This window comes from Telmatherina bonti (assembly GCF_933228915.1).
Source record: "Telmatherina bonti genome assembly, chromosome: 20".
Lineage (NCBI taxonomy): Eukaryota > Metazoa > Chordata > Actinopteri > Atheriniformes > Telmatherinidae > Telmatherina > Telmatherina bonti.
In genome coordinates, this window is record NC_136618.1 from 3,370,017 (window position 1) to 3,442,105 (window position 72,089).

A 72,089-nucleotide genomic window follows, 5' to 3' on the forward strand; every position below is an offset into this window, starting at 1 on the left:
TCTGATGCTCCAACCTGCTGCTGCTGGATCTGATGCTCCAACCTGCTGCTGCTGGATCTGATGCTCCAACCTGCTGCTGGTTCTGATGCTCCAACCTGCTGCTGCTGGATCTGATGCTCCAACCTGCTGCTGGATCTGATGCTCCAACCTGCTGCTGCTGGATCTGATGCTCCAACCTGCTGCTGGTTCTGATGCTCCAACCTTCTGCTGCTGGATCTGATGCTCCAACCTGCTGCTGGTTCTGATGCTCCAACCTTCTGCTGGTTCTGATGCTCCAACCTTCTGCTGCTGGTTCTGATGCTCCAACCTGCTGCTGGTTCTGATGCTCCAACCTGCTGCTGGTTCTGATGCTCCAACCTTCTGCTGCTGGTTCTGATGCTCCAACCTGCTGCTGGTTCTGATGCTCCAACCTTCTGCTGCTGGATCTGATGCTCCAACCTGCTGCTGCTGGATCTGATGCTCCAACCTGCTGCTGCTGGTTCTGATGCTCCAACCTTCTGCTGGTTCTGATGCTCCAACCTGCTGCTGGATCTGATGCTCCAACCTGCTGCTGGATCTGATGCTCCAACCTGCTGCTGGTTCTGATGCTCCAACCTGCTGCTGGTTCTGATGCTCCAACCTTCTGCTGCTGGTTCTGATGCTCCAACCTTCTGCTGCTGGTTCTGATGCTCCAACCTTCTGCTGCTGGTTCTGATGCTCCAACCTTCTGCTGCTGGTTCTGATGCTCCAACCTGCTGCTGGATCTGATGCTCCAACCTTCTGCTGGTTCTGATGCTCCAACCTGCTGCTGGTTCTGATGCTCCAACCTTCTGCTGCTGGTTCTGATGCTCCAACCTGCTGCTGGATCTGATGCTCCAACCTTCTGCTGGTTCTGATGCTCCAACCTGCTGCTGGTTCTGATGCTCCAACCTTCTGCTGGTTCTGATGCTCCAACCTTCTGCTGGATCTGATGCTCCAACCTGCTGCTGGTTCTGATGCTCCAACCTTCTGCTGCTGGATCTGATGCTCCAACCTTCTGCTGGTTCTGATGCTCCAACCTGCTGCTGGTTCTGATGCTCCAACCTGCTGCTGGTTCTGATGCTCCAACCTGCTGCTGGTTCTGATGCTCCAACCTGCTGCTGGATCTGATGCTCCAACCTTCTGCTGGATCTGATGCTCCAACCTGCTGCTGGATCTGATGCTACAACCTTCTGCTGGTTCTGATGCTCCAACCTGCTGTTTGTTCTGATGCTCCAAACTTCTGCTGGTTCTGATGCTCCAACCTTCTGCTGGTTATGATGCTCCAACCTGCTGCTGGATCTGATGCTCCAACCTTCTGCTGGTTCTGATGCTCCAACCTGCTGCTGGTTCCGATGCTCCAACCTGCTGCTGCTGGATCTGATGCTCCAACCTGCTGCTGCTGGTTCTGATGCTCCAACCTGCTGCTGGTTCTGATGCTCCAAACTTCTGCTGGTTCTGATGCTCCAACCTGCTGCTGCTGGTTCTGATGCTCCAACCTTCTGCTGGTTCTGATGCTCCAATCTTCTGCTGGTTCTGATGCTGCAACCTGCTGCTGGATCTGATGCTCCAAACTTCTGCTGGTTCTGATGCTCCAACCTGCTGCTTGTTCTGATGCTCCAACCTGCTGCTGGATGTGATGCTCCAAACTTCTGCTGGTTCTGATGCTCCAACCTGCTGCTGCTGGATCTGATGCTCCAACCTGCTGCTGGTTCTGATGCTCCAACCTGCTGCTGCTGGATCTGATGCTCCAACCTGCTGCTGGTTCTGATGCTCCAACCTTCTGCTGCTGGATCTGATGCTCCAACCTGCTGCTGCTGGTTATGATGCTCCAACCTGCTGCTGCTGGATCTGATGCTCCAACCTGCTGCTGCTGGATCTGATGCTCCAACCTGCTGCTGCTGGATCTGATGCTCCAACCTGCTGCTGGATCTGATGCTCCAAACCTGCTGCTGGTTCTGATGCTCCAACCTTCTGCTGCTGGATCTGATGCTCCAACCTTCTGCTGCTGGATCTGATGCTCCAACCTGCTGCTGGTTCTGATGCTCCAACCTTCTGCTGGTTCTGATGCTCCAACCTTCTGCTGCTGGTTCTGATGCTCCAACCTGCTGCTGGTTCTGATGCTCCAACCTGCTGCTGGTTCTGATGCTCCAACCTTCTGCTGCTGGTTCTGATGCTCCAACCTGCTGCTGGTTCTGATGCTCCAACCTTCTGCTGCTGGTTCTGATGCTCCAACCTGCTGCTGCTGGATCTGATGCTCCAACCTGCTGCTGGTTCTGATGCTCCAACCTGCTGCTGGATCTGATGCTCCAACCTTCAGCTGGATCTGATGCTCCAACCTGCTGCTGCTGGATCTGATGCTCCAACCTTCTGCTGGATCTGATGCTCCAACCTGCTGCTGGATCTGATGCTACAACCTTCTGCTGGTTCTGATGCTCCAACCTGCTGCTTGTTCTGATGCTCCAAACTTCTGCTGGTTCTGATGCTCCAACCTGCTGCTGCTGGTTCTGATGCTCCAACCTTCTGCTGGTTCTGATGCTCCAATCTTCTGCTGGTTCTGATGCTCCAATCTTCTGCTGGTTCTGATGCTCCAACCTGCTGCTGGATCTGATGCTCCAACCTTCTGCTGGTTCTGATGCTCCAACCTGCTGCTGGATCTGATGCTCCAACCTGCTGCTTGTTCTGATGCTCCAACCTGCTGCTGGATCTGATGCTCCAACCTGCTGCTGGTTCTGATGCTCCAAACTTCTGCTGGTTCTGATGCTCCAACCTGCTGCTGGATCTGATGCTCCAACCTGCTGCTGCTGGATCTGATGCTCCAACCTGCTGCTGCTGGATCTGATGCTCCAACCTGCTGCTTCTGGTTCTGATGCTCCAACCTGTTGCTGCTGGATCTGATGCTCCAAACTTCTGCTGGTTCTGATGCTCCAACCTGCTGCTTGTTCTGATGCTCCAACCTGCTGCTGGATCTGATGCTCCAAACTTCTGCTGGTTCTGATGCTCCAACCTGCTGCTTGTTCTGATGCTCCAAACTTCTGCTGGTTCTGATGCTCCAAACTTCTGCTGGTTCTGATGCTCCAAACTTCTGCTGGTTCTGATGCTCCAACCTGCTGCTTGTTCTGATGCTCCAACCTGCTGCTGGATCTGATGCTCCAAACTTCTGCTGGTTCTGATGCTCCAACCTGCTGCTTGTTCTGATGCTCCAAACTTCTGCTGGATCTGATGCTCCAAACTTCTGCTGGTTCTGATGCTCCAAACTTCTGCTGGTTCTGATGCTCCAACCTGCTGCTGCTGGATCTGATGCTCCAACCTGCTGCTGGATCTGATGCTCCAACCTGCTGCTGCTGGATCTGATGCTCCAACCTGCTGCTGCTGGTTCTGATGCTCCAACCTGTTGCTGCTGGATCTGATGCTCCAACCTGCTGCTGCTGGATCTGATGCTCCAACCTGCTGCTGGTTCTGATGCTCCAACCTGCTGCTGCTGGATCTGATGCTCCAACCTGCTGCTGCTGGATCTGATGCTCCAACCTGCTGCTGGTTCTGATGCTCCAACCTGATGCTGCTGGATCTGATGCTCCAACCTGCTGCTGGATCTGATGCTCCAACCTGCTGCTGGTTCTGATGCTCCAACCTTCTGCTGCTGGATCTGATGCTCCAACCTGCTGCTGGTTCTGATGCTCCAACCTTCTGCTGGTTCTGATGCTCCAACCTTCTGCTGCTGGTTCTGATGCTCCAACCTGCTGCTGGTTCTGATGCTCCAACCTGCTGCTGGTTCTGATGCTCCAACCTTCTGCTGCTGGTTCTGATGCTCCAACCTGCTGCTGGTTCTGATGCTCCAACCTTCTGCTGCTGGATCTGATGCTCCAACCTGCTGCTGCTGGATCTGATGCTCCAACCTGCTGCTGCTGGTTCTGATGCTCCAACCTTCTGCTGGTTCTGATGCTCCAACCTGCTGCTGGATCTGATGCTCCAACCTGCTGCTGGATCTGATGCTCCAACCTGCTGCTGGTTCTGATGCTCCAACCTGCTGCTGGTTCTGATGCTCCAACCTTCTGCTGCTGGTTCTGATGCTCCAACCTTCTGCTGCTGGTTCTGATGCTCCAACCTTCTGCTGCTGGTTCTGATGCTCCAACCTTCTGCTGCTGGTTCTGATGCTCCAACCTGCTGCTGGATCTGATGCTCCAACCTTCTGCTGGTTCTGATGCTCCAACCTGCTTCTGGTTCTGATGCTCCAACCTTCTGCTGGTTCTGATGCTCCAACCTTCTGCTGGATCTGATGCTCCAACCTGCTGCTGGTTCTGATGCTCCAACCTTCTGCTGCTGGATCTGATGCTCCAACCTTCTGCTGGTTCTGATGCTCCAACCTGCTGCTGGTTCTGATGCTCCAACCTGCTGCTGGTTCTGATGCTCCAACCTGCTGCTGGTTCTGATGCTCCAACCTGCTGCTGGATCTGATGCTCCAACCTTCTGCTGGATCTGATGCTCCAACCTGCTGCTGGATCTGATGCTACAACCTTCTGCTGGTTCTGATGCTCCAACCTGCTGTTTGTTCTGATGCTCCAAACTTCTGCTGGTTCTGATGCTCCAACCTTCTGCTGGTTATGATGCTCCAACCTGCTGCTGGATCTGATGCTCCAACCTTCTGCTGGTTCTGATGCTCCAACCTGCTGCTGGTTCTGATGCTCCAACCTGCTGCTGCTGGATCTGATGCTCCAACCTGCTGCTGGATGTGATGCTCCAAACTTCTGCTGGTTCTGATGCTCCAACCTGCTGCTGCTGGTTCTGATGCTCCAACCTTCTGCTGGTTCTGATGCTCCAATCTTCTGCTGGTTCTGATGCTGCAACCTGCTGCTGGATCTGATGCTCCAAACTTCTGCTGGTTCTGATGCTCCAACCTGCTGCTTGTTCTGATGCTCCAACCTGCTGCTGGATGTGATGCTCCAAACTTCTGCTGGTTCTGATGCTCCAACCTGCTGCTGCTGGATCTGATGCTCCAACCTGCTGCTGGTTCTGATGCTCCAACCTTCTGCTGCTGGATCTGATGCTCCAACCTGCTGCTGCTGGTTATGATGCTCCAACCTGCTGCTGCTGGATCTGATGCTCCAACCTGCTGCTGCTGGATCTGATGCTCCAACCTGCTGCTGCTGGATCTGATGCTCCAACCTGCTGCTGGATCTGATGCTCCAAACCTGCTGCTGGTTCTGATGCTCCAACCTTCTGCTGCTGGTTCTGATGCTCCAACCTGCTGCTGGTTCTGATGCTCCAACCTTCTGCTGCTGGTTCTGATGCTCCAACCTGCTGCTGCTGGATCTGATGCTCCAACCTGCTGCTGGATCTGATGCTCCATCCTGCTGCTGCTGGTTCTGATGCTCCAACCTGCTGCTGCTGGATCTGATGCTCCAACCTGCTGCTGGATCTGATGCTCCATCCTGCTGCTGCTGGTTCTGATGCTCCAACCTTCTGCTGGTTCTGATGCTCCAACCTGCTGCTGGATCTGATGCTCCAACCTGCTGCTGGATCTGATGCTCCAACCTGCTGCTGGTTCTGATGCTCCAACCTGCTGCTGGTTCTGATGCTCCAACCTGCTGCTGGATCTGATGCTCCAACCTTCTGCTGCTGGATCTGATGCTCCAACCTTCTGCTGCTGGTTCTGATGCTCCAACCTGCTGCTGGTTCTGATGCTCCAACCTGCTGCTGGTTCTGATGCTCCAACCTTCTGCTGCTGGTTCTGATGCTCCAACCTTCTGCTGGTTCTGATGCTCCAACCTGCTGCTGGATCTGATGCTCCAACCTGCTGCTGGTTCTGATGCTCCAACCTGCTGCTGGTTCTGATGCTCCAACCTGCTGCTGGTTCTGATGCTCCAACCTTCTGCTGCTGGTTCTGATGCTCCAACCTTCTGCTGCTGGTTCTGATGCTCCAACCTTCTGCTGCTGGTTCTGATGCTCCAACCTGCTGCTGGATCTGATGCTCCAACATTCTGCTGCTGGTTCTGATGCTCCAACCTGCTGCTGGATCTGATGCTCCAACATTCTGCTGCTGGTTCTGATGCTCCAACCTTCTGCTGCTGGTTCTGATGCTCCAACCTTCTGCTGCTGGTTCTGATGCTCCAACCTTCTGCTGCTGGTTCTGATGCTCCAACCTTCTGCTGGTTCTGATGCTCCAACCTGCTGCTGCTGGTTCTGATGCTCCAACCTTCTGCTGGTTCTGATGCTCCAACCTTCTGCTGGATCTGATGCTCCAACCTTCTGCTGGTTCTGATGCTCCAACCTGCTGCTGGTTCTGATGCTCCAACCTGCTGCTGGATCTGATGCTCCAACCTGCTGCTGCTGGATCTGATGCTCCAACCTGCTGCTGCTGGATCTGATGCTCCAACCTGCTGCTGCTGGATCTGATGCTCCAACCTGCTGCTGGTTCTGATGCTCCAACCTTCTGCTGGTTCTGATGCTCCAACCTTCTGCTGCTGGTTCTGATGCTCCAACCTTCTGCTGCTGGTTCTGATGCTCCAACCTTCTGCTGGATCTGATGCTCCAACCTTCTGCTGCTGGATCTGATGCTCCAACCTTCTGCTGCTGGTTCTGATGCTCCAACCTTCTGCTGCTGGTTCTGATGCTCCAACCTGCTGCTGGTTCTGATGCTCCAACCTGCTGCTGGTTCTGATGCTCCAACCTGCTGCTGGTTCTGATGCTCCAACCTTCTGCTGCTGGATCTGATGCTCCAACCTGCTGCTGGTTCTGATGCTCCAACCTGCTGCTGGATCTGATGCTCCAACCTGCTGCTGGATCTGATGCTCCAACCTTCTGCTGCTGGTTCTGATGCTCCAACCTGCTGCTGGTTCTGATGCTCCAACCTTCTGCTGCCGGATCTGATGCTCCAACCTGCTGCTGGTTCTGATGCTCCAACCTGCTGCTGGTTCTGATGCTCCAACCTGCTGCTGGTTCTGATGCTCCAACCTTCTGCTGCTGGATCTGATGCTCCAACCTGCTGCTGGTTCTGATGCTCCAACCTGCTGCTGGTTCTGATGCTCCAACCTTCTGCTGCTGGTTCTGATGCTCCAAACTGCTGCTGGATCTGATGCTCCAAACTTCTGCTGGTTCTGATGCTCCAACCTTCTGCTGGTTCTGATGCTCCAACCTGCTGCTGGTTCTGATGCTCCAACCTGCTGCTGGTTCTGATGCTCCAACCTTCTGCTGCTGGATCTGACGCTCCAACCTGCTGCTGGTTCTGATGCTCCAACCTTCTGCTGCTGGATCTGATGCTCCAACCTGCTGCTGGTTCTGATGCTCCAACCTGCTGCTGGTTCTGATGCTCCAAACTTCTGCTGCTGGATCTGATGCTCCAACCTGCTGCTGGTTCTGATGCTCCAAACTTCTGCTGGATCTGATGCTCCAACCTTCTGCTGGATCTGATGCTCCAACCTGCTGCTGGATCTGATGCTCCAACCTTCTGCTGGTTCTGATGCTCCAACCTGCTGCTGGTTCTGATGCTCCAACCTGCTGCTGGTTCTGATGCTCCAACCTGCTGCTGGATCTGATGCTCCAACCTGCTGCTGCTGGTTCTGATGCTCCAACCTGCTGATGGTTCTGATGCTCCAACCTGCTGCTGCTGGTTCTGATGCTCCAACCTGCTGATGGTTCTGATGCTCCAACCTGCTGCTGCTGGTTCTGATGCTCCAACCTGCTGCTGGATCTGATGCTCCAACCTTCTGCTGCTGGATCTGATGCTCCAACCTTCTGCTGGTTCTGATGCTCCAACCTTCTGCTGCTGGTTCTGATGCTCCAACCTGCTGCTGGTTCTGATGCTCCAACCTTCTGCTGGTTCTGATGCTCCAACCTGCTGCTGGTTCTGATGCTCCAACCTGCTGCTGGTTCTGATGCTCCAACCTGCTGCTGGATCTGATGCTCCAACCTGCTGCTGCTGGTTCTGATGCTCCAACCTGCTGATGGTTCTGATGCTCCAACCTGCTGCTGCTGGTTCTGATGCTCCAACCTGCTGATGGTTCTGATGCTCCAACCTGCTGCTGCTGGTTCTGATGCTCCAACCTTCTGCTGCTGGATCTGATGCTCCAACCTTCTGCTGGTTCTGATGCTCCAACCTTCTGCTGGTTCTGATGCTCCAACCTTCTGCTGCTGGTTCTGATGCTCCAACCTAGTGCTGCTGGTTCTGATGCTCCAACCTTCTGCTGGATCTGATGCTCCAACCTGCTGCTGGATCTGATGCTCCAACCTGCTGCTGGTTCTGATGCTCCAACCTGCTGCTGGTTCTGATGCTCCAACCTGCTGCTGGATCTGATGCTCCAACCTTCTGCTGGTTCTGATGCTCCAACCTGCTGCTGGTTCTGATGCTCCAACCTGCTGCATGTTCTGATGCTCCAACCTGCTGCTGGTTCTGATGCTCCAACCTGCTGCTGGATCTGATGCTCCAACCTGCTGCTGGATCTGATGCTCCAACCTAGTGCTGCTGGTTCTGATGCTCCAACCTTCTGCTGGTTCTGATGCTCCAACCTGCTGCTGGTTCTGATGCTCCAACCTGCTGCATGTTCTGATGCTCCAACCTGCTGCTGGATCTGATGCTCCAACCTGCTGCTGGTTCTGATGCTCCAACCTGCTGCTGGATCTGATGCTCCAACCTGCTGCTGGATCTGATGCTCCAACCTGCTGATGGTTCTGATGCTCCAACCTGCTGCTGCTGGTTCTGATGCTCCAACCTGCTGCTGGATCTGATGCTCCAACCTGCTGATGGTTCTGATGCTCCAACCTGCTGCTGGATCTGATGCTCCAACCTGCTGCTGGATCTGATGCTCCAACCTGCTGCTGGATCTGATGCTCCAACCTTCTGCTGCTGGTTCTGATGCTCCAACCTTCTGCTGGTTCTGATGCTCCAACCTTCTGCTGCTGGTTCTGATGCTCCAACCTGCTGCTGGATCAGATGCTCCAACCTTCTGCTGGATCTGATGCTCCAACCTGCTGCTGGATCTGATGCTCCAACCTGCTGCTGCTGGTTCTGATGCTCCAACCTGCTGCTGCTGGATCTGATGCTCCAACCTGCTGCTGGTTCTGATGCTCCAACCTGCTGATGGTTCTGATGCTCCAACCTGCTGCTGGATCTGATGCTCCAACCTGCTGCTGGATCTGATGCTCCAACCTGCTGCTGGATCTGATGCTCCAACCTTCTGCTGCTGGTTCTGATGCTCCAACCTTCTGCTGGATCTGATGCTCCAACCTGCTGCTGCTGGTTCTGATGCTCCAACCTGCTGCTGCTGGTTCTGATGCTTCAGACACATCATTCACTTTCACGGGGTGTTCAGTCAACATCAATATCCATTTGTTGTTTATCCTTTTATTTTACTGATATGTTTTCTTAAAGCCTCTGAAAAAAGATATTTTAATGAAGGCTTAATAATCTAAAATAGTTTGCACAACTTCTTGGGCCCCTATAAGTCATAGACCCTTGGAATCCTCCCCCCATACGGCGGCTCTGCTTTAAGCCACAGTAATTCCGTTAGAAATCCATGATGGGGTTTCATATTCTCACAGTACATAACATGTCTTCATTATATTCACTGTTGCTATTTTGTAGGCATGAATAAGTAATAAGGGCCCAGATAAATCTGGTCTGTGGTGAACTGGCTGACCTGTTACACAGAATTAAAGACAAGGTTGTAATGTAATAATTGGAAACAGTTTATCATTAAATTTATACCATGGTCAATAAGAATTCAAATGCCAACTGGCTACTATTTTAATATATCTGCACATGTAGCTCTGCAAGTTAATCACTGTTACATCTCTGTTCCAGGCGTCACCATAGCAACACATCAACTGATTTCAGATCAACCGGCTTTTGACAGGTGAAAGAAAGAAACCCTCTGTAGCTTTATACAATATTTAGCAAGTTTTCCACATTTGTTATAAAATGTTGACTGCGGAATTATGGAACAGGTAGATTAAACAACTTGGATCAATCACGTCATATAATGTGGGACTTATTATTTAGTCCTCACATAAATGACACCTGAACAACCAAATGGCCGGAAGAGATGGGTACCTCCATCTGACCATGTCAGAAAACACAGAAGGAAAAAAGAAGCTCAATATTTCCAAATGAAAACTTATTTAATATTGAATTAACAGGCAGACACGTAGAGAATCCTTCAGGAATACTCCCAATCTCTCCACTTAATCAGATGCCAAAGACATTCTTCATTGCTGGGGTTTTTATCACAGTTCTGTTTTTGGTTCAGCAAAACTGTCAAACATTGAAATTTAATGTAGTAAAGATAAAGTGCAACGTATACAAGCAGAGTTGAGGCTGATCTACGCGCTGCTGGATGATGAAGACATGATATTAAGGCGAAGGTTTTAACATGGAGTGATAAACTAAAGTATTGAAGCATCATACCAAACGGAACCAGATCGTCAAGACGCAGAATAAATCAATCATTTTGGCATTGCAAGTTTAGGACGGGAAGCAGATGGGGGATTTCCAGGTGAGAGCTCTGGATGTGTCCTCACTCAGGGGAGCAGTACCGGCCAGCAAAGAGAACACTCATGGAGGGGTTATGTCGGATGAAGAAGAGGAAAGGGTGGTCTGCGATAAACATGGCTGGACGCAAAGCACAGCGGAGCATCATGACAGCAGCAGTGGCAGCGGCGGCCTCTGTTCCTTCCTCATTAACTTCCACAAAAGCCTTGTGGAAGACTTCAGACAGCACCAGGTCATTCGCAGGAGACATACCTGCAACAAAGAAGAGGACTGAACACTTGAAGCAGACAAAATCAGATAGTATTCACTAAAGAGCAAGTTGGTGAAGACCTCGGTTGTCATGTCAACTTTCATGTCCAATAAATGCCTGATATGATCCAGGAATAAGTCTTACCAGAAAAGTCACTCTTCGCCATATTGAAGACGTCCACCATGCCCATGCTAGAGAGGACATTCTTCATGTCGTATTTCTGCTCCATCTTGAACCGAGGTAAGCCCACCTGGACATCAACTTCATCCATCATGTCTGGACGAGTCCACTCCACAAAGTTGTTGTACGTCAGCTCCTTCTCCAGCTGAGCATGCACACAAAAACATCCTTCACTATTTGTCTTTCAGGGTTGGTTATGTGTCCACATGTCAACGTGTCCACATCATACCTTCTCCAGACCTGTTGTACCGTCCTCAATATCAGTGGGTAGGAAGATGAGCATGCTTAGCTCCTTCCCTTTGTAAGGCATCTCCAGGATCTGTCAAACAGAAGGAAGGTTTCACATTTAGAAAATTGCATTCATGGTTTTACATGATCCTGGTTAGTCTCTGCATCCATCACCACATGGGGGCAGCAGAAAAATAAGTAGGCAAACTGAAGGTTCCCTCTAAGTTTAGCTTCCCAGACAATGAGACCTCAATATTTACGGCTGCGGAGAAACAAGATGTTTCCTACGACAGAGTATGACGGCTGTTCGGACAAGGTCGTTTGTCCATCTAGATCTGAGAGGGAGGTGGGTGGAGGAGGTGTAGATCTGACGGAGAGGGAGGTGGGTGGAGGAGGTGTAGATCTGACGGAGAGGGAGGTGGGTGGAGGAGGTGTAGATCTGACAGAGAGGGGGGTGGGTGGAGGTGTAGATCTGACGGAGAGGGAGGTGGGTGGAGGAGGTGTAGATCTGACGGAGAGGGAGGTGGGTGGAGGAGGTGTAGATCTGACAGAGAGGGGGGTGGGTGGAGGAGGTGTAGATCTGACAGAGAGGGGGGTGGGTGGAGGTGTAGATCTGACGGAGAGGGAGGTGGGTGGAGGAGGTGTAGATCTGACGGAGAGGGAGGTGGGTGGAGGAGGTGTAGATCTGACGGAGAGGGGGGTGGGTTGAGGAGGTGTAGATCTGACAGAGAGGGAGGTGGGTGGAGGAGGTGTAGATCTGACGGAGAGGGGGGTGGGTGGAGGAGGTGTAGATCTGACAGAGGGGGGTGGGTGGAGGAGGTGTAGATCTGACAGAGAGGGGGGTGGGTGGAGGAGGTGTAGATCTGACGGAGAGGGAGGTGGGTGGAGGAGGTGTAGATCTGACGGAGAGGGAGGTGGGTGGAGGAGGTGTAGATCTGACGGAGAGGGGGGTGGGTGGAGGAGGTGTAGATCTGACGGAGAGGGGGGTGGGTGGAGGAGGTGTAGATCTGACAGAGAGGGAGGTGGGTGGAGGAGGTGTAGATCTGACAGAGAGGGAGGTGGGTGGAGGAGGTGTAGATCTGACGGAGAGGGGGGTGGGTGGAGGAGGTGTAGATCTGACAGAGAGGGGGGTGGGTGGAGGAGGTGTAGATCTGACGGAGAGGGGGGTGGGTGGAGGAGGTGTAGATCTGACGGAGAGGGAGGTGGGTGGAGGAGGTGTAGATCTGACGGAGAGGGAGGTGGGTGGAGGAGGTGTAGATCTGACGGAGAGGGGGGTGGGTGGAGGAGGTGTAGATCTGACGGAGAGGGAGGTGGGTGGAGGAGGTGTAGATCTGACGGAGAGGGAGGTGGGTGGAGGAGGTGTAGATCTGACGGAGAGGGAGGTGGGTGGAGGAGGTGTAGATCTGACGGAGAGGGGGGTGGGTGGAGGAGGTGTAGATCTGACGGAGAGGGAGGTGGGTGGAGGAGGTGTAGATCTGACAGAGAGGGAGGTGGGTGGAGGAGGTGTAGATCTGACAGAGAGGGAGGTGGGTGGAGGAGGTGTAGATCTGACGGAGAGGGGGGTGGGTGGAGGAGGTGTAGATCTGACGGAGAGGGAGGTGGGTGGAGGAGGTGTAGATCTGACGGAGAGGGAGGTGGGTGGAGGAGGTGTAGATCTGACGGAGAGGGAGGTGGGTGGAGGAGGTGTAGATCTGACGGAGAGGGAGGTGGGTGGAGGAGGTGTAGATCTGACGGAGAGGGGGGTGGGTGGAGGAGGTGTAGATCTGACGGAGAGGGAGGTGGGTGGAGGAGGTGTAGATCTGACGGAGAGGGGGGTGGGTGGAGGAGGTGTAGATCTGACGGAGAGGGAGGTGGGTGGAGGAGGTGTAGATCTGACGGAGAGGGAGGTGGGTGGAGGAGGTGTAGATCTGACGGAGAGGGGGGTGGGTGGAGGAGGTGTAGATCTGACGGAGAGGGAGGTGGGTGGAGGAGGTGTAGATCTGACGGAGAGGGAGGTGGGTGGAGGAGGTGTAGATCTGACGGAGAGGGGGGTGGGTGGAGGAGGTGTAGATCTGACGGAGAGGGAGGTGGGTGGAGGAGGTGTAGATCTGACGGAGAGGGAGGTGGGTGGAGGAGGTGTAGATCTGACGGAGAGGGAGGTGGGTGGAGGAGGTGTAGATCTGACGGAGAGGGAGGTGGGTGGAGGAGGTGTAGATCTGACAGAGAGGGAGGTGGGTGGAGGAGGTGTAGATCTGACAGAGAGGGGGGTGGGTGGAGGAGGTGTAGATCTGACGGAGAGGGAGGTGGGTGGAGGAGGTGTAGATCTGACGGAGAGGGAGGTGGGTGGAGGAGGTGTAGATCTGACAGAGAGGGAGGTGGGTGGAGGAGGTGTAGATCTGACAGAGAGGGAGGTGGGTGGAGGAGGTGTAGATCTGACAGAGAGGGGGGTGGGTGGAGGAGGTGTAGATCTGACGGAGAGGGAGGTGGGTGGAGGAGGTGTAGATCTGACGGAGAGGGAGGTGGGTGGAGGAGGTGTAGATCTGACGGAGAGGGAGGTGGGTGGAGGAGGTGTAGATCTGACGGAGAGGGAGGTGGGTGGAGGAGGTGTAGATCTGACGGAGAGGGAGGTGGGTGGAGGAGGTGTAGATCTGACGGAGAGGGAGGTGGGTGGAGGAGGTGTAGATCTGACAGAGAGGGGGGTGGGTGGAGGAGGTGTAGATGTGACGGAGAGGGAGGTAGGTGGAGGAGGTGTAGATCTGAAAGAGAGGGGGGTGGGTGGAGGAGGTGTAGATCTGACGGAGAGGGAGGTGGGTGGAGGAGGTGTAGATCTGACAGAGAGGGAGGTGGGTGGAGGAGGTGTAGATCTGACGGAGAGGGGGGTGGGTGGAGGAGGTGTAGATCTGACGGAGAGGGAGGTGGGTGGAGGAGGTGTAGATCTGACAGAGAGGGAGGTGGGTGGAGGAGGTGTAGATCTGACGGAGAGGGAGGTGGGTGGAGGAGGTGTAGATCTGACAGAGAGGGGGGTGGGTGGAGGAGGTGTAGATCTGACGGAGAGGGAGGTGGGTGGAGGAGGTGTAGATCTGACGGAGAGGGAGGTGGGTGGAGGAGGTGTAGATCTGACAGAGAGGGAGGTGGGTGGAGGAGGTGTAGATCTGACGGAGAGGGAGGTGGGTGGAGGAGGTGTAGATCTGACAGAGAGGGGGGTGGGTGGAGGAGGTGTAGATCTGACGGAGAGGGAGGTAGGTGGAGGAGGTGTAGATCTGAAAGAGAGGGGGGTGGGTGGAGGAGGTGTAGATCTGACGGAGAGGGAGGTGGGTGGAGGAGGTGTAGATCTGACAGAGAGGGAGGTGGGTGGAGGAGGTGTAGATCTGACGGAGAGGGGGGTGGGTGGAGGAGGTGTAGATCTGACGGAGAGGGAGGTGGGTGGAGGAGGTGTAGATCTGACAGAGAGGGAGGTGGGTGGAGGAGGTGTAGATCTGACGGAGAGGGAGGTGGGTGGAGGAGGTGTAGATCTGACAGAGAGGGGGGTGGGTGGAGGAGGTGTAGATCTGACGGAGAGGGGGGTGGGTGGAGGAGGTGTAGATCTGACGGAGAGGGAGGTGGGTGGAGGAGGTGTAGATCTGACGGAGAGGGGGGTGGGTGGAGGAGGTGTAGATCTGACGGAGAGGGAGGTGGGTGGAGGAGGTGTAGATCTGACGGAGAGGGGGGTGGGTGGAGGAGGTGTAGATCTGACGGAGAGGGAGGTGGGTGGAGGAGGTGTAGATCTGACGGAGAGGGAGGTGGGTGGAGGAGGTGTAGATCTGACGGAGAGGGGGGTGGGTGGAGGAGGTGTAGATCTGACGGAGAGGGAGGTGGGTGGAGGAGGTGTAGATCTGACAGAGAGGGAGGTGGGTGGAGGAGGTGTAGATCTGACGGAGAGGGAGGTGGGTGGAGGAGGTGTAGATCTGACAGAGAGGGGGGTGGGTGGAGGAGGTGTAGATCTGACGGAGAGGGAGGTAGGTGGAGGAGGTGTAGATCTGACGGAGAGGGAGGTGGGTGGAGGAGGTGTAGATCTGACGGAGAGGGAGGTGGGTGGAGGAGGTGTAGATCTGACGGAGAGGGGGGTGGGTGGAGGAGGTGTAGATCTGACGGAGAGGGAGGTGGGTGGAGGAGGTGTAGATCTGACGGAGAGGGAGGTGGGTGGAGGAGGTGTAGATCTGACGGAGAGGGAGGTGGGTGGAGGAGGTGTAGATCTGACGGAGAGGGAGGTGGGTGGAGGAGGTGTAGATCTGACAGAGAGGGAGGTGGGTGGAGGAGGTGTAGATCTGACAGAGAGGGGGGTGGGTGGAGGAGGTGTAGATCTGACGGAGAGGGAGGTGGGTGGAGGAGGTGTAGATCTGACGGAGAGGGAGGTGGGTGGAGGAGGTGTAGATCTGACAGAGAGGGAGGTGGGTGGAGGAGGTGTAGATCTGACAGAGAGGGAGGTGGGTGGAGGAGGTGTAGATCTGACAGAGAGGGGGGTGGGTGGAGGAGGTGTAGATCTGACGGAGAGGGAGGTGGGTGGAGGAGGTGTAGATCTGACGGAGAGGGAGGTGGGTGGAGGAGGTGTAGATCTGACGGAGAGGGAGGTGGGTGGAGGAGGTGTAGATCTGACGGAGAGGGAGGTGGGTGGAGGAGGTGTAGATCTGACAGAGAGGGAGGTGGGTGGAGGAGGTGTAGATCTGACGGAGAGGGAGGTGGGTGGAGGAGGTGTAGATCTGACAGAGAGGGGGGTGGGTGGAGGAGGTGTAGATCTGACGGAGAGGGAGGTAGGTGGAGGAGGTGTAGATCTGAAAGAGAGGGGGGTGGGTGGAGGAGGTGTAGATCTGACGGAGAGGGAGGTGGGTGGAGGAGGTGTAGATCTGACAGAGAGGGAGGTGGGTGGAGGAGGTGTAGATCTGACGGAGAGGGGGGTGGGTGGAGGAGGTGTAGATCTGACGGAGAGGGAGGTGGGTGGAGGAGGTGTAGATCTGACAGAGAGGGAGGTGGGTGGAGGAGGTGTAGATCTGACGGAGAGGGAGGTGGGTGGAGGAGGTGTAGATCTGACAGAGAGGGGGGTGGGTGGAGGAGGTGTAGATCTGACGGAGAGGGGGGTGGGTGGAGGAGGTGTAGATCTGACGGAGAGGGAGGTGGGTGGAGGAGGTGTAGATCTGACGGAGAGGGGGGTGGGTGGAGGAGGTGTAGATCTGACGGAGAGGGAGGTGGGTGGAGGAGGTGTAGATCTGACGGAGAGGGGGGTGGGTGGAGGAGGTGTAGATCTGACGGAGAGGGAGGTGGGTGGAGGAGGTGTAGATCTGACGGAGAGGGAGGTGGGTGGAGGAGGTGTAGATCTGACGGAGAGGGGGGTGGGTGGAGGAGGTGTAGATCTGACGGAGAGGGAGGTGGGTGGAGGAGGTGTAGATCTGACTGAGAGGGAGGTGGGTGGAGGAGGTGTAGATCTGACGGAGAGGGAGGTGGGTGGAGGAGGTGTAGATCTGACGGAGAGGGGGGTGGGTGGAGGAGGTGTAGATCTGACGGAGAGGGAGGTAGGTGGAGGAGGTGTAGATCTGAAAGAGAGGGGGGTGGGTGGAGGAGGTGTAGATCTGACGGAGAGGGAGGTGGGTGGAGGAGGTGTAGATCTGACAGAGAGGGAGGTGGGTGGAGGAGGTGTAGATCTGACGGAGAGGGGGGTGGGTGGAGGAGGTGTAGATCTGACGGAGAGGGAGGTGGGTGGAGGAGGTGTAGATCTGACAGAGAGGGAGGTGGGTGGAGGAGGTGTAGATCTGACGGAGAGGGAGGTGGGTGGAGGAGGTGTAGATCTGACAGAGAGGGGGGTGGGTGGAGGAGGTGTAGATCTGACGGAGAGGGGGGTGGGTGGAGGAGGTGTAGATCTGACGGAGAGGGAGGTGGGTGGAGGAGGTGTAGATCTGACGGAGAGGGGGGTGGGTGGAGGAGGTGTAGATCTGACGGAGAGGGAGGTGGGTGGAGGAGGTGTAGATCTGACGGAGAGGGGGGTGGGTGGAGGAGGTGTAGATCTGACGGAGAGGGAGGTGGGTGGAGGAGGTGTAGATCTGACGGAGAGGGAGGTGGGTGGAGGAGGTGTAGATCTGACGGAGAGGGAGGTGGGTGGAGGAGGTGTAGATCTGACGGAGAGGGAGGTGGGTGGAGGAGGTGTAGATCTGACGGAGAGGGAGGTGGGTGGAGGAGGTGTAGATCTGACGGAGAGGGAGGTGGGTGGAGGAGGTGTAGATCTGACGGAGAGGGAGGTGGGTGGAGGAGGTGTAGATCTGACGGAGAGGGAGGTGGGTGGAGGAGGTGTAGATCTGACGGAGAGGGAGGTGGGTGGAGGAGGTGTAGATCTGACGGAGAGGGAGGTGGGTGGAGGAGGTGTAGATCTGGGCGTCGTCTGCATAGGAACAGAAGTTGATACTGAAGAGAACCAGGTGAGACAATATGAAGAGAACCAGGTGAGACAATATGAAGAGAACCAGGTGAGACGGACATGAAGAGAACCAGGTGAGACGGACATGAAGAGAACCAGGTGAGACGGACATGAAGAGAACCAGGTGAGACGATATGAAGAGAACCAGGTGAGACAATATGAAGAGAACCAGGTGAGACGATATGAAGAGAACCAGGTGAGACGATATGAAGAGAACCAGGTGAGACGGACATGAAGAGAACCAGGTGAGACGGACATGAAGAGAACCAGGTGAGACGGACATGAAGAGAACCAGGTGAGACGATATGAAGAGAACCAGGTGAGACGATATGAAGAGAACCAGGTGAGACGATATGAAGAGAACCAGGTGAGACGGACATGAAGAGAACCAGGTGAGACGATATGAAGAGAACCAGGTGAGACGAAATGAAGAGAACCAGGTGAGACGATATGAAGAGAACCAGGTGAGACGATATGAAGAGAACCAGGTGAGACAATATGAAGAGAACCAGGTGAGACAATATGAAGAGAACCAGGTGAGACGGACATGAAGAGAACCAGGTGAGACGGACATGAAGAGAACCAGGTCAGACAATATGAAGAGAACCAGGTCAGACAATATGAAGAGAACCAGGTGAGACAATATGAAGAGAACCAGGTGAGACGATATGAAGAGAACCAGGTGAGACGGACATGAAGAGAACCAGGTGAGACGGACATGAAGAGAACCAGGTGAGACGGACATGAAGAGAACCAGGTGAGACGGACATGAAGAGAACCAGGTGAGACAATATGAAGAGAACCAGGTGAGACGGACATGAAGAGAACCAGGTGAGACAATATGAAGAGAACCAGGTGAGACGATATGAAGAGAACCAGGTGAGACGATATGAAGAGAACCAGGTGAGACGATATGAAGAGAACCAGGTGAGACGGACATGAAGAGAACCAGGTGAGACAATATGAAGAGAACCAGGTGAGACGATATGAAGAGAACCAGGTGAGACGATATGAAGAGAACCAGGTGAGACAATATGAAGAGAACCAGGTGAGACGATATGAAGAGAACCAGGTGAGACGATATGAAGAGAACCAGGTGAGACGATATGAAGAGAACCAGGTGAGACGGACATGAAGAGAACCAGGTGAGACGGACATGAAGAGAACCAGGTGAGACGGACATGAAGAGAACCAGGTGAGACGGACATGAAGAGAACCAGGTGAGACAATATGAAGAGAACCAGGTGAGACGATATGAAGAGAACCAGGTGAGACGATATGAAGAGAACCAGGTGAGACGATATGAAGAGAACCAGGTGAGACGGACATGAAGAGAACCAGGTGAGACGGACATGAAGAGAACCAGGTGAGACAATATGAAGAGAACCAGGTGAGACAATATGAAGAGAACCAGGTGAGACAATATGAAGAGAACCAGGTGAGACAATATGAAGAGAACCAGGTGAGACAATATGAAGAGAACCAGGTGAGACGATATGAAGAGAACCAGGTGAGACAATATGAAGAGAACCAGGTGAGACGGACATGAAGAGAACCAGGTGAGACAATATGAAGAGAACCAGGTGAGACGGACATGAAGAGAACCAGGTGAGACAATATGAAGAGAACCAGGTGAGACAATATGAAGAGAACCAGGTGAGACAATATGAAGAGAACCAGGTGAGACGGACATGAAGAGAACCAGGTGAGACAATATGAAGAGAACCAGGTGAGACAATATGAAGAGAACCAGGTGAGACAATATGAAGAGAACCAGGTGAGACAATATGAAGAGAACCAGGTGAGACGGACATGAAGAGAACCAGGTGAGACAATATGAAGAGAACCAGGTGAGACAATATGAAGAGAACCAGGTGAGACGGACATGAAGAGAACCAGGTGAGACGGACATGAAGAGAACCAGGTGAGACAATATGAAGAGAACCAGGTGAGACGGACATGAAGAGAACCAGGTGAGACGGACATGAAGAGAACCAGGTGAGACGATATGAAGAGAACCAGGTGAGACAATATGAAGAGAACCAGGTGAGACGGACATGAAGAGAACCAGGTGAGACGGACATGAAGAGAACCAGGTGAGACGATATGAAGAGAACCAGGTGAGACAATATGAAGAGAACCAGGTGAGACGATATGAAGAGAACCAGGTGAGACGATATGAAGAGAACCAGGTGAGACGGACATGAAGAGAACCAGGTGAGACGATATGAAGAGAACCAGGTGAGACAATATGAAGAGAACCAGGTGAGACGGACATGAAGAGAACCAGGTGAGACGATATGAAGAGAACCAGGTGAGACGATATGAAGAGAACCAGGTGAGACAATATGAAGAGAACCAGGTGAGACAATATGAAGAGAACCAGGTGAGACAATATGAAGAGAACCAGGTGAGACAATATGAAGAGAACCAGGTGAGACGGACATGAAGAGAACCAGGTCAGACAATATGAAGAGAACCAGGTCAGACAATATGAAGAGAACCAGGTGAGACAATATGAAGAGAACCAGGTGAGACGATATGAAGAGAACCAGGTGAGACGGACATGAAGAGAACCAGGTGAGACGGACATGAAGAGAACCAGGTGAGACGGACATGAAGAGAACCAGGTGAGACGGACATGAAGAGAACCAGGTGAGACGATATGAAGAGAACCAGGTGAGACGATATGAAGAGAACCAGGTGAGACAATATGAAGAGAACCAGGTGAGACGGACATGAAGAGAACCAGGTGAGACAATATGAAGAGAACCAGGTGAGACAATATGAAGAGAACCAGGTGAGACGGACATGAAGAGAACCAGGTGAGACAATATGAAGAGAACCAGGTGAGACGATATGAAGAGAACCAGGTGAGACGGACATGAAGAGAACCAGGTGAGACGATATGAAGAGAACCAGGTGAGACGGACATGAAGAGAACCAGGTGAGACAATATGAAGAGAACCAGGTGAGACAATATGAAGAGAACCAGGTGAGACAATATGAAGAGAACCAGGTGAGACGGACATGAAGAGAACCAGGTGAGACAATATGAAGAGAACCAGGTGAGACAATATGAAGAGAACCAGGTGAGACGGACATGAAGAGAACCAGGTGAGACGATATGAAGAGAACCAGGTGAGACAATATGAAGAGAACCAGGTGAGACGATATGAAGAGAACCAGGTGAGACGGACATGAAGAGAACCAGGTGAGACAATATGAAGAGAACCAGGTGAGACAATATGAAGAGAACCAGGTGAGACGGACATGAAGAGAACCAGGTGAGACAATATGAAGAGAACCAGGTGAGACAATATGAAGAGAACCAGGTGAGACGGACATGAAGAGAACCAGGTGAGACGATATGAAGAGAACCAGGTGAGACAATATGAAGAGAACCAGGTGAGACAATATGAAGAGAACCAGGTGAGACGGACATGAAGAGAACCAGGTGAGACAATATGAAGAGAACCAGGTGAGACGGACATGAAGAGAACCAGGTGAGACAATATGAAGAGAACCAGGTGAGACGGACATGAAGAGAACCAGGTGAGACGGACATGAAGAGAACCAGGTGAGACGGACATGAAGAGAACCAGGTGAGACGATATGAAGAGAACCAGGTGAGACAATATGAAGAGAACCAGGTGAGACAATATGAAGAGAACCAGGTGAGACAATATGAAGAGAACCAGGTGAGACGGACATGAAGAGAACCAGGTGAGACGATATGAAGAGAACCAGGTGAGACGGACATGAAGAGAACCAGGTGAGACGATATGAAGAGAACCAGGTGAGACAATATGAAGAGAACCAGGTGAGACGGACATGAAGAGAACCAGGTGAGACGATATGAAGAGAACCAGGTGAGACAATATGAAGAGAACCAGGTGAGACGGACATGAAGAGAACCAGGTGAGACAATATGAAGAGAACCAGGTGAGACAATATGAAGAGAACCAGATGAGACGATATGAAGAGAACCAGGTGAGACGATATGAAGAGAACCAGGTGAGACAATATGAAGAGAACCAGGTGAGACAATATGAAGAGAACCAGGTGAGACGATATGAAGAGAACCAGGTGAGACAATATGAAGAGAACCAGGTGAGACGGACATGAAGAGAACCAGGTGAGACAATATGAAGAGAACCAGGTGAGACGGACATGAAGAGAACCAGGTGAGACAATATGAAGAGAACCAGGTGAGACGGACATGAAGAGAACCAGGTGAGACAATATGAAGAGAACCAGGTGAGACAATATGAAGAGAACCAGGTGAGACAATATGAAGAGAACCAGGTGAGACAATATGAAGAGAACCAGGTGACACGGACATGAAGAGAACCAGGTGAGACAATATGAAGAGAACCAGGTGAGACAATATGAAGAGAACCAGGTGAGACAATATGAAGAGAACCAGGTGAGACGATATGAAGAGAACCAGGTGAGACGATATGAAGAGAACCAGGTGAGACAATATGAAGAGAACCAGGTGAGACAATATGAAGAGAACCAGGTGAGACAATATGAAGAGAACCAGGTGAGACAATATGAAGAGAACCAGGTGAGACGGACATGAAGAGAACCAGGTGAGACAATATGAAGAGAACCAGGTGAGACAATATGAAGAGAACCAGGTGAGACAATATGAAGAGAACCAGGTGAGACAATATGAAGAGAACCAGGTGAGACGGACATGAAGAGAACCAGGTGAGACAATATGAAGAGAACCAGGTGAGACGATATGAAGAGAACCAGGTGAGACAATATGAAGAGAACCAGGTGACACGGACATGAAGAGAACCAGGTGAGACAATATGAAGAGAACCAGGTGAGACGATATGAAGAGAACCAGGTGAGACGGACATGAAGAGAACCAGGTGAGACGATATGAAGAGAACCAGGTGAGACGGACATGAAGAGAACCAGGTGAGACAATATGAAGAGAACCAGGTGAGACAATATGAAGAGAACCAGGTGAGACGATATGAAGAGAACCAGGTGAGACGGACATGAAGAGAACCAGGTGAGACGATATGAAGAGAACCAGGTGAGACGGACATGAAGAGAACCAGGTGAGACAATATGAAGAGAACCAGGTGAGACAATATGAAGAGAACCAGGTGAGACAATATGAAGAGAACCAGGTGAGACGGACATGAAGAGAACCAGGTGAGACGGACATGAAGAGAACCAGGTGAGACAATATGAAGAGAACCAGGTGAGACAATATGAAGAGAACCAGGTGAGACGATATGAAGAGAAGAAGGTTGTTGGTGGTTTTTAGAAGATTCTGTGCTGTGAAGGGGACGGAAGCCAGACTGGAATTTTAACTAGAACCAGCTATTATTGAAATAATAGCAACTGTGAATGCTCATTTATTGAACTATACTGAATGATTGAAATGAAATTGAATAAATATAAGAAATTGAGAGAAAAAAAATCAAAACATTTTTTCTAATTGCCCCATCGGGATTGAACCCATGAACTTCTGTATTGAAGCACACAGACCTAACTCACTATGCTGCCAGGACTCTTAGTTGCACCAAAAGCGTCATTTTTCCCACGTCCAGCAGGGTGGAATTAGCGGGATTGCAAAAACATGTGCGTTGGACTAAACTCCAGTAAAGATGTGACAGACTTTATTGTTCAGTGTGAATTTTTTTTTAATGTGTTTAAGATTTATCAAAGTGTTGAAATGTTGCAGGAAGCATTGTTGGAACAAATCCTTCATATTTAACTGGGACATTTGCAAATAAATTCCTTTGCCCCTTGAAGTGTGCAGCTGAGACCAACAGTTCACACTGAGCAGTCTGCAGAACTGCACGCCATCACACCAGCAACAACCGACAAACAACAATAGAGCTGTATGTTAAATGCTTCATTTGAACCCATGCCTTGTATGTGTACCTCTGTCCCGGTGCACAAAATGGACCAATCGCTGAGCTGAATTCCGTTTCGTCCAATCACTGGAGAGGATTTTAACATTTGGCAAAAATGTGAGTAACTTGAAAAGTTTAAATGTTAGAAAGACCAAAAGTCATAGAACATATCTTCTGAATGAGCTGAACAGTTTGATACCTGAATGGTTGAAGTGAGACAAAAGGTGTAGGAGGAGTAGCGTGCCAAACATTTTGCAGGAAAGACGATGGGGACGGGACCTTGATGAACTGCAAACCGGTGCAGAGCTCTGAAACCCCCAAAATCAATCACAGAGCTGAATTTTTGCAAGGTCCAATGCACGGTGGGTTTGAAGGACTTTCATCCAATCACAAGGCCGAATTAATTTTTTACAAAATGCTAAATATCTCAAAAACTACGAAGATTTGAAACGACAAAAGTCGTAGCACGCATGTCCTGAAGGAGCTGCAGGGTTTGAGAAGTAAATGACTGAAGTGACCTGAACGGCGCAGGAGGAGTAGCGCGGCAAAGTTCGGCGGAATAATAATAAAAATGGCCGTGGGGGTGGACCGTGGGGGTGGACCGTGGAGCAGAGCAGGAGAAGGAAACAGGTGTCTCAGTGGAGCAAAGCTGTTAAGGAGGTTGTTGTTATAGTGAGACACCAGCTCATCAGGAGTGGAGAGACTGGATGGAGTGGGAGGGTTGTTTATGGCAGATGAAAATATGTCGAGATCGATATCCTTAATTTTCCTGAAAGAGATGTAGAGGGGCGGGTGGGTGGGTTTTGGTGAGAGATACATTTATATTGAAACAGATCAGTTTATGATCGGAGGAGGGAATGTGATAAGCTTGACAATCAGCGGGAGTAACACCAGAGTAACAAACCAAGTCCAGAATATGATCTTTACAGTGACTGGAGACATTAATATGTCGTTGTAAACCAAAACTTTTCAAGCAGGATCCAAAGTCTTTGGAAAGAAGATTATTGTCTATTTGAATGTTAAAGTCACTGAGTATTATCAGATTTTGAGAGAGTGAAGACAGATGAGCCAGAAGAGCTGCAAAGTAATTTAAAACATCCTTATTAGGTTCGGGTGGTCGGTACACAATACATAAAATAGAGGACAGTGGAGATTAAACAAGATGGCAGCCAACATCAATAGTGATAAATGTTCAGCAGAGCGATGGTGAGGGACAGCCTGACGGAACCTCACAAGCCAATAGGAGGCTGTGATCCGTCACAACTGACCGGGCCTTGCTCAGGACTTTGACCCAGGCCTGAGAGTTCATTCATTCATTTTCCTAAGCTCTTATTCCAATGAAGGATGGCGGGGAAGCTGGAGCCTATCCCAGCAGTCCCAGGGCGAATGACAGCATACACCCTGGACAGCTCGCCAGTCCATCACAGGGGCCTGAGAGTTCATTCAGGCTAATTAAGCATCCAATCTGCTGCAATATGATTTATATCTGAGGGAAATGGAGCCAAACCAACACAAAAATAAAACAATACAACTAAAAGAGATTTAATAAAAGATGAGTAAATTATTTTAAAAAAAATAAACTCCTGTCTTCATTAAAGCTAAAAGTTTCCCATAAAAATACTTTTGCTGATGAGATCTTAGGGTCAGCTTGTCATCCAGGTGAGTGTCCAGGTGTTTGCTCTGCAGCTTGCTTCAGGTAACACGTCTAAGGGCTTTTTATGAAAGGCCGTCAGCACTCCTTTTGTTTGTTATTATTTCGTAAGGACCTGTCCAGGTTTCCTGTGATGGACAGGTCACCTGTCCAAGTCAACCCTGCCTGTGTTATTGTTTTCATTTCTCAGGAGAAGTAGAGGCTCCATCTGCTGTTCAGTCCTGACGTTTGAACTTTTCTGATTAGAAGATATTTATATTCCTTTACAGATCACACTAACTGGGTTTAATCAGAGGAATTTGTGTATTTATCATTTCCTAACCTATGAAGGTGGATGTAATCTCCATCAGCTGGTCAAACAGAAGAGCCACAAAGCTGATCATTAGCTTTAATCAGTATGGAGGCAGACTTTGACCTGTGGAGATTTTTACTGTAAAATCCACCAAATATAGAATAACATCTGTAACATGAGACGTTCCTAATTTGGCTTCAATGTGAATAAAACCAGACGGAGATCAGAGGCTGCAGACATGATGCAGACTGAGAAGGAACATGTGGAAGAAGAAGAGAAAGGTTGGTCATGTATGAACCACGTTACCTGGCAGCTGGCTTCGGGGATGTAAGTTAGGGGGAACTTGGATTTCTGAGACATCATCTTCATTGGCTTCGTGTCATTCTACAAAACAAGAGACAACATTTAACAGAGACTTTTCACCAGATTAAGTTTTCCACACGTCACCTAATCTGCAAATCTATTGATATCTGATAATGAATAAGAAATACGTGTTTTTATGTCTTAGACACCAAAAAGTCCTCTGCTTTTAACTTGTCCTGTCCAGCAGAATGATGGTCTGGCTGCCATGCTGTGCTGAACACATTCAACTTGCCAAGAGGAGCCTTTTGGATATGAGGCTCCCCGTTATTCTTATGTTTTATTCTTTATTTTATTTATTTTTTTATTTCATGTTGCAAACATCTGGGATTTAATTCCTCCTGTACCACAGCAACTAAAAGTCTAAAAGTTGGAAAGACAATGACACATATCACCTGTCTGCCAAACTACATGAACATTTTAGCATCTGTTTCAGCACCATCAGCATGAACACATTCACATGTTATTATTCAATTACAGCAACATCTCTAGTTTGTCTTAGTTTACAGCAAGACTTGGTTTACTATTAGATTAGTTAGTCTTAGTTTACGACCAGTTGTGTTCTTCATCCCAGCTGGTACAAGTTTAGATCGTGTTCGTATTAGGGCCCGACCGATATGGATTTTTGGATACCGATACCGATATAAAGACTTTAGAGCCGATAGCCGACATAATGGCCGATAAATCCATCCATCAGATAAAAAATAAAAAATATTACTCAAAGCTAAAACATTCTATGCTCATTGTTAAACTCATGTCTACCTGTTAGACACCATGAACGATCTGAATTATTCACTGATTTATAAAAATGTAAATCCGGTTTTCTTATTCCACAGTGCCGACACACCGTCATTGTTTTATCAGCTGACCTCTTTCCTTCTTCATCGTATCTGACAGGGAAACCAAAGTGTTCCCACAACCGGGCGTTCAAGTTCCTCCGCTCGCCATGACCACGCTACACTGGTGTGGAACGATTATGCACGCAGCTTTCTTTTTTATTTTTTATCAATCCGCGGATCACGTGTGCCGAACCGTAGGTACTGATCCGAACGGATCGCGGATCAATGATGATCCGTTGCACCACTAATAATAATAATAATAATAATAATAATAATAATAATAAACATTACAATAACAATAGGGCCTTGCCATACTTCGTATGGCTCGGACCCTAATAAGTATTCAGAAGTTGTGTAAATGGCACACAGCCACCAACTTTCACACACGTTCACCAGGCTAAACACTAAGCACGGCTTTCCTCGCTCCCTCTGATGACTTTCCTCATGGCTACGGGTGTTTTGGGGGCGCCTCTATAAGATGTAAAGTCGTCATTCTTAAAGACGCTGTTGGAAAAAATAGCCGTCAGATTATGGCTATTTTTAGAGATGATGACGATAGTCGCTATTTAACTAAACACGCAATGACAAGCTTGTAGAGAATGTAAAAAGGAAAACATAACTGTGTTTATTTAACATTTCAACTTACCAGAGACTAAATATAAAATGCTGGTGTGCAGACGTGACTTTACTTGGCTCAGCGTCTATCTGTTTCACCGTCCGGTGTGCTCTGTCTCGGCTTCCACGGTAGGCAGCCATGAGCAAGGATGACCCCGCTCCGCTACTTATCCAGCAGATGGCGCCCATGTTTGCTGGATAAGTAGCGCGATTACATTTTTAATGACAAAAATAAAACAATAAAAAAATTGGCAATTTTTTACCAATAGCCGATACCACCCTGGACCCCCATATCGGCCGGACGATATATCGGTCAGGCCCTAGTTAGTATCTTACAGGGTTATTTTTGCTTGTTTTACGGCAGGTTTACCTTGTTGAGTCTGAACTGGGCGTCTCGTGTGGCACTGTCCTTAAACTGCTTGTTCCAGTTGCCCTTGAAGTAAATGGCATTGACCAGAACCAGTCTGGTAAAGGAATCTACCACTCCAGGGGTCAGCACGTCTTTAATTTTACCTGAAGAACATTTACAAGCACAGTGTTGTATTTCTGCTTTACTTAAGATGTGCTGTGTACATAAATGTGATGAGAAACTGATGGATCCTGTCTAAGTCTGGCTAGACAGTCTGGCCGCAGATCTCCACAGTGGGCTCTACCCACAGACCACCCAACAGCTTTAGATGAAGAAGGTTTGCCAAGCGGCAGTAAAACGCACCAGAGGAAGACAGATGGCGGCGTGAAGATGTCTCCTAGATTAACAAAAGTACCTGATGGCATTATAATGTGACGAGGTCCTTTTTTATTTGGCAACTTTACAGAGCAGAACATCACCATGGTAACTGAAACATACAAAAGGAAAGAACAAAGCGGGAAACTACCTGTGGTGTTGTCATTAGTAAAAACATAAGTAAGGATAAACACGGTTTACAGGTCACATAAAACCTGTTTATCTGCTCATACCACACAGTAAACATTTAAACTCCTGTTGTTTTGTACTAAACTTGCTAAATATGCTTAAGAATAGGAACTCTGTTACATTTGTGGCAACTTTCTCTCTTTCACCTGTCAAGCGGGTTGCTATGGTGACTCCTGTAATGGAGTGATGTAGCAGTGGTTTAACTTGCTGAACACCACAAGCACCCCTCCCTGAGCCGTCACCTTATCGTGGTGGAGGGGTTTGTGCGTCCCGAAGATCCTAGCAGCTATGTTGTCGGGGGCTTTATGCCCCTGGTAGGGTCACCATGGCAAACAGGTGTCTAGGGGAGGGACCAGACCAAGCACGGCTCATCGACCTCTACGATGACGACCAACCTGGGCATAAATGTTCCCTTGCCCGGACGCGGGTTACCGGGACCCCCCTCTGGAGCCAGGCCTGGAGGCGGGGTACGAGAGCGAGCGTCTGGTGGCCGGGCCTTCGCCCATGGGGCCCGGTCGGGCTCAGCCAGAAAGGGTTACATGGGCTCCACTTCCCGTGGGCTCACCATCTGCGGGAGGAGCCGTAGGGGTCGGGTGCAGTGTGAGCTGGGCGGCAGCAAGGGGCGGGGACCCTGGCGGTCCGATTCCCGGCTGCAGAAGCTGGCTCTAGGGACGTGGAACGTCACCTCTCTGGTGGGGAAGGAGCCTGAGCTTGTGCGCGAGGTTGAGCGGTTCCGACTAGATATAGTTGGACTCACCTCGACGCATGGCTTGGGCTCTGGAACCAGAACCCTCAAGAGGGGCTGGACCTTCTTCCACTCTGGAGTTGCTCATGGTGAGAGGCGCCGAGCAGGTGTGGGCATTCTCATCAGCCCCCAGCTTGGTGCCTGCACGTTGGGGTTTACCCCGGTGGATGAAAGGGTAGTTTCCCTCCGCCTCCGGGTGGGGGGACGGGTCCTGACTGTTGTCTGTGCTTATGCACCGAACAGCAGTTCAGAGTACCCACCCTTTCTGGGGTCCTTGGAGGGAGTGCTGGAGGGTGCTCCTTCTGGGGACTCCATTGTTCTGCTGGGGGACTTCAATGCTCACGTGGGCAATAACAGTGAGACCTGGAGAGGAGTGATTGGGAGGCATGGTCTCCCCCCTCTGAACCCAAATGGTGTTTTGTTATTGGACTTCTGTGCTCGTCATGGATTGTCTATAACGAACACCATGTTCCAGCATAAGAGTGTCCATATGTACACCTGGCATCAGGATTCCCTGGGCCGCAGTTTGATGATGGATTTTATAGTCGTATCGTCGGACCTGCGGCCACATGCCTTGGACACTCGGGTGAAGAGGGGGGCGGAGCTTCAACTGATCACCACCTGGTGGTGAGTTGGCTCAGGTGGTGGGGGAGGAAGCCGGTCAGATCTGGCAGGCCCAAACGTGTTGTGAGGGTCTGCTGGGAACGTCTGGCTGAGTCCCCCGTCAGAGCGAGCTTCAACTCCCACCTTCAGCAGAGCTTCGAACATGTCCCGAGTGAGGCGGGGGACATTGAGTCTGAATGGGCTGTGTTCCGTGCCTCTATTGCTGAGGCGACCAGCCGGAGCTGTGGCTGTAAGGTCGTTGGTGCCTGTCGTGGCGGTAATCCCAGGACTCGTTGGTGGACACCAGCAGTGAGGGATGCCGTCAAGCTGAAGAAGGAGTCCTATCGGGCCTTCTTGGCCTGTGGGACTCTGGAGGCAGCTGATGGGTACCGGCAGGCTAAGCGGCATGCGGCTTCAGCTGTCGCCAAGGCAAAAACTTGGGCGTGGTCGAGTACTCACCGATTCTGTTCATAACTTAAGCTCAAGCTCTCGCTTGAGCGATTCGCTGCCGAGTGTGAAGCGGCTGGGATGAGAATCAGCGCCTCCAAATCTGAGACCATGGTCCTCAGCCGGAATAGGGTGGATTGCCCTCTCCGGGTCGGGAGTCAGGTCCTGCCTCAAGTGGAGGAGTTTAAATATCTCGGGGTCTTGTTCACGAGTGAGGGAAGGATGGAGCGTGAGATGGACAGACGGATCGGTGCGGCGTCTGCAGTAATGCGGACTCTGCGCCGGTCTGTCGAGGTGAAGAAGGAGCTGAGCCAGAAGGCGAAGCTCTCGATTTACCAGTCGATCTACGTTCCTACCCTCACCTATGGTCATGAGCTGTGGGTCGTGACCGAAAGAACCAGATCTCGTATACAGGCGGCTGAAATGAGTTTCCTCCGCAGGGTGGCCGGGCTCTCCCTTAGAGATAGGGTGAGGTGCTCAGTCATCCGGGAGGAGATCAGAGTAGAGCCGCTGCTCCTCCGCATCGAGAGGAACCAGTTGAGGTGGCTCGGGCATCTGGTCAGGATGCCTCCTGGACCTCCCTGGTGAGGTGTTCCAGGCACGTCCCTCTGGGAGGAGACCCCGGGGAAGACCCAGGACACGCTGGAGGGATTATATCTCTCGGCTGGCCTGGGAACGCCTCGGGATCCCCCCGCAGAGTTGGCAAATGTGGCTGGGGAGAGGGAAGTCTGGGCTTCCCTGCTTAGGCTGCTGCCCCCGCGACCCGACCCCGGATAAGTGGTAGAAGATGGATGGATGGATTAACTTGAGCACTGTCATAAAATCATTCAGATTTTACTCACTGAGGAGGACAGGAGAGCGAATGCCTGTTTGATCCATATACTTTACGTTAATGTGATTCAGACGGTACCATGTGGTTGTGGTGCCACAAATTGCCGTTCCCCCCCTCATCCACGAGGGGCTCCAAAACGGCAAATCCCCATGTTAAAACGACCAACTCACATCAGAAATTAACATATTTGCAGACTAGTAAAGTTATCTGTTTAGAAGTAAGTTAATCTTGAAACTCAGCATAATTAGGGGCGTGTCCTTTTGATTTTACCTGATATCACCCTGCAAGAAGACAGAATGCTTTTTTAGCAGGTTACCAGCGTGATTTAGCTTTAGCGCGCCCACTTCTCTTAGCTGGTTAGCAGCCATTAGCTCAGTTAGTTATTAGCTACAGGCAAGTCTGAGTTTGATCGCTATCAATCATCCACCCCTCAATCTCAGCCCCCCTTTCTGCTCCTCTTCTTTGCCCGTTTTTGTGTTTTATGGAAGCAACGGGATATTTGATGTTGCCAAAATGGTGGTGGTGGGAATCGCCCAATGAGCTTCAATTGAGCTTTCAGAATCCTACAGGTGATGTCATGGAGGCTCCGCCCATCTTTTATAGTCTATGGTTATAACACAGCATTTGTCTGTGCATTTAACTTAGAAAAATCTATGCCGTTCTGTAATGCAACTGAAAAGTTTTTCCTTCATCTGGCCTGATGGTGAAGCAGAACAGTAGCTGTATTGGAGATCTGTAGCCAGACTCCTCTCAAGGCTGGATAAGGAATTTGCAGATTACGCCATTCACCTTGTGTCTGTTTCTCCACCCAGCTGTTGATGGTGACCCTGGCTGCTTCTGAGCTCTTTATAAAGTCCACAGACTCCAGCTCTGCATTGTAGAATTTCCTGGTCTGACCCAGGAAGTCCTGGAACCAAACAACATATTTAGTAACCAGCCAAACCTCTTTGGAAAGAGGCTTTTTTTTTTAATGACTGCTGTGTCCTTCACCTCAGCTTGTTTTTCCTGACTAACACTGAGTAGACAAAAGCACACCCATTCATAATAATCTGTAAACATGCTGAAAACCAGAACACATACCTCAACAAACTGGTAGGTCTGCTCTCCGTACAGCCTGTTGGCCACGCTCAAAGCATACGGAGCATCAGTCCTGTTGAGCTCTCTCAGCAACTGGGCGAAGCTGTCGTGGACACCACCCTGAAATTCCTGTGTTTTCAGGCACTGTGGACAAAGTAAAGAAGCATCGCCCTGAAGAAGCAGCAGGTGCCAGGCAGACAGGTGTGGTGGTCAGTTTACCTACAAAGTGATGATGTGTCCATTTGACCCTCCATGGTAAGAATTATTACAGCACGGTCTCAAAATCACACTTGTTTTAAATAAATGGTCTTGAAAAAAGATTTCAGAACCATAAGACACCAAAAGATCTGAACTTAGAACAATGTAGCATCTTTGTGGATGATCAGTATAAAGTTTAAAGTGGAAATTAATCTGTTACCTGCCGTTTCTTATCACTTCATACCATACCATTTTTATTTCTAAAGCACTTTAAAAACAACATACAGCTGACCAAAGTGCTGTACAGAAACAGCAGGTGAATAAAAACAGCATAAGAAAGTAAAATATTAAAATGGTCAAATAAAGAAATGCATAAAAAAGAATAGCTAAAAATAAAATACAAGGACACAAATGACAACTCAGTCTTGCTAAAATGCCAAAGACTAAAAATGTGTCTTTAAATGGCTTTTAAAAACAGCGAGGGAGTTCTCCTGTCTAACCTGCAGAGGGAGGCTGGTCCAGATTTCTGGAGCTAGAACTGAAAAGTCTCCTCTGGTTTTACAGCGTGTCGTAGGGACAGTTAGAAGCAACTGGTCCGCTGATCTCAGAGCGCGTTGTATAGCAATGCAGCAGGTCGGCCAGGTAAGGAGGGGCGAGGTCGTTAAGACACTTAAAAACAAATAAGAGAATCTTAAAACTGATCCTAAACTGAACAGGAATCCAGTGAAGGGACGCTAAAACCGGAGATATGTACTCATGTTTTCTCGTGCCAGTTAAACATCTTGCAGCGGCATTTTGTACCCGCTGCAGACGCGTTTTGACTGATAAAACTGAGTTACAGTAATCCAGTCTTGAGGTAATAAAAGGATCACTGTCTCCAGATGGCATCTTGATAAAAGGGGCTTAAGTCTAGACAGTGGTCTCAACTGGAAAAAGCAAGACTTCACCACAGTATTTACATGCGAGTCCAACTTTAAACAGGGGTCCATTTTCACACCTGGATCTGTAATGCTAGTCTTTTCAAATGATGCCAGAAAGGACAGGTCCAAAGAGGCAGTGCAACCAGTGGCACTGAGATTAAAAAGCATGACCTCTGTTTTTTTCATTAAAACTGAGGAAGTTCAGGGCCGTCCTACTTCTGATGTCACTGAGACAATCTAGGGGAGGCTGAAGGGAGACATTTCGTTTTAAGGGGAAGTAAAACTGACAGTCATCAGCGTACAGGTGAAATGGTACTCCATGCTTTCTAAAAATAGCACCAAGTGGCAGCAAATACAGAAGAGGAGAGCGCCAAGAATTGAGCCCTGTGGTACCCCCCAAGGAAGAGCAGTTGAGGCAGACATGAAGTCATCTATCATGACACTGAAACTCCTGACAGATAAATATGATCTGAACCACTGCAAGGCGGTGCCAGTGATGCCGACACACTGCTCCAGCCTGGAGAACGTCATGGTCCACTGTGTAAAAAGCAGCTGTTAAATCTAAAAGCACAAGTACAACCATCTGCTGCTTCAGACCAGATCTGGACCAGTTCCCATTATCCTGAACCATCTGCTGCTTCAGACCAGCTCTGGACCAGTTCCCAGTATCCTGAAGCATCTGCTGCTTCAGACCAGATCTGGACCAGTTCCCAGTATCCTGAACCATCTGCTGCTTCAGACCAGATCTGGACCAGTTCCCACTATCCTGAAGCATCTGCTGCTTCAGACCAGATCTGGACCAGTTCCCAGTATCCTGAACCATCTGCTGCTTCAGACCAGATCTGGACCAGTTCCCAGAATCCTGAACCATCTGCTGCTTCAGACCAAATCTGGACCAGTTCCCAGAATCCTGAACCATCTGCTGCTTCAGACCAGATCTGGACCAGTTCCCAGAATCCTGAACCATCTGCTGCTTCAGACCAAATCTGGACCAGTTCCCAGTATCCTGAAGCATCTGCTGCTTCAGACCAGATCTGGACCAGTTCCCAGAATCCTGAACCATCTGCTGCTTCAGACCAGATCTGGACCAGTTCCCAGAATCCTGAACCATCTGCTGCTTCAGACCAGATCTGGACCAGTTCCCAGTATCCTGAAGCATCTGCTGCTTCAGACCAGATCTGGACCAGTTCCCAGAATCCTGAACCATCTGCTGCTTCAGACCAGATCTGGACCAGTTCCCAGTATCCTGAACCATCTGCTGCTTCAGACCAAATCTGGACCAGTTCCCAGTATCCTGAAGCATCTGCTGCTTCAGACCAGATCTGGACCAGTTCCCAGTATCCTGAACCATCTGCTGCTTCAGACCAGATCTGGACCAGTTCCCAGTATCCTGAACCATCTGCTGCTTCAGACCAAATCTGGACCAGTTCCCAGAATCCTGAACCATCTGCTGCTTCAGACCAGATCTGGACCAGTTCCCAGTATCCTGAACCATCTGCTGCTTCAGACCAGATCTGGACCAGTTCCCAGAATCCTGAAGCATCTGCTGCTTCAGACCAGATCTGGACCAGTTCCTAGTATCCTGAACCATCTGCTGTTTCAGACCAGATCTGGACCAGTTCCCAGTATCCTGAACCATCTGCTGCTTCAGACCAGATCTGGACCAGTTCCCAGTATCCTAAACCATCAGCTGCTTCAGACCAGATCTGGACCAGTTCCCAGAATCCTGAACCATCTGCTGCTTCAGACCAGATCTGGACCAGTTCCCAGTATCCTGAACCATCTACTGTTTCAGACCAGATCTGGACCAGTTCCCAGTATCCTGAACCATCTGCTGCTTCAGACCAGATCTGGACCAGTTCCCAGTATCCTGAACCATCTGCTGCTTCAGACCAGATCTGGACCAGTTCCCAGTATCCTGAACCATCTGCTGCTTCAGACCAGATCTGGACCAGTTCCCAGTATCCTGAACCATCTGCTGTTTCAGACCAGATCTGGACCAGTTTCCAGTATCCTGAACCATCTGCTGTTTCAGACCAGATCTGGACCAGTTCCCAGTATCCTGAACCATCTGCTGCTTCAGACCAGATCTGGACCAGTTTCCAGTATCCTGAAGCATCTGCTGCTTCAGACCAGATCTGGACCAGTTCCCAGTATCCTGAACCATCTGCTGCTTCAGACCAGATCTGGACCAGTTCCCAGTATCCTGAAGCATCTGCTGCTTCACACCAGATCTGGACCAGTTCCCAGTATCCTGAACCATCTGCTGTTTCAGACCAGATCTGGACCAGTTCCCAGAATCTTGAACCATCTGCTGCTTCAGACCAGATCTGGACCAGTTCCCAGTATCCTGAACCATCTGCTGCTTCAGACCAGATCTGGACCAGTTTCCAGTATCCTGACCCATCTGCTGCTTCAGACCAGATCTGGACCAGTTCCCAGTATCCTGAACCATCTGCTGTTTCAGACCAGATCTGGACCAGTTCCCAGAATCCTGAAGCATCTGCTGCTTCAGACCAGATCTGGACCAGTTCCCAGTATCCTGAACCATCTGCTGCTTCAGACCAGATCTGGACCAGTTCCCAGAATCCTGAACCATCTGCTGCTTCAGACCAGATCTGGACCAGTTTCCAGTATCCTGAACCATCTGCTGCTTCAGACCAGATCTGGACCAGTTCCCAGAATCCTGAACCATCTGCTGCTTCAGACCAGATCTGGACCAGTTCCCAGTATCCTGAACCATCTGCTGCTTCAGACCAGATCTGGACCAGTTCCCAGTATCCTGAACCATCTGCTGTTTCAGACCAGATCTGGACCAGTTTCCAGTATCCTGAACCATCTGCTGCTTCAGACCAGATCTGGACCAGTTCCCAGAATCCTGAACCATCTGCTGTTTCAGACCAGATCTGGACCAGTTCCCAGTATCCTGAACCATCTGCTGTTTCAGACCAGATCTGGACCAGTTCCCAGAATCCTAAACCATCTGCTGCTTCAGACCAGATCTGGACCAGTTCCCAGTATCCTGAACCATCTGCTGCTTCAGACCAGATCTGGACCAGTTCCCAGAATCCTGAAGCATCTGCTGCTTCAGACCAGATCTGGACCAGTTCCTAGTATCCTGAACCATCTGCTGTTTCAGACCAGATCTGGACCAGTTCCCAGTATCCTGAACCATCTGCTGCTTCAGACCAGATCTGGACCAGTTCCCAGTATCCTAAACCATCAGCTGCTTCAGAACCAGATCTGGACCAGTTCCCAGAATCCTGAACCATCTGCTGCTTCAGACCAGATCTGGACCAGTTCCCAGTATCCTGAACCATCTACTGTTTCAGACCAGATCTGGACCAGTTCCCAGTATCCTGAACCATCTGCTGCTTCAGACCAGATCTGGACCAGTTCCCAGTATCCTGAACCATCTGCTGCTTCAGAGCAGATCTGGACCAGTTCCCAGTATCCTGAACCATCTGCTGCTTCAGACCAGATCTGGACCAGTTTCCAGTATCCTGAAGCATCTGCTGCTTCAGACCAGATCTGGACCAGTTCCCAGTATCCTGAACCATCTGCTGTTTCAGACCAGATCTGGACCAGTTCCCAGTATCCTGAACCATCTGCTGTTTCAGACCAGATCTGGACCAGTTCCCAGAATCCTGAACCATCTGCTGCTTCAGACCAGATCTGGACCAGTTCCCAGTATCCTGAACCAGCTGCTGCTTCAGACCAGATCTGGACCAGTTCCCAGAATCCTGAACCATCTGCTGCTTCAGACCAGATCTGGACCAGTTCCCAGTATCCTGAACCATCTGCTGTTTCAGACCAGATCTGGACCAGTTCCCAGAATCCTAAACCATCTGCTGCTTCAGACCAGATCTGGACCAGTTCCCAGTATCCTGAACCATCTGCTGCTTCAGACCAGATCTGGACCAGTTCCCAGAATCCTGAACCATCTGCTGCTTCAGACCAGATCTGGACCAGTTTCCAGTATCCTGAACCATCTGCTGTTTCAGACCAGATCTGGACCAGTTTCCAGTATCCTGAACCATCTGCTGCTTCAGACCAGATCTGGACCAGTTCCCAGAATCCTGAACCATCTGCTGCTTCAGACCAGATCTGGACCAGTTCCCAGTATCCTGAACCATCTGCTGCTTCAGACCAGATCTGGACCAGTTCCCAGAATCCTGAACCATCTGCTGCTTCAGACCAGATCTGGACCAGTTCCCAGTATCCTGAACCATCTGCTGCTTCACACCAGATCTGGACCAGTTCCCAGTATCCTGAACCATCTGCTGTTTCAGACCAGATCTGGACCAGTTCCCAGTATCCTGAACCATCTGCTGCTTCAGACCAGATCTGGACCAGTTCCCACTATCCTGAACCATCTGCTGCTTCACACCAGATCTGGACCAGTTCCCAGTATCCTGAACCATCTGCTGCTTCAGACCAGATCTGGACCAGTTCCCAGTATCCTGAACCATCTGCTGCTTCAGACCAGATCTGGACCAGTTCCCAGTATCCTGAACCATCTGCTGCTTCAGACCAGATCTGGACCAGTTTCCAGTATCCTGAAGCATCTGCTGCTTCAGACCAGATCTGGACCAGTTCCCAGAATCCTGAACCATCTGCTGCTTCAGACCAGATCTGGACCAGTTCCCAGTATCCTGAACCATCTGCTGCTTCAGACCAGATCTGGACCAGTTCCCAGTATCCTGAACCATCTGCTGCTTCAGACCAGATCTGGACCAGTTCCCAGTATCCTGAACCATCTGCTGCTTCAGACCAGATCTGGACCAGTTCCTAGAATCCTGAACCATCTGCTGTTTCAGACCAGATCTGGACCAGTTCCCAGAATCCTGAACCATCTGCTGCTTCAGACCAGATCTGGACCAGTTCCCAGTATCCTGAACCATCTGCTGCATCAGACCAGATCTGGACCAGTTCCTAGAATCCTGAACCATCTGCTGCTTCAGACCAGATCTGGACCAGTTCCCAGTATCCTGAACCATCTGCTGTTTCAGACCAGATCTGGACCAGTTCCCAGTATCCTGAACCATCTGCTGCTTCAGACCAGATCTGGACCAGTTCCCAGTATCCTGAACCATCTGCTGCTTCAGACCAGATCTGGACCAGTTCCTAGAATCCTGAACCATCTGCTGTTTCAGACCAGATCTGGACCAGTTCCCAGTATCCTGAACCATCTGCTGCTTCAGACCAGATCTGGACCAGTTCCCAGTATCCTGAAGCATCTGCTGCTTCAGACCAGATCTGGACCAGTTCCCAGTATCCTGAACCATCTGCTGTTTCAGACCAGATCTGGACCAGTTCCCAGTATCCTGAACCATCTGCTGCTTCAGACCAGATCTGGACCAGTTCCCAGTATCCTGAACCATCTGCTGCTTCAGACCAGATCTGGACCAGTTCCTAGAATCCTGAAGCATCTGCTGCTTCAGACCAGATCTGGACCAGTTCCCAGTATCCTGAACCATCTGCTGCTTCAGACCAGATCTGGACCAGTTCCCAGTATCCTGAACCATCTGCTGCTTCAGACCAGATCTGGACCAGTTCCCAGTATCCTGAACCATCTGCTGCTTCAGACCAGATCTGGACCAGTTCCCAGTATCCTGAACCATCTGCTGCTTCAGACCAGATCTGGACCAGTTCCTAGAATCCTGAACCATCTGCTGTTTCAGACCAGATCTGGACCAGTTCCCAGTATCCTGAACCATCTGCTGTTTCAGACCAGATCTGGACCAGTTCCCAGTATCCTGAACCATCTGCTGCTTCAGACCAGATCTGGACCAGTTTCCAGTATCCTGAAGCATCTGCTGCTTCAGACCAGATCTGGACCAGTTCCCAGTATCCTGAACCATCTGCTGTTTCAGACCAGATCTTGACCAGTTCCCAGTATCCTGAACCATCTGCTGTTTCAGACCAGATCTGGACCAGTTCCCAGAATCCTGAACCATCTGCTGCTTCAGACCAGATCTGGACCAGTTCCCAGTATCCTGAACCATCTGCTGCTTCAGACCAGATCTGGACCAGTTCCCAGTATCCTGAACCATCTGCTGTTTCAGACCAGATCTGGACCAGTTCCCAGAATCCTAAACCATCTGCTGCTTCAGACCAGATCTGGACCAGTTCCCAGTATCCTGAACCATCTGCTGCTTCAGACCAGATCTGGACCAGTTCCCAGAATCCTGAACCATCTGCTGCTTCAGACCAGATCTGGACCAGTTTCCAGTATCCTGAACCATCTGCTGTTTCAGACCAGATCTGGACCAGTTTCCAGTATCCTGAACCATCTGCTGCTTCAGACCAGATCTGGACCAGTTCCCAGAATCCTGAACCATCTGCTGCTTCAGACCAGATCTGGACCAGTTCCCAGAATCCTGAACCATCTGCTGTTTCAGACCAGATCTGGACCAGTTCCCAGTATCCTGAACCATCTGCTGTTTCAGACCAGATCTGGACCAGTTCCCAGAATCCTAAACCATCTGCTGCTTCAGACCAGATCTGGACCAGTTCCCAGTATCCTGAACCATCTGCTGCTTCAGACCAGATCTGGACCAGTTCCCAGAATCCTGAAGCATCTGCTGCTTCAGACCAGATCTGGACCAGTTCCTAGTATCCTGAACCATCTGCTGTTTCAGACCAGATGTGGACCAGTTCCCAGTATCCTGAACCATCTACTGTTTCAGACCAGATCTGGACCAGTTCCCAGTATCCTGAACCATCTGCTGCTTCAGACCAGATCTGGACCAGTTCCCAGTATCCTAAACCATCAGCTGCTTCAGACCAGATCTGGACCAGTTCCCAGAATCCTGAACCATCTGCTGCTTCAGACCAGATCTGGACCAGTTCCCAGTATCCTGAACCATCTACTGTTTCAGACCAGATCTGGACCAGTTCCCAGTATCCTGAACCATCTGCTGCTTCAGACCAGATCTGGACCAGTTCCCAGTATCCTGAACCATCTGCTGCTTCAGAGCAGATCTGGACCAGTTCCCAGTATCCTGAACCATCTGCTGCTTCAGACCAGATCTGGACCAGTTTCCAGTATCCTGAAGCATCTGCTGCTTCAGACCTGATCTGGACCAGTTCCCAGTATCCTGAACCATCTGCTGTTTCAGACCAGATCTGGACCAGTTCCCAGTATCCTGAACCATCTGCTGTTTCAGACCAGATCTGGACCAGTTCCCAGAATCCTGAACCATCTGCTGCTTCAGACCAGATCTGGACCAGTTCCCAGTATCCTGAACCATCTGCTGCTTCAGACCAGATCTGGACCAGTTCCCAGAATCCTGAACCATCTGCTGCTTCAGACCAGATCTGGACCAGTTCCCAGTATCCTGAACCATCTGCTGTTTCAGACCAGATCTGGACCAGTTCCCAGAATCCTAAACCATCTGCTGCTTCAGACCAGATCTGGACCAGTTCCCAGTATCCTGAACCATCTGCTGCTTCAGACCAGATCTGGACCAGTTCCCAGAATCCTGAACCATCTGCTGCTTCAGACCAGATCTGGACCAGTTTCCAGTATCCTGAACCATCTGCTGTTTCAGACCAGATCTGGACCAGTTTCCAGTATCCTGAACCATCTGCTGCTTCAGACCAGATCTGGACCAGTTCCCAGTATCCTGAACCATCTGCTGCTTCAGACCAGATCTGGACCAGTTCCTAGAATCCTGAACCATCTGCTGCTTCAGACCAGATCTGGACCAGTTCCCAGTATCCTGAACCATCTGCTGCTTCACACCAGATCTGGACCAGTTCCCAGTATCCTGAACCATCTGCTGTTTCAGACCAGATCTGGACCAGTTCCCAGTATCCTGAACCATCTGCTGCTTCAGACCAGATCTGGACCAGTTCCTAGAATCCTGAACCATCTGCTGCTTCAGACCAGATCTGGACCAGTTCCCAGTATCCTGAACCATCTGCTGCTTCAGACCAGATCTGGACCAGTTCCCAGTATCCTGAACCATCTGCTGCTTCAGACCAGATCTGGACCAGTTCCCAGTATCCTGAACCATCTGCTGCTTCAGACCAGATCTGGACCAGTTTCCAGTATCCTGAAGCATCTGCTGCTTCAGACTAGATCTGGACCAGTTCCCAGAATCCTGAACCATCTGCTGCTTCAGACCAGATCTGGACCAGTTCCCAGAATCCTGAACCATCTGCTGCTTCAGACCAGATCTGGACCAGTTCCCAGTATCCTGAACCATCTGCTGCTTCAGACCAGATCTGGACCAGTTCCCAGTATCCTGAACCATCTGCTGCTTCAGACCAGATCTGGACCAGTTCCCAGTATCCTGAACCATCTGCTGCTTCAGACCAGATCTGGACCAGTTCCTAGAATCCTGAACCATCTGCTGCTTCAGACCAGATCTGGACCAGTTCCCAGTATCCTGAACCATCTGCTGCTTCAGACCAGATCTGGACCAGTTCCTAGAATCCTGAACCATCTGCTGTTTCAGACCAGATCTGGACCAGTTCCCAGTATCCTGAACCATCTGCTGCTTCAGACCAGATCTTGACCAGTTCCCAGAATCCTGAACCATCTGCTGCTTCAGACCAGATCTGGACCAGTTTCCAGTATCCTGAACCATCTGCTGCTTCAGACCAGATCTGGACCAGTTCCCAGAATCCTGAACCATCTGCTGCTTCAGACCAGATCTGGACCAGTTCCCAGTATCCTGAACCATCTGCTGCTTCAGACCAGATCTGGACCAGTTCCCAGTATCCTGAACCATCTGCTGCTTCAGACCAGATCTGGACCAGTTCCCAGTATCCTGAACCATCTGCTGCTTCACACCAGATCTGGACCAGTTCCCAGTATCCTGAACCATCTGCTGTTTCAGACCAGATCTGGACCAGTTCCCAGTATCCTGAACCATCTGCTGTTTCAGACCAGATCTGGACCAGTTCCCAGTATCCTGAAGCATCTGCTGCTTCAGACCAGATCTGGACCAGTTCCCAGTATCCTGAAGCATCTGCTGCTTCAGACCAGATCTGGACCAGTTCCCAGTATCCTGAACCATCTGCTGCTTCAGACCAGATCTGGACCAGTTCCCAGTATCCTGAACCATCTGCTGCTTCAGACCAGATCTGGACCAGTTCCTAGAATCCTGAAGCATCTGCTGCTTCAGACCAGATCTGGACCAGTTCCCAGTATCCTGAACCATCTGCTGCTTCAGACCAGATCTGGACCAGTTCCCGGTATCCTGAACCATCTGCTGCTTCAGACCAGATCTGGACCAGTTCCTAGAATCCTGAACCATCTGCTGCTTCAGACCAGATCTGGACCAGTTCCCGGAATACTGAACCATCTGCTGCTTCAGACCAGATCTGGACCAGTTCCCAGTATCCTGAACCATCTGCTGCTTCACACCAGATCTGGACCAGTTCCTAGAATCCTGAACCATCTGCTGCTTCAGACCAGATCTGGACCAGTTCCCAGTATCCTGAACCATCTGCTGTTTCAGACCAGATCTGGACCAGTTCCCAGTATCCTGAACCATCTGCTGCTTCAGACCAGATCTGGACCAGTTCCCAGTATCCTGAACCATCTGCTGCTTCAGACCAGATCTGGACCAGTTCCTAGAATCCTGAACCATCTGCTGCTTCAGACCAGATCTGGACCAGTTCCCAGTATCCTGAACCATCTGCTGCTTCAGACCAGATCTGGACCAGTTCCTAGAATCCTGAACCATCTGCTGTTTCAGACCAGATCTGGACCAGTTCCCAGTATCCTGAACCATCTGCTGTTTCAGACCAGATCTGGACCAGTTCCCAGAATCCTGAACCATCTGCTGCTTCAGACCAGATCTGGACCAGTTCCCAGTATCCTGAACCATCTGCTGCTTCAGACCAGATCTGGACCAGTTCCTAGAATCCTGAACCATCTGCTGCTTCAGACCAGATCTGGACCAGTTCCCAGTATCCTGAACCATCTGCTGCTTCAGACCAGATCTGGACCAGTTCCCAGTATCCTGAACCATCTGCTGCTTCAGACCAGATCTGGACCAGTTCCTAGAATCCTGAAGCATCTGCTGCTTCAGACAAGATCTGGACCAGTTCCTGGAATCCTGAACCATCTGCTGCTTCAGACCAGATCTGGACCAGTTCCCAGAATCCTGAACCATCTGCTGCTTCAGACCAGATCTGGACCAGTTCCCAGAATCCTGAACCATCTGCTGCTTCAGACCAGATCTGGACCAGTTCCCAGTATCCTGAACCATCTGCTGCTTCAGACCAGATCTGGACCAGTTCCCAGTATCCTGAACCATCTGCTGCTTCAGACCAGATCTGGACCAGTTCCTAGAATCCTGAACCATCTGCTGCTTCAGACAAGATCTGGACCAGTTCCTGGAATCCTGAACCATCTGCTGCTTCAGACCAGATCTGGACCAGTTCCCAGAATCCTGAACCATCTGCTGCTTCAGACCAGATCTGGACCAGTTCCTAGAATCCTGAACCATCTGCTGTTTCAGACCAGATCTGGACCAGTTCCTAGAATCCTGAACCATCTGCTGTTTCAGACCAGATCTGGACCAGTTCCCAGTATCCTGAACCATCTGCTGCTTCAGACCAGATCTGGACCAGTTCCTAGAATCCTGAACCATCTGCTGCTTCAGACCAGATCTGGACCAGTTCCCAGTATCCTGAACCATCTGCTGCTTCAGACCAGATCTGGACCAGTTCCCAGTATCCTGAACCATCTGCTGCTTCAGACCAGATCTGGACCAGTTCCCAGTATCCTGAACCATCGGCTGTTTCAGACCAGATCTGGACCAGTTTCCATTATCCTGAACCATCTGCTGTTTCAGACCAGATCTGGACCAGTTCCCAGTATCCTGAACCATCTGCTGCTTCAGACCAGATCTGGACCAGTTTCCAGTATCCTGAACCATCTGCTGCTTCAGACCAGATCTGGACCAGTTCCCAGTATCCTGAACCATCTGCTGTTTCAGACCAGATCTTGACCAGTTCCCAGTATCCTGAACCATCTGCTGTTTCAGACCAGATCTGGACCAGTTCCCAGAATCCTGAACCATCTGCTGCTTCAGACCAGATCTGGACCAGTTCCCAGTATCCTGAACCATCTGCTGTTTCAGACCAGATCTGGACCAGTTCCCAGAATCCTAAACCATCTGCTGTTTCAGACCAGATCTGGACCAGTTCCCAGTATCCTGAACCATCTGCTGCTTCAGACCAGATCTGGACCAGTTCCCAGAATCCTGAACCATCTGCTGCTTCAGACCAGATCTGGACCAGTTTCCAGTATCCTGAACCATCTGCTGTTTCAGACCAGATCTGGACCAGTTTCCAGTATCCTGAACCATCTGCTGCTTCAGACCAGATCTGGACCAGTTCCCAGAATCCTGAACCATCTGCTGCTTCAGACCAGATCTGGACCAGTTCCCAGAATCCTGAACCATCTGCTGTTTCAGACCAGATCTGGACCAGTTCCCAGTATCCTGAACCATCTGCTGTTTCAGACCAGATCTGGACCAGTTCCCAGAATCCTAAACCATCTGCTGCTTCAGACCAGATCTGGACCAGTTCCCAGTATCCTGAACCATCTGCTGCTTCAGACCAGATCTGGACCAGTTCCCAGAATCCTGAACCATCTGCTGCTTCAGACCAGATCTGGACCAGTTTCCAGTATCCTGAACCATCTGCTGCTTCAGACCAGATCTTGACCAGTTCCCAGAATCCTGAACCATCTGCTGCTTCAGACCAGATCTGGACCAGTTTCCAGTATCCTGAACCATCTGCTGCTTCAGACCAGATCTGGACCAGTTCCCAGAATCCTGAACCATCTGCTGCTTCAGACCAGATCTGGACCAGTTCCCAGTATCCTGAACCATCTGCTGCTTCAGACCAGATCTGGACCAGTTCCCAGTATCCTGAACCATCTGCTGCTTCAGACCAGATCTGGACCAGTTCCCAGTATCCTGAACCATCTGCTGCTTCACACCAGATCTGGACCAGTTCCCAGTATCCTGAACCATCTGCTGTTTCAGACCAGATCTGGACCAGTTCCCAGTATCCTGAACCATCTGCTGTTTCAGACCAGATCTGGACCAGTTCCCAGTATCCTGAACCATCTGCTGCTTCAGACCAGATCTGGACCAGTTCCCAGTATCCTGAACCATCTGCTGCTTCAGAGCAGATCTGGACCAGTTCCTAGAATCCTGAACCATCTGCTGCTTCAGACCAGATCTGGACCAGTTCCCAGTATCCTGAACCATCTGCTGTTTCAGACCAGATCTGGACCAGTTCCCAGTATCCTGAACCATCTGCTGCTTCAGACCAGATCTGGACCAGTTCCCAGTATCCTGAACCATCTGCTGCTTCAGACCAGATCTGGACCAGTTCCCAGTATCCTGAACCATCTGCTGCTTCAGACCAGATCTGGACCAGTTCCCAGTATCCTGAACCATCTGCTGCTTCAGACCAGATCTGGACCAGTTCCCAGTATCCTGAAGCATCTGCTGCTTCAGACCAGATCTGGACCAGTTCCCAGTATCCTGAACCATCTGCTGCTTCAGACCAGATCTGGACCAGTTCCCACTATCCTGAACCATCTGCTGCTTCACACCAGATCTGGACCAGTTCCCAGTATCCTGAACCATCTGCTGCTTCAGACCAGATCTGGACCAGTTCCCAGTATCCTGAACCATCTGCTGCTTCAGACCAGATCTGGACCAGTTCCTAGAATCCTGAAGCATCTGCTGCTTCAGACCAGATCTGGACCAGTTCCCAGTATCCTGAACCATCTGCTGCTTCAGACCAGATCTGGACCAGTTCCTAGAATCCTGAACCATCTGCTGCTTCAGACCAGATCTGGACCAGTTCCCAGAATACTGAACCATCTGCTGCTTCAGACCAGATCTGGACCAGTTCCCAGTATCCTGAACCATCTGCTGCTTCAGACCAGATCTGGACCAGTTCCCAGAATCCTGAACCATCTGCTGCTTCAGACCAGATCTGGACCAGTTCCTAGAATCCTGAACCATCTGCTGCTTCAGACCAGATCTGGACCAGTTCCCAGTATCCTGAACCATCTGCTGCTTCAGACCAGATCTGGACCAGTTCCTAGAATCCTGAACCATCTGCTGCTTCAGACCAGATCTGGACCAGTTCCCAGTATCCTGAACCATCTGCTGTTTCAGACCAGATCTGGACCAGTTCCCAGTATCCTGAACCATCTGCTGCTTCAGACCAGATCTGGACCAGTTCCCAGTATCCTGAACCATCTGCTGCTTCAGACCAGATCTGGACCAGTTCCTAGAATCCTGAACCATCTGCTGCTTCAGACCAGATCTGGACCAGTTCCCAGTATCCTGAACCATCTGCTGTTTCAGACCAGATCTGGACCAGTTCCCGGTATCCTGAACCATCTGCTGTTTCAGACCAGATCTGGACCAGTTCCCAGAATCCTGAACCATCTGCTGCTTCAGACCAGATCTGGACCAGTTCCTAGAATCCTGAACCATCTGCTGCTTCAGACCAGATCTGGACCAGTTCCCAGAATCCTGAACCATCTGCTGCTTCAGACCAGATCTGGACCAGTTCCTAGAATCCTGAACCATCTGCTGTTTCAGACCAGATCTGGACCAGTTCCTAGAATCCTGAACCATCTGCTGTTTCAGACCAGATCTGGACCAGTTCCCAGTATCCTGAACCCTCTGCTGCTTCAGACCAGATCTGGACCAGTTCCTAGAATCCTGAACCCTCTGCTGCTTCAGACCAGATCTGGACCAGTTCCCAGTATCCTGAACCATCTGCTGCTTCAGACCAGATCTGGACCAGTTCCTAGAATCCTGAACCATCTGCTGCTTCAGACCAGATCTGGACCAGTTCCTAGAATCCTGAACCATCTGCTGCTTCAGACCAGATCTGGACCAGTTCCTAGAATCCTGAACCATCTGCTGCTTCAGACCAGATCTGGACCAGTTCCTAGAATCCTGAACCATCTGCTGCTTCAGACCAGATCTGGACCAGTTCCTAGAATCCTGAACCATCTGCTGCTTCAGACCAGATCTGGACCAGTTCCCAGTATCCTGAACCATCTGCTGTTTCAGACCAGATCTGGACCAGTTCCCGGTATCCTGAACCATCTGCTGTTTCAGACCAGATCTGGACCAGTTCCCAGAATCCTGAACCATCTGCTGCTTCAGACCAGATCTGGACCAGTTCCTAGAATCCTGAACCATCTGCTGTTTCAGACCAGATCTGGACCAGTTCCTAGAATCCTGAACCATCTGCTGCTTCAGACCAGATCTGGACCAGTTCCCAGAATCCTGAACCATCTGCTGCTTCAGACCAGATCTGGACCAGTTCCTAGAATCCTGAACCATCTGCTGTTTCAGACCAGATCTGGACCAGTTCCTAGAATCCTGAACCATCTGCTGTTTCAGACCAGATCTGGACCAGTTCCCAGTATCCTGAACCATCTGCTGCTTCAGACCAGATCTGGACCAGTTCCTAGAATCCTGAACCCTCTGCTGCTTCAGACCAGATCTGGACCAGTTCCCAGTATCCTGAACCATCTGCTGCTTCAGACCAGATCTGGACCAGTTCCTAGAATCCTGAACCATCTGCTGCTTCAGACCAGATCTGGACCAGTTCCTAGAATCCTGAACCCTCTGCTGCTTCAGACCAGATCTGGACCAGTTCCTAGAATCCTGAACCATCTGCTGTTTCAGACCAGATCTGGACCAGTTCCCAGTATCCTGAACCATCTGCTGCTTCAGACCAGATCTGGACCAGTTCCTAGAATCCTGAACCATCTGCTGTTTCAGACCAGATCTGGACCAGTTCCCAGTATCCTGAACCATCTGCTGCTTCAGACCAGATCTGGACCAGTTCCCAGTATCCTGAACCATCTGCTGCTTCAGACCAGATCTGGACCAGTTTCCAGTATCCTGAACCATCTGCTGCTTCAGACCAGATCTGGACCAGTTCCTAGAATCCTGAACCATCTGCTGCTTCAGACCAGATCTGGACCAGTTCCCGGTATCCCGGTAGGACCCTCACATTAGTCGAGAATTACCTGGTTGACCTCTACTTCCTGATGAGAAGGATGTGATGTCACAAATAACTTTCAGACAACATGAAGACACGTGCAACCCATCCACCATGTTAGTCAGATATCTCCATATTACCCTTCTCAAGAATTCAACTGGGTTATTTTGGTGTGTATCCAAATCAACAAGACACCATCATCCTCCGGCCAGTCTCAGTCAAGGTGTCCAAATTCATGCTAAAAGCCCTGAAAGTGGTGGAGTAGTCGTGTTTAGTTTAATGTCCAGCAGCTGCTGGAACAAGATCAACAGCACAAAGTAAAACACTAATTTCTGTTTGCCATCATCTGTGGTGCTTGGAGCAATTGGACACACACACAAGTTTTAGTAAACACAAAATGACTCCTATTGACGACTGACACCATTTTAAAGGATCCCCAGACCAACAATTTCACCTCCCACAACTTCTGATAGTAATACCGACGCCCCTTCAGCGATGAGTTTCTCTGAGCTTCCAGTCCATGCTACTTAAGGTCATATAAACTGTAAGTTCCTTTCTGCTTTCCAGTCTATGTGGTCTATATAAGAAAGCCTGCAGGACTACCTGGAGGATGAAGGAAGTCCTGCAGGCTACAGGTCACTAGCATGACCTGTTCAGAACTAAGTTATGCTAGTGCTCAGGACCTATCCGAGTCTAGATTGTGTTCATACTCAGGGCATGATCCCAATCAAGTCCCGTCAGCGTTCAGGTCCTGTCTAGGTTCTGGTCATGTTCAGGTTCAGGTTCTACACAACCAGCTTTGTTACCACCTTGAGCAGTTGAGGCAGTTTGGACTGGACCTGCTGCAGCATCTGGACCGGCATCTGGACATGCTGTGATCCTTCTTGCTGCTTCTCTGCCTCGCTGAAGCAGAGAACCTGTAGGTGTAAGCAATGTGACGGATGTAAACTGATGCATTATTGATATGAAGGTCAACAGAACATCTCTACATCAAACGCTGATGCAGCTCATTTAGTGGTGGAAGTAATGTGTGCATCAGTGTAATCAGTGTAGCAGGAAATTGTGCCCGACAAAGGTTCCGCGACTAAATGCGGTCTGTCCGTCCCTTCCGTTTTTTTTTCTTTTTTCCCCCCGTCCCAAATTTACATCCATCTTCTGCCGCTTATCCAGGGTCGGGTCGCGGGGGCAGCAGTCTAAGCAGGGAAGCCCAGACTTCCCTCTCCCCAGCCACATTTACCAACTCTGCGGGGGGGATCCCGAGGCGTTCCCAGGCCAGCCGAGAGATATAATCCCTCCAGCGTGTCCTGGGTCTTCCCCGGGGTCTCCTCCCAGAGGGACGTGCCTGGAACACCTCACCAGGGAGGTCCAGGAGGCATCCTGACCAGATGCCCGAGTCACTGTTGGGACCGTACCACCCCACAAAGCCTTCGGCCGCATAGCTAAGGAAACAAAGGTCCCTGAGTCTCACTACAAATCCCAGCATGCCCAGCCATTCACACCAAGGTGTGAAAAAAGGGGTGTAAGACAATGGTACCTCCAATTGGCCGAGGGCCCACTTTTACTGCAGGGTCACTCACCGACATCACAGACTTTAAAAACCCCAGTCACAAAGACCACCATATATATATATATATATATATACCCCGTTATGTTCTTCCAATGCAACCATGAATCCACTGGAGTTAATCTAAAACGTCCTGACTTGGCTTTGTTCAGTAGAAATGCTGAAAGATGCTCCAACATGGGAACATGGCTGCCAGCAGTGCAACTGTAACAAACAAATGCTTGTCGTCTTCTCATCAAAACCACTTCTTCGGGATGGGATTGTGTTTCTCGTTCAGCTCGTCCATCTGATCGGTATGCAGTCCTGGACACGGTGGAACGGCGAGGTGATCCTGCTGCATCAGGTAACATGAGTAGGTCTAAACATGGAATTATATCTGCTGTAAAACATTAACTGCAATCGCTGCTGACTCCAGCGATTCTCCTCCAGCTCAACAGTCCAGGAAGTCCTGAACAGAGCAGATTACGGGCGAGGCTTTTCTTTTCCACCCACTGAGTTTACTTTACTGGGTGTGACGCTGTGAAACATTTCATCAGAGCTTTCACCAGCTCATGGTTGTGGAATGTTCTGGTTCTGCAGTGGCTCCATAGCAGACCAGCTTTTCTCCATCTGCTTGTCTCCAACTTCATACAGGTGGACAGAGATATAAACTGATAGCAGCAACACTTCTATGTTATTTGTCATGTTTACATGGTAACACAGCAGTAAACTGGGGGAGGGGTTATCTCAGAGAACAGTCCCGTACCTCCGACATCTGACTGGCTGTATTTCCTCTGGCCCCCAACATCACCATGGCCAGGGCGGAAGAGACGCTAAACGGAGAGAAGAAGATGTTCTTCGTATTGTCATCATCACCCACAGCTCTGAGCAGATCCAGACAGAAGCTGGTGTTGGCTTTGGAAAGAGGAGTTAACGCCGCCATTGTTCCTGCAGGAGGTTACAGAGCGTTCATCACTGGTCTGGTCCTGCAGGTTTTCCACATCAACCCTGAAACCTGCAGGTTTTCCACATCAACCCTGAAACCTGCAGGTTTTCCACATCAACCCTGAAACCTGCAGGTTTTCCACATCAACCCTGAAACCTGCAGGTTTTCCACATCAACCCTGAAACCTGCAGGTTTTCCTGCCATCCTTCAGGTCATGTAACCGAAAACCTGCAGGACGGCAGACCTCCAGGATCAGAACCAGAACCTGGCATCCCAGATTCAGGTAGTTTGGAACAAATGCAGATGCTATTTCGACAGATGACGAAAAACAAACATGTTTCTGGATGAGTTGACAAACATGTAAAAAAAAAAAAAAACTCCCGCAGTTCCATCAAACGTCCGATAAAAACTTTCAAAGTTCAGATTTAATCACGTGAAAAGTAAAGAAGAAAAGTGTTGTTTGCTCACCGACAGAGAATCTTGCCTTTCTCTCCAACTCTGGTTGAGTTTCCACATTTCCGACAGACCGACACGCCCCTGAACTCCTTCCGCATGATGCGACATCTGTACGGCGGCCGAGGAGGTACAAAAGGCTTCGGCTCGAGGTGTGGACATGACATAAACCTGCGGTAATGAAGTTAGATGATAAGGGCGGACTTATTTTCACACTCTGAATAATACTTTTGAAATAAATAGGCTCAAACAATTCTTTAATGACCCATCTTCAGTTTGGAACTGAATTACATGTTTTCTAAATTGGGAGGCTGGAACTTTCTTCTACTCTGTAATTATAATGTAAAAATCCACTTAAAACTATCTAATTACCACACACAGATGCTTCTTTACTGGTCGCTAATTCACAGACACAAATTTTCTTCCCATAGATGCTGCATATGGAACAACAAAGACATCACAGAAGCAAATCCTTATTTTACCCCTCTTGGTTCATCAATTATTCAATCCTGACGGGTCATTGATGACATATCAAGAATTTATCAGAAACATGATGTATTTATTCCTTTTGATAAATATAACAGTTAAAAATGCAATCCCTAATGGAGTAATGTTATTCAAAGGTGCAACTAGACAGAATCCACCACTTCTCCCATCTACCCAACCAAACTTGACATTGGCCGAATCTGTTTATCTTCAACACGCGATAGTAATCGTTGTTTACATTAATTATTTCAGAAAGACAAAGCAACAGTTCCATATGTGGATCTTACTGGAACACATTAATTAATAATCTTGAATGGAAGAAGATTTGGAATTTACCTGGTAATACATCAGACTCCCGGGGTTTTGGCAATGTGGTTATCTGGAACATATGGTCTCTAAACACTGTTTAACAGTTACGTAGTCTATTGACCACAGGTGGAATGGTAAAACTGAATGTCTTTGATCACTTTCAGCATTTTTCATTTTCATATTGTTGTAAAGTTATGGAAATGCCGTTTGAAACGTGTATGTTCAGCGAGGCGATTCATACTGGCTAACAATTGTGTTTTTAAAGTGCAGATGGAAGCTTGTTGAATTGCTGTGTTTAGTTAATATTGTCTTAAAACAAATGAGGAGAAAAGAAAAACAAATGAAAAATATTGTGTGCATTTTTTCTTATCGTGCGATAATTGACTGATTGCGACAGGCCTATTCAAGTGTCGAACCAACTTTTTCTCTTTGCTTTGAACAAAGAGTTAGTGTTTGGCTTCACTAACTCCCCACCTGAGAATAAAAGAAACAATTCTCAATTATTATTCGTATTATTTGACAAAATGGCATATTCACAAATGTTGATGTAATGATCAAAAGCCACTCTTCTCTGTCTTTAATAATGAAGCCAAACTATATCTTGTTTCTATTAAGCATTTCATGAACATGAAAACCAATGAGACTATTGATCTATTTGCTTTTTTTGGTATGCTTATATGCTGTAATGTGTTATTTAGGTCAAGGCTGTTCAAAAGAGATTATAACCCCCTGGCTTACATATTACTGTATTCTGTACTGTACTGTTTTATAGTGCATAGTGTAAAACAGTACATAAAAAATAAAAAAAAGACATCATATATATTTATATATATATATATATATATATATATATATATATATATATATATATATATATATATATATAATGTCAAGGAGTGGCGGTGAGGAAGGTGAAGGTCTGGACCCAAACGTAGAGATGAGGGAACAGGGATGCAGATTTTAGTAGATTTATTTTAACCAAGGATTTCCGGGGACAACAACAAACAAACTACGCAACAAAATGATCCAGCAACTCAAGACTAAAACTGAGGGGTCTATATTGATAAATCTCTATATTGATAAATTAATAAATGTGAATGAAAGAGTTAACCGTAGTCAAGAGAAAGCAGCAACTCTTCCCATATTTTGTTCAGCATACGGTTGCAATAAGCAGCAAAATATTGAAAGCAGATGGTGTGGAATTACATTTCACAAGGTTGAATAATAATTTATTTGACCAGATAAAAATAGATAAATCCAAATACATCAATAATCAATCCAACATTTTAGTATCAAATTCATTCATACATTTATTTATATTGCAGCTACATTATGTCTTGGTTAAATAGCAAGTTTAAAATATTTTAGCACATTGTTTTTGAATGTTTTACAGTGCATTGAAGGTGCATGGAGACCCATCCAAGATGGCGGCGGGATGAGATGTCAGCTTGTATAGGCAGTGTGATACTAGGCGGCATCTACTTACATAATGTCTATGTAGCGATTCCACGATGAACTCTAATGACCAGGGACCACAGCATGTTTGAAAGCAGTGGAAAACAGCCAGACATCATGCAAGTGTTTACCACATGGAGCAGTGCAAGCAAAAGCATCAATAAACAAACAGGTGGAAAAACTTTAATTCAATTAAATTTTATTATATAGCGTCAAATCACGGCAATGCCATCTCAAGACGCTTTACAGACAGAGAGGAAAACATAATGAAGGCCAATTCATAACAGCCTATATAAGGAAACCAACAGATTGAGTTGAGTCCAACTCAATCTCCCATCCTGAGCAAGCACACTGGCGACAGTGGGAAGGAAAAAACTCCCTTTTAACAGGAAGGAAACCTCCGGCAGAACCCGGCTCAGGACAGGCAGCCATCTGCCTCTGCTGTGTGGGGGGAAGAGGACAGAAAGACAACAGACAACAGGAACTGCTACTCCCGGCCAGGGAGACCTGCTGAGACAGGAGACATACATGTTAATGATGCTACACTGTTATTGGGGGGGGGGGGGGTAAAAGAAAGAGATAAAGAGAAAGAAGCTCAGTGTATCAGGAAATGTCCCTCAGCAGTCTAAACCTATAGCAGCATAACTAAGGGATGCTAACCATCCCTAGCTATAGGACTTATCAAAAAGATAAGTCTTCAGCCTAGTCTTAAAGGTGGGGAGGGTGTCTGCTTCCCTAACACTAACTGGGAGCTTATTCCATAAGAGAGGGGCCTGATAACCAAAGGCTCTGCCTCCTGCTCGGCTCTTTGAGACTCTAGGAACCACAAGTAAGCCTGCAGTCTGCGAACGAAGTACTCTGCTTGGTATATAAGGAACAATGAGGTCTTTGATATATAGTGGTGCCTGGTTGTGGAGGGCTTTATATGTAAGGAGAAGGATTTTAAATTCTATTCTAGATTCAACAGGCAGCCAATGAAGAGAGGCTAAAACTGGAGAAATATGATCTCTCCTGCTGGTTCTGGTCAGGACTCTGGCTGCAGAATTCTGGATCAGCTGAAGGCTTTTCAGGGCATATTTAGGACAGCCCAGTAATAGAGAGTTACAGTAATCTAGTCTCGAAGTAACAAAAGCATGAACCAGTTTTTCTGCATCACTCTGAGACAGAATGTCCCTAATTTTGGCTATATTACGTAAATGAAAGAAGGCTGTTTTAGTAACCTGCTTAATATGTGGACCAAAGGACAGGTCAGGGTCAAATATTACTCCAAGGTTTCTCACTGTAGCACTGGAAGCTAAAGTAATGCCATCCAGGTTCATTACAAAACTGGAGAATTTAGCTCTGAGTTTTTCAGATCCAACGAGAATTACTTCAGTCTTATCTGAGTTTAAGAGGAGAAAATTTCTAGACATCCAAGTCTTTATGTCTATGAGACAATTTTGTAGCCTATTGGGCTGATTTGTTTCATCTGGTTTAAAGGATAAGTATATCTGAGTATCATCTGCGTAACAATAAGGAGACTAACTGTTTTACTATTTTAGACCGTTCATTTACAAACAGCTTAAAACAGTCCAGAGCAGCACGACAAATTATGGTACCACTTGGTTCACGATAGCCAGATGATCTAAGATGAGAAAAGTTGTCTCTGATGATGTCTTTACTGAGGCTGGCTGAAGGCGTAGCCATGTTTTTGTCACATGAACTCACTGGGATGTCAACGTCTTAAAAGGTTTGTGACGGTTTGAGGAAACAAGATTTGACAGAAAGCTACTTTTTCCACCTTTAACCGCTTCCTGATACTTTCTGATATTCAGCACGTCTACCTCTAAATGTTTGCAAGGAAACCTGAAGATGGTTTTTCTTCCAGCGCATCTGAGTCTGCCTGTGTTGAACTTTAAACCGTTTTTAGCCTGTGCCATCAGTTTTATCCCCTTCAGCCTAAATGGGGCCACTGAATTCAGAGCTTCTCCTCCAATAAAGAAGAACAAATGTTTGATTAATAATTCTGCTTATCGATGGCTGAGATATGGTGAAGTCATATGCATATCTGTTGCCAAATAACGGAATGAAGTCACAACTTACATCTCCAGTGTTCGTGCCTTTTTTTTCTCTTCATCGGTGGTGTTGGTGCGTCTCAGACTAACATTCATGATGCCCCCCTGATTGGAGCAACACACTTGTAAAAGCATCATTCAAAAGTTTTTCAAAGCATTGATTTGGTTGCGTGAACTACCAACAGCAGCCACAAGGAGTGACAACGAACCATTTTCAGCTTCAGGAGCTAGTTTAGCACTAAAATGCTTTGTGAAACATTCAGGTGAATAATGTAGGACCGGCACGCCCACTTTTTCTGGGAGTTTCTCTTAAATCAGCAGGTTAGGAGCCTCTTTTAGCCCTAAACTTTGTAAATAATGCCTTAGTAGCTGTTAGTAATCAGTGACGATTCATTCATTAATTTAGCAGCTTTGTACTGATGTTCCTGGCCATTCTGTGCATTGCACCAACAACCTCCCAAATAGCTGTAGTTTACTTGTCTTCCTGCCTCAGAATTATACAATACTGCTTCACATATACGAAACATTAGATCAATAACAACTGTGATTTTCAACTCCATTAATAGTCCATTTAAGTCTTTTGAATGATTTCTGATGAAGTTTTTAACAGGTAAAGTCAACTAGATGCTGATTTCACAGGACTTAATGCTCCTTTTCTGTGAATTTCTGGAAAAAACCAAGAGGTGAATAATTGTTTACACACCCTGAGGCGTTGGTCCCGTCTGTTACAGAAACACACCTGTGTTCCAGTGTTTTAGTGTTTACAGAGAAATGACTCAGAGCTGCTCCTACTATGAAAGAATTCAACATCCAGACACAGCTGAGCTTCAGAAATGAAGACGGATGGATTCAGTCTGAAAGGCCTCAAAAACCGTCAACTAATGTAAACGTTTCTTATCTGGTTCTTATCTTTCTGCTCATTATCAGGATAGTTGAGTGTAGGTTGGTTAAAATGTTCTGGATTCGCCTCCTTATCATTTGCAGTACACAGCTGCCACCAGCAGGGTGCAGAATGTCCTAGAGCAAGAAACTTTCCAGTATAAGTCAAAAATAATTTTTCTCATTGAAAATGAAAAACGGGATGGGTCAGTACACCATGACTCGGTACAGGATGGGTCAGTACACCATGACTCGGTACAGGATGGGTCAGAACACCATCACTCGGTACAGGATGGGTCAGTACACCATGACTCGGTACGGCATGGGTCAGAACACCATGACTCGGTACAGGATGGGTCAGTACACCATCACTCGGTACGGCATGGGTCAGTACACCATGACTCGGTACAGGATGGGTCAGAACACCATGACTCGGTACGGCATGGGTCAGTACACCATGACTCGGTACAGGATGGGTCAGTACACCATGACTCGGTACAGGATGTGTCAGTACACCATGACTCGGTACGGCATGGGTCAGAACACCATGACTCGGTACGGCATGGGTCAGAACACCATGACACGGTACGGCATGGGTCAGTACACCATGACTTGGTACGGGATGGGTCAGTACATTATGACTCGGTACGGGATGGGTCAGTACACCATGACTTGGTACGAGATGGGTCAGAACACCATGACTCGATACGGGATGGGTCAGTACACGATGACTCGGAACGGGATGGTTCAGTACATTATGTCACGGTACGGGATGGGTCAGTACATTATGACTCGGTACAGGATGGGTCAGAACACCATGACTCGATACGGGATGGGTCAGTACACCATGATTCGATACGGGATGGGTCAGTACATTATGACTCGGTACGGGATGGGTCAGTACACCATGACTCGATACGGGATGGGTCAGTACACCATGACTCGATACGGGATGGGTCAGTACACCATGACTCTATACGGGATGGGTCAGTACACCATGATTCGATACGGGATGGGTCAGTACACCATGACTCGATACGGGATGGGTCAGTACACCATGACTCGATACGGGATGGGTCAGTACACCATGATTTGATACGGGATGGGTCAGTACATTATGTCAAGGTACGGGATGGTTCAGTACACCATGACTCGATATGGGATGGGTCAGTACACCATGACTCGATACGGGATGGGTCAGTACACCATGACTCGGTACAGGATGGGTCAGTACACCATGACTAGGTAAGGGATGGTTCAGTACACCATGACTCGGTACAGGATGGGTCAGTAAACCATGACTCGATACGGGATGGGTCAGTACACCATGACTCTATACGGGATGGGTCAGTACACCATGACTCGGTGCAGGATGGGTCACTACACCATCACTCGGTACGGCATGGGTCAGAACACCATGACTCGGTACGGCATGGGTCAGAACACCATGACTCGGTACGGCATGGGTCAGTACACCATCACTCGGTACAGGATGGGTCAGAACACCATCACTCGGTACGGCATGGGTCAGTACACCATGACTCGGTACGGCATGGGTCAGTACACCATGACTCGGTACAGGATGGGTCAGTACACCATCACTCGGTACGGCATGGGTCAGTACACCATGACTCGGTACAGGATGGGTCAGAACACCATGACTCGGTACGGCATGGGTCAGAACACCATGACTCGGTACGGCATGGGTCAGTACACCATCACTCGGTACTGGATGGGTCAGTACACCATGACTTGGTACGGGATGGGTCAGTACATTATGACTCGGTACGGGATGGGTCAGTACATTATGACTCGGTAAAGGATGGGTCAGAACACCATGATTCGGTAGGGGATGGTTCAGTACACCATGACTCGGAACGGGATGGTTCAGTGCATTATGACTCGGTACTGGATGGGTCAGAACACCATGACTCGATACGGGATGGGTGAGTACATTATGACTCGGTACTGGATGGGTCAGAACACCATGACTCGATACAGGATGGGTCAGTACACGATGACTCGGAACGGGATGGTTCAGTACATTATGACTCGGTACTGGATGGGTCAGTACACCATGACTCGATACGGGATGGGTCAGTACATTATGTCACGGTACGGGATGGTTCAGTACACCATGACTCGATATGGGATGGGTCAGTACACCATGACTCGATACGGGATGGGTCAGTACACCATGACTCGGTACAGGATGGGTCAGTACACCATTACTAGGTAAGGGATGGGTCAGTACACCATGACTCGGTACAGGATGGGTCAGTACATTATGTCACGGTAGGGGATGGTTCAGTACACCATGACTCGGTACAGGATGGGTCAGTACACCATGACTCGGTGCAGGATGGGTCACTACACCATGACTCTCTTCGGGATGGGTCAGTACACCATGACTCTCTTCGGGATGGGTCAGTACACCATGACTCGGTACAGGATGGGTCAGTACACCATGAATGGTACAGGATGGGTCAGTACATTATGTCACGGTATGGGATGGGTCAGTACACGATGACTCGGTACTGGCTGGGTCAGTACACCATGACTCGGGAGGGGATGGGTCAGTACATTATGACTCAGTACTTGATGGGTCAGAACACCATGACTCGGGAGGGGATGGGTCAGTACATTATGTCACAGTACGGGATGGGTCAGTACATTATGACTCGGTACAGGATGGGTCAGAACACCATGATTCGGTAGGGGATGGTTCAGGACACCATGATTCGGTACGGGATGGGGCAGAAGACCATGATTCGGTACAGGATGGGTCAGTACACCATGACTCGATACGGGATGGGTCAGTACACCATGATTCGATACGGGATGGGTCAGTACATTATGTCAAGGTACGGGATGGTTCAGTACACCATGACTCGATATGGGATGGGTCAGTACACCATGACTCGATACGGGATGGGTCAGTACATTATGTCAAGGTACGGGATGGTTCAGTACACCATGACTCGATATGGGATGGGTCAGTACACCATGACTCGGTACAGGATGGGTCAGTACACCATGACTAGGTACGGGATGGGTCAGTACACGATGACTCGGTAGAGGATGGGTCAGTAAACCATGACTCGATACGGGATGGGTCAGTACACCATGACTCTATACGGGATGGGTCAGTACACCATGACTCGGTGCAGGACGGGTCAGAACACCATGACTCTATACGGGATGGGTCAGTACACCATGACTCGATACGGGATGGGTCAGTACATTATGTCACGGTACGGGATGGTTCAGTACACCATGACTCGGTACAGGATGGGTCAGTACACCATGACTCGATACGGGATGGGTCAGTACACCATGACTCTATACGGGATGGGTCAGTACACCATGACTCGATACGGGATGGTTCAGTACACCATGATTCGATACGGGATGGGTCAGTACACCATGACTCGATACGGGATGGGTCAGTACACCATGACTCGATACGGGATGGGTCAGTACACCATGATTCGATATGGGATGGGTCAGTACACCATGACTTGGTATGGGATGGGTCAGTACATTATGTCAAGGTACGGGATGGTTCAGTACACCATGACTCGATATGGGATGGGTCAGTACACCATGACTCGATACGGGATGGGTCAGTACACCATGACTCGGTACAGGATGGGTCAGTACACCATGACTAGGTAAGGGATGGGTCAGTACACCATGACTCGGTACAGGATGGGTCAGTAAACCATGACTCGATACGGGATGGGTCAGTACACCATGACTCTATACGGGATGGGTCAGTACACCATGACTCGGTGCAGGATGGGTCACTACACCATGACTCTCTTCGGGATGGGTCAGTACACCATGACTCTCTTCGGGATGGGTCAGTACACCATGACTCGGTACAGGATGGGTCAGTACACCATGATTCGATACGGGATGGGTCAGTACATTATGTCAAGGTACGGGATGGTTCAGTACACCATGACTCGATATGGGATGGGTCAGTACACCATGACTCGATACGGGATGGGTCAGTACATTATGTCAAGGTACGGGATGGTTCAGTACACCATGACTCTATATGGGATGGGTCAGTACACCATGACTCGGTACAGGATGGGTCAGTACACCATGACTAGGTACGGGATGGGTCAGTACACCATGACTCTATACGGGATGGGTCAGTACACCATGACTCGGTGCAGGACGGGTCAGAACACCATGACTCTATACGGGATGGGTCAGTACACCATGACTCGATACGGGATGGGTCAGTACATTATGTCACGGTACGGGATGGTTCAGTACACCATGACTCGGTACAGGATGGGTCAGTACACCATGACTCGATACGGGATGGGTCAGTACACCATGACTCTATACGGGATGGGTCAGTACACCATGACTCGATACGGGATGGTTCAGTACACCATGATTCGATACGGGATGGGTCAGTACACCATGACTCGATACGGGATGGGTCAGTACACCATGACTCGATACGGGATGGGTCAGTACACCATGATTCGATACGGGATGGGTCAGTACACCATGACTTGGTATGGTATGGGTCAGTACATTATGTCAAGGTACGGGATGGTTCAGTACACCATGACTCGATATGGGATGGGTCAGTACACCATGACTCGATACGGGATGGGTCAGTACACCATGACTCGGTACAGGATGGGTCAGTACACCATGACTAGGTAAGGGATGGGTCAGTACACCATGACTCGGTACAGGATGGGTCAGTACATTATGTCACGGTAGGGGATGGTTCAGTACACCATGACTCGGTACAGGATGGGTCAGTAAACCATGACTCGATACGGGATGGGTCAGTACACCATGACTCTATACGGGATGGGTCAGTACACCATGACTCGGTGCAGGATGGGTCACTACACCATGACTCTCTTCGGGATGGGTCAGTACACCATGACTCTCTTCGGGATGGGTCAGTACACCATGACTCGGTACAGGATGGGTCAGTACACCATGACTAGGTAAGGGATGGGTCAGTACACCATGACTCTATACGGGATGGGTCAGTACATTATGTCAAGGTACGGGATGGTTCAGTACACCATGACTCGATATGGGATGGGTCAGTACACCATGACTCGATACGGGATGGGTCAGTACACCATGACTCGGTACAGGATGGGTCAGTACACCATGACTAGGTACGGGATGGGTCAGTACACCATGACTAGGTACGGGATGGGTCAGTACACGATAACTCGGTAGAGGATGGGTCAGTACATTATGTCACGGCACTGGATGGGTCACTATATGATGACTCGGCATGGGATGGTTCAATACATTATGACTCGGTACAGGATGGGTCAGAACACCATGACTCTATACGGGATGGGTCAGTACACCATGACTCGATACGGGATGGGTCAGTACATTATGTCACGGTACGGGATGGTTCAGTACACCATGACTCGGTACAGGATGGGTCAGTACACCATGACTCGATACGGGATGGGTCAGTACACCATGACTCTATACGGGATGGGTCAGTACACCATGATTCGATACGGGATGGGTCAGTACACCATGACTTGATACGGGATGGGGCAGTACACCATGACTCGATACGGGATGGGTCAGTACACCATGATTCGATACGGGATGGGTCAGTACATTATGTCAAGGTACGGGATGGTTCAGTACACCATGACTCGATATGGGATGGGTCAGTACACCTTGACTCGATACGGGATGGGTCAGTACACCATGACTCGGTACAGGATGGGTCAGTACACCATGATTCGATACGGGATGGGTCAGTACATTATGTCAAGGTACGGGATGGTTCAGTACACCATGACTCGATACGGGATGGGTCAGTACACCATGACTCTATACGGGATGGGTCAGTAAACCATGACTCGGTGCAGGATGGGTCACTACACCATGACTCTCTTCGGGATGGGTCAGTACACCATGACTCTCTTCGGGATGGGTCAGTACACCATGACTCGGTACAGGATGGGTCAGTACACCATGACTAGGTAAGGGATGGGTCAGTACACCATGACTCTATACGGGATGGGTCAGTACATTATGTCAAGGTACGGGATGGTTCAGTACACCATGACTCGATATGGGATGGGTCAGTACACCATGACTCGATACGGGATGGGTCAGTACACCATGACTCGGTACAGGATGGGTCAGTACACCATGACTAGGTACGGGATGGGTCAGTACACCATGACTAGGTACGGGATGGGTCAGTACACGATGACTCGGTAGAGGATGGGTCAGTACATTATGTCACGGCACGGGATGGGTCACTATATGATGACTCGGCATGGGATGGTTCAATACATTATGACTCGGTACAGGATGGGTCAGAACACCATGACTCTATACGGGATGGGTCAGTACACCATGACTCGATACGGGATGGGTCAGTACATTATGTCACGGTTCGGGATGGTTCAGTACACCATGACTCGATATGGGATGGGTCAGTACACCATGACTCGGTACACGATGGGTCAGTACACCATGACTCGGTACAGGATGGGTCAGTACATTATGTCACGGTAGGGGATGGTTCAGTACACCATGACTCGGTACAGGATGGGTCAGTACACCATGACTCGATACGGGATGGGTCAGTACACCATGACTCGATATGGGATGGGTCAGTACACCATGACTCGATATGGGATGGGTCAGTACACCATGACTCGATACGGGATGGGTCAGTACACCGTGACTCGATACGGGATGGGTCAGTACATTATGTCACGGTACGGGATGGTTCAGTACACCATGACTCGGTACAGGATGGGTCAGTACACCATGACTCGATACGGGATGGGTCAGTACACCATGACTCTATACGGGATGGGTCAGTACACCATGATTCGATACGGGATGGGTCAGTACACCATGACTCGATACGGGATGGGTCAGTACACCATGACTCGATACGGGATGGGTCAGTACACCATGACTCGATACGGGATGGGTCAGTACACCATGACTCGGTACAGGATGGGTCAGTACACCATGACTCGATACGGGATGGGTCAGTACACTATGACTCGATGTGGGATGGGTCAGTACACCATGACTCGATATGGGATGGGTCAGTACACCATGACTCGATACGGGATGGGTCAGTACACCATGACTCGATACGGGATGGGTCAGTACACCATGATTCGATTCGGGATGGGTCAGTACACCATGACTCGGTACAGGATGGGTCAGTACATTATGTCACGGTAGGGGATGGTTCAGTACACCATGACTCGATATGGGATGGGTCAGTACACCGTGACTCGATACGGGATGGGTCAGTACACCATGACTCGGTACAGGATGGGTCAGTACACCATGACTCGATACGGGATGGGTCAGTACACCATGACTCGATATGGGATGGGTCAGTACACCATGACTCGATATGGGATGGGTCAGTACACCATGACTCGATACGGGATGGGTCAGTACACCATGACTCGATACGGGATGGGTCAGTACACCATGATTCGATACGGGATGGGTCAGTACACCATGACTCGGTACAGGATGGGTCAGTACATTATGTCACGGTAGGGGATGGTTCAGTACACCATGACTCGATATGGGATGGGTCAGTACACCATGACTCGGTACAGGATGGGTCAGTACACCATGACTCGGTACAGGATGGGTCAGTACATTATGTCAAGGTACGGGATGGTTCAGTACACCATGACTCGATATGGGATGGGTCAGTACACCATGACTCGGTACACGATGGGTCAGTACACCATGACTCGGTACAGGATGGGTCAGTACACCATGACTCGGTACAGGATGGGTCAGTAAACCATGACTCGATACGGGATGGGTCAGTACACCATGACTCTATACGGGATGGGTCAGTACACCATGACTCGGTGCAGGATGGGTCACTACACCATCACTCGGTACGGCATGGGTCAGAACACCATGACTCGGTACGGCATGGGTCAGTACACCATGACTCGGTACAGGATGGGTCAGAACACCATCACTCGGTACGGCATGGGTAAGAACACCATGACTCGGTACGGCATGGGTCAGTACACCATCACTCGGTACGGCATGGGTCAGAACACCATGACTCGGTACGGCATGGGTCAGTACACCATCACTCGGTACAGGATGGGTCAGAACACCATCACTCGGTACGGCATGGGTCAGTACACCATGACTCGGTACGGCATGGGTCAGTACACCATCACTCGGTACAGGATGGGTCAGTACACCATCACTCGGTACGGCATGGGTCAGTACACCATGACTCGGTACAGGATGGGTCAGTACACCATCACTCGGTACGGCATGGGTCAGAACACCATGACTCGGTACGGCATGGGTCAGTACACCATGACTCGGTACAGGATGGGTCAGTACACCATCACTCGGTACGGCATGGGTCAGAACACCATGACTCAGTACGGCATGGGTCAGAACACCATGACTCGGTACGGCATGGGTCAGTACACCATCACTCGGTACAGGATGGGTCAGAACACCATCACTCGGTACGGCATGGGTCAGAACACCATGACTCGGTACGGCATGGGTCAGTACACCATCACTCGGTACAGGATGGGTCAGTACATTATGTCACGGTAGGGGATGGTTCAGTACACCATGACTCGATATGGGATGGGTCAGTACACCGTGACTCGATACGGGATGGGTCAGTACACCATGACTCGGTACAGGATGGGTCAGTACACCATGACTCGATACGGGATGGGTCAGTACACCATGACTCGATATGGGATGGGTCAGTACACCATGACTCGATACGGGATGGGTCAGTACACCATGACTCGATACGGGATGGGTCAGTACACCATGATTCGATACGGGATGGGTCAGTACACCATGACTCGGTACAGGATGGGTCAGTACATTATGTCACGGTAGGGGATGGTTCAGTACACCATGACTCGGTACAGGATGGGTCAGTACATTATGTCACGGTAGGGGATGGTTCAGTACACCATGACTCGATATGGGATGGGTCAGTACACCATGACTCGGTACAGGATGGGTCAGTACACCATGACTCGGTACAGGATGGGTCAGTACATTATGTCAAGGTACGGGATGGTTCAGTACACCATGACTCGATATGGGATGGGTCAGTACACCATGACTCGGTACACGATGGGTCAGTACACCATGACTCGGTACAGGATGGGTCAGTACACCATGACTCGGTACAGGATGGGTCAGTAAACCATGACTCGATACGGGATGGGTCAGTACACCATGACTCTATACGGGATGGGTCAGTACACCATGACTCGGTGCAGGATGGGTCACTACACCATCACTCGGTACGGCATGGGTCAGAACACCATGACTCGGTACGGCATGGGTCAGTACACCATGACTCGGTACAGGATGGGTCAGAACACCATCACTCGGTACGGCATGGGTAAGAACACCATGACTCGGTACGGCATGGGTCAGTACACCATCACTCGGTACGGCATGGGTCAGAACACCATGACTCGGTACGGCATGGGTCAGTACACCATCACTCGGTACAGGATGGGTCAGAACACCATCACTCGGTACGGCATGGGTCAGTACACCATGACTCGGTACGGCATGGGTCAGTACACCATCACTCGGTACAGGATGGGTCAGTACACCATCACTCGGTACGGCATGGGTCAGTACACCATGACTCGGTACAGGATGGGTCAGTACACCATCACTCGGTACGGCATGGGTCAGAACACCATGACTCGGTACGGCATGGGTCAGTACACCATGACTCGGTACAGGATGGGTCAGTACACCATCACTCGGTACGGCATGGGTCAGAACACCATGACTCAGTACGGCATGGGTCAGAACACCATGACTCGGTACGGCATGGGTCAGTACACCATCACTCGGTACAGGATGGGTCAGAACACCATCACTCGGTACGGCATGGGTCAGAACACCATGACTCGGTACGGCATGGGTCAGTACACCATCACTCGGTACAGGATGGGTCAGAACACCATCACTCGGTACGGCATGGGTCAGAACACGATGACTTGGTACGGCATGGGTCAGTACACCATGACTCGGTACAGGATGGGTCAGAACATCATGACTCGGTACAGGATGGGTCAGTACACCATGACTCGATACGGGATGGGTCAGTACACTATGACTCGATGTGGGATGGGTCAGTACACCATGACTCGATATGGGATGGGTCAGTACACCATGACTCGATACGGGATGGGTCAGTACACCATGACTCGATACGGGATGGGTCAGTACACCATGATTCGATTCGGGATGGGTCAGTACACCATGACTCGGTACAGGATGGGTCAGTACATTATGTCACGGTAGGGGATGGTTCAGTACACCATGACTCGATATGGGATGGGTCAGTACACCGTGACTCGATACGGGATGGGTCAGTACACCATGACTCGGTACAGGATGGGTCAGTACACCATGACTCGATACGGGATGGGTCAGTACACCATGACTCGATATGGGATGGGTCAGTACACCATGACTCGATATGGGATGGGTCAGTACACCATGACTCGATACGGGATGGGTCAGTACACCATGACTCGGTACAGGATGGGTCAGTACATTATGTCACGGTAGGGGATGGTTCAGTACACCATGACTCGGTACAGGATGGGTCAGTACATTATGTCACGGTAGGGGATGGTTCAGTACACCATGACTCGATATGGGATGGGTCAGTACACCATGACTCGGTACAGGATGGGTCAGTACACCATGACTCGGTACAGGATGGGTCAGTACATTATGTCAAGGTACGGGATGGTTCAGTACACCATGACTCGATATGGGATGGGTCAGTACACCATGACTCGGTACACGATGGGTCAGTACACCATGACTCGGTACAGGATGGGTCAGTACACCATGACTCGGTACAGGATGGGTCAGTAAACCATGACTCGATACGGGATGGGTCAGTACACCATGACTCTATACGGGATGGGTCAGTACACCATGACTCGGTGCAGGATGGGTCACTACACCATCACTCGGTACGGCATGGGTCAGAACACCATGACTCGGTACGGCATGGGTCAGTACACCATGACTCGGTACAGGATGGGTCAGAACACCATCACTCGGTACGGCATGGGTAAGAACACCATGACTCGGTACGGCATGGGTCAGTACACCATCACTCGGTACGGCATGGGTCAGAACACCATGACTCGGTACGGCATGGGTCAGTACACCATCACTCGGTACAGGATGGGTCAGAACACCATCACTCGGTACGGCATGGGTCAGTACACCATGACTCGGTACGGCATGGGTCAGTACACCATCACTCGGTACAGGATGGGTCAGTACACCATCACTCGGTACGGCATGGGTCAGTACACCATGACTCGGTACAGGATGGGTCAGTACACCATCACTCAGTACGGCATGGGTCAGAACACCATGACTCAGTACGGCATGGGTCAGAACACCATGACTCGGTACGGCATGGGTCAGTACACCATCACTCGGTACAGGATGGGTCAGAACACCATCACTCGGTACGGCATGGGTCAGTACACCATGACTCGGTACAGGATGGGTCAGAACATCATGACTCGGCACGGCATGGGTCAGAACACCATGACTTGGTACGGCATGGGTCAGAACACCATCACTCGGTACGGCATGGGTCTGTACACCATGACTCGGTACGGCATGGGTCAGTACACCATGACTCGGTACAGGATGGGTCAGGACACCATGACTCGGTACGGCATGGGTCAGAACACCATGACTCGGTACGGCATGGGTCAGTACACCATGCCACGGTACTGGATGGGTCAGAACACCATGACTCGGTACGGCATGGGTCAGAACACCATGACTCGGTACGGCATGGGTCAGTACACCATCACTCGGTACTGGATGGGTCAGTACACCATGACTCGGTACAGGATGGGTCAGTACATTATGACTCGGTACAGGATTGGTCAGAACACCATGATTCGGTAGGGGATGGTTCAGTACACCATGACTCGGAGCGGGATGGTTCAGTGCATTATGACTCGGTACTGGATGGGTCAGAACACCATGACTCGATACGGGATGGGTGAGTACATTATGACTCGGTACTGGATGGGTCAGAACACCATGACTCGATACGGGATGGGTCAGTACACAATGACTCGGAACGGGATGGGTCAGTACATTATGACTCGGTACTGGATGGGTCAGTACACCATGACTCGATACGGGATGGGTCAGTACATTATGACTCGGTACGGGATGGGTCAGTACATTATGACTCGGTACTGGATGGGTCAGTACACCATGACTCGATACGGGATGGGTCAGTACATTATGACTCGGTACGGGATGGCTCAGTACATTATGACTCGGTACTGGATGGGTCAGAACACCATGACTCGATACGGGATGGGTCAGTACATTATGACTCAGTACTTGATGGGTCAGTACATCATGACTCGGTACGGGATGGGTCAGTACACCATGACTCGGGAGGGGATGGGTCAGTACACCATGACTCGGTACGGGATTGGTCAGTACATTATGACTCGGTACGGGATGGGTCAGTACATTATGACTCGTTACGGGATGGGTCACTACATGATGACTCGGTATGGGATGGGTCAGTACACGATGACTCGGTACTGGCTGGGTCAGTACACCATGACTCGGGAGGGGATGGGTCAGTACATCATAACTCGGTACGGGATGGGTCAGTACATTATGACTCAGTACTTGATGGGTCAGAACACCATGACTCGGGAGGGGATGGGTCAGTACACCATGACTCGGTACAGGATGATTCAATACATTATGACTCGGTACGGGATGGGTCAGTACATTATGACTCGGTACAGGATGGGTCAGAACACCATGACTCGATACGGGATGGGTCAGTACACCATGATTCGGTACAGGATGGGTCAGTACACCATGATTCGATACGGGATGGGTCAGTACATTATGACTCGGTACGGGATGGGTCAGTACATTATGACTCGGTACAGGATTGGTCAGAACACCATGATTCGGTAGGGGATGGTTCAGTACACCATGACTCGGAGCGGGATGGTTCAGTGCATTATGACTCGGTACTGGATGGGTCAGAACACCATGACTCGATACGGGATGGGTGAGTACATTATGACTCGGTACTGGATGGGTCAGAACACCATGACTCGATACGGGATGGGTCAGTACACAATGACTCGGAACGGGATGGTTCAGTACATTATGACTCGGTACTGGATGGGTCAGTACACCATGACTCGATACGGGATGGGTCAGTACATTATGACTCGGTACGGGATGGGTCAGTACATTATGACTCGGTACTGGATGGGTCAGTACACCATGACTCGATACGGGATGGGTCAGTACATTATGACTCGGTACGGGATGGTTCAGTACATTATGACTCGGTACTGGATGGGTCAGAACACCATGACTCGATACGGGATGGGTCAGTACATTATGACTCAGTACTTGATGGGTCAGTACATCATGACTCGGTACGGGATGGGTCAGTACACCATGACTCGGGAGGGGATGGGTCAGTACACCATGACTCGGTACGGGATTGGTCAGTACATTATGACTCGGTACGGGATGGGTCAGTACATTATGACTCGTTACGGGATGGGTCACTACATGATGACTCGGTATGGGATGGGTCAGTACACGATGACTCGGTACTGGCTGGGTCAGTACACCATGACTCGGGAGGGGATGGGTCAGTACATCATAACTCGGTACGGGATGGGTCAGTACATTATGACTCAGTACTTGATGGGTCAGAACACCATGACTCGGGAGGGGATGGGTCAGTACACCATGACTCGGTACAGGATGATTCAATACATTATGACTCGGTACGGGATGGGTCAGTACATTATGACTCGGTACAGGATGGGTCAGAACACCATGACTCGATACGGGATGGGTCAGTACACCATGATTCGGTACAGGATGGGTCAGTACACCATGATTCGATACGGGATGGGTCAGTACATTATGACTCGGTACGGGATGGGTGAGTACATTATGACTCGGTACAGGATGGGTCAGTACACCATGACTCGATACGGGATGGGTCAGTACACCATGATTCGATACGGGATGGGTCAGTACATTATGTCAAGGTACGGGATGGTTCAGTACACCATGACTCGATATGGGATGGGTCAGTACACCATGACTCGATACGGGATGGGTCAGTACACCATGACTCGGTACAGGATGGGTCAGTACACCATGACTAGGTACGGGATGGGTCAGTACACCATGACTAGGTACGGGATGGGTCAGTACACGATGACTCGGTAGAGGATGGGTCAGTACATTATGTCACGGCACGGGATGGTTCAATACATTATGACTCGGTACAGGATGGGTCAGTACATTATGACTCGGTACAGGATGGGTCAGAACACCATGACTCTATACGGGATGGGTCAGTACACCATGACTCGATACGGGATGGGTCAGTACATTATGTCACGGTACGGGATGGTTCAGTACACCATGACTCGGTACAGGATGGGTCAGTACACCATGACTCGATACGGGATGGGTCAGTACACCATGACTCTATACGGGATGGGTCAGTACACCATGATTCGATACGGGATGGGTCAGTAAACCATGACTCGATACGGGATGGGTCAGTACACCATGACTCGATACGGGATGGGTCAGTACACCATGATTCGATACTTGATGGGTCAGTACATTATGTCAAGGTACGGGATGGTTCAGTACACCATGACTCGATATGGGATGGGTCAGTACACCATGACTAGGTAAGGGATGGGTCAGTACACCATGACTCGGTACAGGATGGGTCAGTACATTATGTCACGGTAGGGGATGGTTCAGTACACCATGACTCGGTACAGGATGGGTCAGTAAACCATGACTCGATACGGGATGGGTCAGTACACCATGACTCTATACGGGATGGGTCAGTACACCATGACTCGGTGCAGGATGGGTCACTACACCATGACTCTCTTCGGGATGGGTCAGTACACCATGACTCTCTTCGGGATGGGTCAGTACACCATGACTCGGTACAGGATGGGTCAGTACACCATGACTAGGTAAGGGATGGGTCAGTACACCATGACTCGGTACAGGATGGGTCAGTACACCATGACTCGGTATAGGATGGGTCAGTACACCATGACTCGGTACAGGATGGGTCAGTACACCATGACTCGGGAGGGGATGGGTCAGTACATTATGACTCAGTACTTGATGGGTCAGAACACCATGACTAGGTAAGGGATGGGTCAGTACACCATGACTCGGTACAGGATGGGTCAGTACATTATGTCACGGTAAGGGATGGGTCAGTACACCATGACTCGGTACAGGATGGGTCAGTACATTATGTCACGGTAGGGGATGGTTCAGTACACCATGACTCGGTACAGGATGATTCAATACATTATGACTCGGTACGGGATGGGTCAGTACATTATGACTCGGTACAGGATGGGTCAGAACACCATGATTCGGTAGGGGATGGTTCAGTACACCATGATTCGGTACGGGATGGGTCAGAAGACCATGATTCGGTACAGGATGGGTCAGTACACCATGACTCGATACGGGATGGGTCAGTACACCATGATTCGATACGGGATGGGTCAGTACATTATGTCAAGGTACGGGATGGTTCAGTACACCATGACTCGATATGGGATGGGTCAGTACACCATGACTCGATACGGGATGGGTCAGTACATTATGTCAAGGTACGGGATGGTTCAGTACACCATGACTCGATATGGGATGGGTCAGTACACCATGACTCGGTACGGGATGGTTCAGTACACCATGATTCGATACGGGATGGGTCAGTATACCATGACTCGATACGGGATGGGTCAGTACACCATGACTCGATACGGGATGGGTCAGTACACCATGATTCGATACGGGATGGGTCAGTACACCAT

General features: G+C 49.9%; 1 protein-coding gene across 2 annotated transcripts; it reads right to left on the reverse strand.

Moving 5' to 3' along the window:
• Positions 1-10,091: 10,091 nt before the first annotated feature.
• Positions 10,092-50,999, reverse strand: serpinb1l3 (serpin peptidase inhibitor, clade B (ovalbumin), member 1, like 3). 2 transcript variants are annotated; one of them, XM_079260188.1, is made up of 10 exons: positions 50,924-50,999; positions 50,276-50,457; positions 48,776-48,883; positions 31,825-31,965; positions 31,534-31,651; positions 27,575-27,717; positions 25,697-25,774; positions 11,140-11,229; positions 10,875-11,055; positions 10,092-10,732 (listed from the first exon to the last, which is right to left on the reverse strand). In XM_079260188.1, exons 2-10 carry the CDS (start codon positions 50,450-50,452, stop codon positions 10,506-10,508), a joined length of 1,263 nt encoding a protein of 420 aa, XP_079116314.1. In that variant the 5' UTR covers positions 50,453-50,457; positions 50,924-50,999; the 3' UTR covers positions 10,092-10,505. The 2 variants fall into 2 exon arrangements, with proteins under 2 accessions (XP_079116314.1, XP_079116315.1); XM_079260189.1 differs by lacking the exon at positions 48,776-48,883.
• Positions 51,000-72,089: the final 21,090 nt, after the last annotated feature.

What these genes read in the sequence shown, in the direction of transcription:
- serpinb1l3 (XM_079260188.1), bottom strand. Translation starts at nt 50,452, where the DNA reads ATGGCGGCGTTAACTCCTCTTTCCAAAGCCAACACCAGCTTCTGTCTG. An exon ending in CAGCCAGTCAGATGTCGGAG is followed by an intron (nt 48,884 to 50,275) that starts GTACGGGACTGT and finishes TTACACCTACAG; the next exon opens with GTTCTCTGCTTCAGCGAGGC. An exon ending in GTACAACAGGTCTGGAGAAG is followed by an intron (nt 11,056 to 11,139) that starts GTATGATGTGGA and finishes GTGCATGCTCAG; the next exon opens with CTGGAGAAGGAGCTGACGTA.